This window comes from Protomyctophum parallelum, assembly GCF_964188405.1.
Source record: "Protomyctophum parallelum genome assembly, chromosome: 19".
In the NCBI taxonomy this organism is placed as follows: Eukaryota; Metazoa; Chordata; class Actinopteri; order Myctophiformes; family Myctophidae; genus Protomyctophum; species Protomyctophum parallelum.
This window is the reverse complement of record NC_139717.1, coordinates 18,210,046-18,282,134: the sequence shown is the minus strand read 5'-3', so window position 1 is coordinate 18,282,134 and position 72,089 is coordinate 18,210,046. Positions and strand designations below refer to the sequence as shown.

At 43.5% G+C, this 72,089-nt stretch overlaps 2 protein-coding genes and 1 long non-coding RNA gene across 3 annotated transcripts; all 3 read left to right on the top strand.

Moving 5' to 3' along the window:
* The first annotated feature begins 45,654 nt into the window (after nucleotides 1-45,654).
* LOC310876657 (R-spondin-3-like) lies at nucleotides 45,655-53,064 on the top strand. Its single transcript, XM_083790249.1, has 6 exons — nucleotides 45,655-45,820; nucleotides 47,843-48,034; nucleotides 49,166-49,306; nucleotides 50,230-50,376; nucleotides 52,232-52,426; nucleotides 52,744-53,064. The coding sequence occupies exons 1-6, from the start codon at nucleotides 45,730-45,732 to the stop codon at nucleotides 52,746-52,748; spliced, it is 771 nt and encodes a 256-aa protein (XP_083646375.1). The 5' UTR covers nucleotides 45,655-45,729; the 3' UTR covers nucleotides 52,749-53,064.
* Nucleotides 53,065-55,044: 1,980 nt separating this feature from the next.
* LOC310877037 (E3 ubiquitin-protein ligase TRIM35-like) lies at nucleotides 55,045-59,695 on the top strand. The gene is made up of 2 exons (XM_083790689.1): nucleotides 55,045-55,088; nucleotides 57,831-59,695. Exon 2 carries the CDS (start codon nucleotides 58,121-58,123, stop codon nucleotides 59,555-59,557), a length of 1,437 nt encoding a protein of 478 aa, XP_083646815.1. The 5' UTR covers nucleotides 55,045-55,088; nucleotides 57,831-58,120; the 3' UTR covers nucleotides 59,558-59,695.
* An 8,467-nt stretch (nucleotides 59,696-68,162) lies between these two features.
* LOC310877047 lies at nucleotides 68,163-71,403 on the top strand. Its single transcript, XR_014570778.1, has 2 exons — nucleotides 68,163-68,242; nucleotides 70,093-71,403. It is a non-coding gene; the product is annotated as an uncharacterized lncRNA (long non-coding RNA).
* Nucleotides 71,404-72,089: the final 686 nt, after the last annotated feature.

Below are 72,089 nucleotides of genomic sequence, written 5' to 3'. Positions count from 1 at the left end.
CTATTTTCCGGTATAATTTTGAGCTTTTGAAGTAGTTAGACTTGCATCCATCTGCATTTTCACCTGGTCTGGCAGTATGTAGAACATGTAGATGTACAGGTTCTTCATTGTAGAACCTGTGTGTGTGTGTGTGTGTGTGTGTGTGTGTGTGTGTGTGTGTGTGTCTGTGTCTGTGTGTTATGACCCTTCAGTCTGTTTCAAAATGATTCAAAACGTTTCAGTTGTGAGATTTTATTTTGCTTTAATCAATTATGTGACAAATTTGGTGTCCTATTCACAGTACACTCACTGTCGTTCAGTGTCACTGAAGGCTGTATGTATGCATCATTCTGTTTGCTCCCAGCACCTGCAATGGAGAGTGTGGGGGGGGGGGGGGGTTATTTCCCTCCCTGCCCTTGAACGATTGCTTTCATTTTTGGAGTATACGTGTCTATTCACACATGTATTTATTTACAATGTATTTGTTTTCAATCTGTCTCGAGTTATCTCAGTGCTGTAACCTAGGTTTTTTCAGACGGAATTCCATAATTAATCATACCCTGTGCGGCATGTGCACGTATAGGTCAATGGTTAAAATGATTTGCAGGCGGTATACGCTATTTTTCCCAATTTTTTTTCGCACGGCATGCTACATATTTTGTAGCGTATACCGGTAGACTAAAGGCCTATTCATAGTCTGGATTTTCGGTGATGAGGTGACCACGGTGGTGAGCTGACCACCGGAGCTGAAATAACATTGAGCGGTGGTGAGTAAAAACAGAGAGAAGGGCTGGAGCGGTGGCGGTGGTTTGCTCTTCACCGCGGCTCGTGACGTCATGTTGTAGTTCGGTGGTCACCCCACCACCGTAAATCCAGACTATGTATGAGCCTTAAAGGTTTTATGACATTCATTTTCATTTCTTTTTCTTTTTCTTTTTTCTTTTAGGTTTTATGACCTCAATTACACCCAAAAAACCTGAACTTTGAACATTCAGTGGATTTTCTGTGGTCTGAAGTTTTCTTTGGGGTTTGGAAGCCTATTGAGCTACAATGAAAACAGGCAACACAGTGAAAACAGTGACATCTGCTGGCAAATCCCATTGACATATATGGGATTTGCAGGATCTTACATCACAATCTGCCGGCAAATCAGAGCACCTTTTTCAGCCAGAAAACCCCAGATCACAGAAAATCTACTGAATGTTAAAAGTTCATGTTTTTTGGGTGCAATTGAGATTAGAAAACCTAAAAAAAATAAGAACAATTCCAAAACCTTTTTTTTTATGTCACAATCCCTTTAAGAAAAAAGTACTGCCGTAGCAGACAACCCGCAGCACAACAAAATCCTTCTGGTGCAAGGCTTGAAGATATATGTTGAGGTGAAGAACTCATTGTATGTCCTTTAGCATGATTTTATTTAACTCTGACGAGAGTGAACGTCAGCGTTGTCAGTGTTGTCACAGCGCTGACGTTCACTCTCGTCAGAGGTAAATACAATCATGCTAAAGCCTAAAGGACATACAATGAGTGCTGGCATTTTCTTCACCTCAACTTATAACGGTAGACTACACTACAATACTGAGTTATCTGGCTGAACTGAAATGTGTTCCTTGTCCTGTCATGTTCTGTGTTTCTATTTTTCTGTCTCTCTCTCTCTGCTCCTCTCCAGCTGAGGGACATGAAAACCAAAGTGGAAAGTGTCGACTCCTTCCTCAAAGCGCGCATTGGCCTGTTTGAGGAGTACGCCGAGAAAGGTTAGGATCTTTAAACTTTTTATTTTTTACGATTTATTTGGGGGATTTTATGTCTTTATTGGTAGGACACTAGGCTTCTTGCTGACAGGAAATGGGGAGAGAGAGATGTGGGGGGGGGGGGGGGGGGGTTACACGCAGCAGTGTTATGAGTAATATATATTTATTGGTTAATATTATATGTTATTATATATTATTATATATATCTGTGACATATCTTATTAACATCTAAGTAGACTTGTCATGAACAATATATTGGAATAGCGAGAGCCTTCTATTATATATGTGTTCTTCTCCACTCCAGGTTGGATTGTCTGTGTTTACCTTGTCAGTGACATCAACGAGGGGCCGGCTCTAGTCAGGCGTCTGATCAACGCCTGCCTCCCTTATTGGCTGCCGGTCACGTGTCACCCAGTGGCCTTGGATTACCTACTTAGATAGTCTGTGCCTAACAGCTCGTCTGGGAACATCACTATGGTCTTCCTCCGACCCGCTACTCTGTGTGACTACTAACTGTGAAAACTACCTTAGGCCTATATTGTTTAACCCATTCTGTTGTGTTCCGAACGCCCTTCGGAAAGGCGTTGTTTCTTTATTGTACTAAACTAAAGCCTCTGCTGGTACAGGCAGCGTACACGCTCCCTTCCTTCAGCATATGGCCAACACCTAGCAACCAGTAGCGCCCGCGCCCTGGGCTAGTTGGGACTGGTGTGAACTGGTGTGCACTATGCCGCTCTAAATTACAGCCTCTGCTGGTACAGGCAGCGTACCCGCTCCCTCCCCCCAGCATATGGCCAACACCTAGCAACCAGTAGCGTCCGCGCCCTGGGCTAGTTGGGACTGGTGTGAACTGGCCGGTCCAGAATCGGTGCCACCACAATGGAGAGCTCCCACTTTTGTACCTCGTGTGAAGCTCCCCTTCAGCCGTGAGCCGACCTTGGTCCTGCACCGTGTGCCAGGAGTAAAAGGTATGACCGCCGGCCACACTCTGTGGAGTTGGCCCTCACTTTGGATGTTACATATACTGTAGCGTATAACGGTAGACTACAATACACTACTAGTTATCTACCTGAACTGAAATGTGTTCCATGGCTCTCTTCTACACTCTACAGAACAGGAAAGCTAAAGATATACTGCCCCTAGTGGACGGCAGACCCTTCATCCCCCCCAGTCCGGTAAGCTATGAACTGAAATAGATTAAAGGACTCAGTAAAGCGTCCAACGGCCAGTCTCCGGCTCGTAGTGCCTAGGCGGCTCCCTAGTGCGGCACGGCCGCGCAGACAGGGGCGGAGACGGCGGCGACTGTGACACCTGAAGAGACGTGCCCGGGACGACGCCAGAGGGAACAGTGTCGCCCTGGGAATCAAGGGCAGAGGGAACGGGGTCACCCTGGGACCCTAGGCCAGAGGCTGCCCCATCAGACGGTGCCAGAAGGGAGGAGCCCAAACCCGCGTCAAGGGGTCCATCCCCTGACTGCTGAACGACCCCCTGGGGCGTTAACGGGCGGACAGGCAGACGCTGGCGATCCAGGGCCACGGTCGGCGGCAACTGCGCCGCAGGCCGCCGTAGGGCACAAGGGGTGGCTGGGGTGTAGCCACGGAGGAAGCGCCGGTTGCGCAAAGTCAACCGCCCTGATCCATCCACCTTAACCCGATACTGATCGTGCTCAAGCAACTCCACCACCACTCCCGACCTGTCCCACTTGTTAGGGCTCGGGCCTTGCTGATTCTGAAGGAACACCTTCTCACCAAGCGTCAGCGGGCGGAGTGATCTCGAGTGAGTCCTCAGAGACTCAGTGGTACGGGACATCCGGGTCCGAAGGGCATCCTCCTTCGCTGCCCACGCCTGGCGCCAGAGCGGCCGGACACGAGGGTCTGAGAACTTCTCAAGCCTGTTGACGAAGGCAAGCGAACCACGAAGGGGGTGACCATAAACAATCTGCGCCGGCGAGAGGTTGCAGTCCGGGTCAGGCGCGTTGCGTAATTGTATCATGGCGCGCAGAAAGCGGTCATGATCGAGACTGCCAGTCGGGCCAGTGTTGGACATCAGGAGGCGCTTCGCAGTCTTCACCGCGACTTCCGCTCTCCCGTTCGACTGCGGGAAAGCAACAGAGGACACACGATGGTGGACGTCCCACAAGCGGAGGAACTCCTGTGTCTGGCCAGCCACGAACTCCGGGCCACCATCGCTAGAAAGTTCCACTGGTACGCCAAAGGTGCCGAAGAATGCACGGAGGTGGCGAACTAGGCCGGCCGAGCCACCCAAATCAGTGCCTGCTGTAGAGCACAGGACCTCCACCCAGCCTGAAAGTCGATCCCCGACAACCAGATAATGGCGGCCTCCATAGTCAAAAAAGTCAGCAAACACCGCCTCGAATGGGGTGGACGGCGGCGAGGATGGCACAGGGGGCGTGGCCGCTTGCGACGGTGCATTGCGGTTACAGTCCGCACACCCGTACCTGGTAGCACGGATGTCCTCCGACATTCCAGGCCAGTAGACTATGGCACGGGCGTACTGTTCCATCGCTGAGATCCCCTGGTGGGCGGCATGGAGATTCCTTAGGACCCTGGCACGAAGGGATGGAGGGACCACGACGCGGTCACAATATAGTAGGACGCCATCCTGTGCGTAGACAGACTCACAGACCGGTGACAGACTCGCCAGGGCGGGGTCATCCACGTCGACTCCATCCCCACGCTCGATCAAGTACAGAAGGCGGCCGAGGCAAGCATCAGCCGCTGTTTCTCGCGCAAGGAGGGACCAGGAGACGGCCCCGAGCTCTTGTGCATCGTTGCGGATAGAAGCCATATGTGCGGACTCCACGTCGTCAGGCATGCCCGGCAACCCCAGTGACAGGCCGTCTGCTGAGCCTGAAGGGGAAGGATGTCTGGAGGTTGCATCAGCAGCATGGTTGCTCTTGCCCGGCAAGTGCACAATGTCAAAGCGCCACGGGAGGGTACGCTGCTTGAGCCTGAACAGGCGTGAGTTCGTTATCTCATCCAGTGTGCGGTCGCCGAAAATCTTCACCAGGGGCTTATGGTCGGTAACAACGACAAGGTTGTCACATCCCTGTGTAAAGTATCGCGTCTGCTCCAGACCCCAGGCCACGGCCAGGGCCTCTCCCTCAATGGCTGCATAGCGCTGCTCTGCTGGGGACAGGAAGCGTGAACCGGCGAGGGTGATCCTCCACCCTCCAGGGCAACAGTCTGGTACGCCCGAGGCGCAGCTGCAATGCTGCTGGAGCAGGAAGTAACCGACACCACGCCTGGACCAGTCGGGACGGAGGCAGGTGCGCTTCTGCATGTCGTAGATCTCCACACCCTCACGGATTGCTTCAACAATGGCACGTTTGGACGACAGGAATGCTCCCTCCAGTTCGGGCGACCACGAGAACTTACAACGTGGGCTGAGGAACGGCTTGAATGGAGCCATCGTGTCGCGCAACTGGGCATAGTTACCCACCTGGTTGACAAGGCCGAACCAGCTCCTTATATCCGTCATAGATTCTGGGGCAGGGAAGTCCCGGATAGCATCCAAGTACTTGGGGAGTGGTTCGATGGTCGCGTCCGTCACCCTGAAGCCAGCAAAATCAACGTCCCTCAACGAAAACTGGAACTTATCTGGGTTCAACACAATGCCTGAACGGCCGACACGTGTCAGAAAGTCAATGGTCCTCCACCAGTGCTGCTCCAGGTCGGTGTCGTAGTGGATAGTGTCATCCACACAACGTTCTTTGCACTCATAGTCTGAGAGGACAGCATCAAAGCGGCGGTTGTAGCCATCCCCTGATGACAGGAAACCCTGTGGTGCCCTCGTGTAGCGCCAGCGGCCAAAGGGTGTGATAAAGGTGGTCAGATGACGATCTGACTCACGCAGGGGCACACTGTGGTAGCCGTTCCAGGCGTCCGTGACAGTCTTCCAGGTGCCCTTCGGGATACGACGAGCAAGGTGAAATGGAGACTCTGAGGCGAAGGTCTCACGTAGGCAGAACTTGTTGAGGGGTGAGAGGTCCACGACCCTACGGGGGGAACCATCGTGCTTCCGAGTGACTACCATACGATGGCACCACGACACAGGTTCACCATATGGCACACGTTCAATGACAAGGGCCTCGTCGCGGAGAAGGTCATCGTGGACTCTCTGCTGCCAGTGTAGAGGCACCACGGCTGCGGTGTGGCATGCTCTCGGCGTGGCCGCAGGGTCCACGTGCATTTCAATGGGTGGCCCTTCCATGCACGGCAATGCTCGATGAGGGCAAGTGTTGAACGTGGATGAGGCGTATCTCTGGAGCAGCCAATCCTTCATGGGGCCGTTGTTCTCCGGTGTGCAAGGGAATGGTAGGGTCGCAGGACGTGTCGGCGGGACAGTACGCTGGGGACATGAGCACTGGGCGCCATGGGGGTCGCTCTGGTCGGTGCAACCACCGTTGGTGGACCTCACGGCAGAAACAGATAAAGGACGGCTCGGCGTGTAAAGGGTGTCGGGTCCATACCCGTCTTTGGGTCCCCCGCCGATGTCACCCGACGGGAAGTTTAAAGGTAGGAGGCCGAGGTTGAGCAACGAATCATATGAGAGGTACATGGCCCGGACTGAGCTGCTCACGTACACCATGGAGCGGCAGGACGACACTCCACTGCTGCCGGAGGCTGTGGAAAGCCTAGCGAAGAATGCGCCCTCGACAGCTATGGGGGAACGGTTGGCGGCCGACATACTGAGGTGGACAGGACGTAGGACATCACGCGAGAATCCGCAGGCAAGGAACTCCTCTAAGGACCAAAGGTCCGACTGCGCACCAGTGTCCGCTATGGCAGAGACCCTAGCCACGTTGGCCGAGCCTTGGCCATTAGCGCTGTCACTCAGTCCGACCGGCCTGTCAACAGAGATAGTGACCAGCGCACGGGGATGGTCCCTCGTCCTGGCTCGCCTCCACTCGCCCTTCGAAAAAATGTGGTGCTCGAGTCTGACGGGTGTGTTGACATGGCCCCTGTGACGTCGGCCAAGGCGGGCACTGGACTGAATAGATGAATTCTGGGAGATTGGCTCAAACTCCATAGCGGCCTGTTGACTGCCGGCGGACAGCTGTGGTCGCCTCCTGCGTCGGCGGGCCCTATAACAGTCAATACAAAGCTGGTGGGGCTTGGTATTCCATCCGCGGGGACCCTCCGTGAAGACATTAAAGGTGCCCTTACACTCCTGGCACGAGGCCAATCTCGCCTTGTCTGACGGGACTGGGGTTGGGGCGGGGCTCACCTGTGGGCCCTTCCTTAAGCGCTGGAACGATGACATGGCCGACAGGGCAGACGATGGGAGAGCATTACGAGCCATCTCTTCAACAAGTGCAACGACGTCGTTAACTGGCTCCTTTAGGATGTCAGGTGACCCCAGCGTCTCACGCCGTATGTCCGAGTCATAAATCCCATTGATTAGAACATCACGGATAATGTGGTCGGTATAGTCCACATGCAAGCCACACGCACATACTGTAACATAGGCACATGTCTCCGCTTTGCCCCGCACCCTGGCAGTGAAGGCGCGGAAGGTCTCGTCACGTCCCTGCCGTAACTGAAGCAGCTCGGTGCGCAGTACACATGTGGCGACTGGAATGACTGCTAGAGAACGCATGGCGGCGATGAGATCTGGCAAAGTCCCTGAAGTGACGTTGGGATCGACTTTCAGCAGGCTGTCACCAAGTTCAGGCCCAGCACACTGAAAGAGCTGGAATGGGGCCTGGGCAGCTCCTATGCCCGAGCCGGCGCAGAAGACGTCCCAACGACGGATGAATACATTCCATTCCTCAATAGACACGCCAACGTCAACCTTAGGCCGATCCAGTTTGGGGCCCTGAGGGGTTGGGGCCTGGGCCGGAGCGGCAGGTGGTGTGTTCTGATGGGCAAGTCCATGATTATTCAACAGCGCGATGGCGAGAGCTTCAGACACGTCGTCAGTTCGGAAAGCGCAGCCAGGGACAGAGCATCCAACAACAACCATGGCTTCTTCATGAAGAAATACACTCCTCTATGTCAAATTGTTTCTTTAATGACAAAGATGAAGAAGCCCTGCAGTACAAACAAACAATAATAGAAAAACATTAACTAAAATAAGCAGGCTAATTATCATAAGAAAATGTACAAGCAAACATTTACTCACATAAGAGTGTAAATAAAAGAAAGAGGCAAAACTATATCATAGTTCCATATATATGCATAACACAAACAAACTTACAAGTATTAGGTGAAGAACCTCCAAACAACACAACATGCATCTCTGAATGTGAACATGAAACTGACAACAAACAAGATGGCTCTCTTCTACACTCTACAGAACAGGAAAGCTAAAGATATACTGCCCCTAGTGGACGGCAGACCCTTCAATTATATCCACTTTGAAAGGTTAGCATCATTAAGTGAGATTGATATTTTAGTAGGATTGAATTTAATTTTGCCTTTAGAATTGTACCCATTTATGCAAACAAAATAATGTTGCATTACTTTTGGCAGCTCGACCAGCAAGTTTTAGTGTTGATTGTGCCCCGGTCGAGCGCCACTCCTACGACCAAACTGATGACCACGGTCAAGGTAAGGTCATTTCCAATTAAAAAAGAAAGAAAAGATATTCTGCATTTTTACCAGGGTAAACTCGGTTTTATAAACTTGAAGCCGTCGTATTAGGCCTACTGTAAATCGGGTGGAAAATCTCAAAACCTCAAACTGTTACTTTTCAGGATTCAAATTCAAAAATAGCAACAGTAGCAGATCTACAGTACAAGTACAAAACACCATAGACCCGTCCTACCCGTGTTTGATTAGCTTCGTGGCAGGAATATAATTTTCCTGAGGTTAAGGCTAGGGTTAAGGTTAGGTTCAGGCATAGTTGGTTACTCTAAACCTCTGGGAGTGCAGGAGGCCTAAGGTCTGGTCAGTGTGTTTGATCTGTGACTCCCACGGGCAAATTACCCTCCTCACCAAAACTAGAATTTTCTTAATTCAAATTTGGAGACAAATGATTAGGCAATTATTAATTTATTGCATTATATTGATGTTATATCGATCGGTGTAATGATAGTGTTGATAGCTAGGAGTAGTTGAAATTTATTTCTTATACATTTTGGGCCCAGCCCATAAACGTTTGGTCGGATTGAAACCTCAAAACCTCTAAAGCCGTCACTTTTCAGGATTCAAATTAGAAAATAGCAAAAGTAGATCTACACGCTCAACACGCGCCGCTTCGCGCCACTTTTTCGAGCTTGCCGATCTCCTACTTTTGATGCTTTTGTGTGACGTGTAGTGTGATCAAGAAGGGCCTAAATTTGCGAAAAAACTAAAAGTTTAAATACAGTGTTAAGAAATGTCTGCTGTCTGATGAAATGTACGGTAGGTTTGGTACTACCTCCAAATGTGTCTCCCTGAAACAGTGTTCCATTTTCAGGAAGCGTCGCAGCTCAGAGCATGGTGAGGGTCAAAGCGATTGTAAAAGGTAAAACCTTCGACTGTCACCGCACTCTGTTGCAACGCGTGAGGCAGCTGGGTGGACTTAACGTAGAGGAGACTGACAGCGGCCGGGAAGTCGTCGTCGTCTTCTGCCCGGTGTCATTGCGCCCCATGGCAGACATTAAGGCAGCAATGAAAGACGTCGTCCCAGGTAATAGCATTGTTTTCAGTTTTGTTTCTTTTTCTTTTTATCCGTCAAATTAGTTTTACGGAATTATTGAATTTCACTCGCCATCTGTCTGTTGCATTCTCCTCCTGCACAGCGAGATTCAGAGTTAATTCAACATATCTCGTTATCAGCATGTGTGTATGAATTCATGCAAGTCAAGAAACTCAACCTATTTGCTTCATGGATGCAAAATTATGGATTCCACCAAGGTTATAAGAAGACCCACCCTACCTGATTAGCTTCCTGGCAGGCAAAGTTTTACTCAGGTTAAGGTTAAGGTTAGGCATAGTTTTACTGAGGTCAAGGTTAGGTGGAGGCATACAGTAGTTACTGAGGTTAGGGTTGTAAAAGAATAAGTATTTGCATTGACTCTGTATCTGTAATTCTTTGTGCATATTCCACATAACTTGATGGCAAAAAAAATGTAAGATACAGAAAGGTTATTGTTTTGTTCCATCCATACAATAAATGCATTCCTAGAGAGCGAGTGGAATGGGATTACGGATCACAGAAAAACCCGTCATAACCTAAAGCCCAAACCACACCTGTGGGTCGTTTTTCTTTGTGTGCTCTATGCTGCTTCAATTCATTATCTGTTCACCTCTGCCCTAGTACACTACTGCAGCTAATCTAGTGTTGCCAGATTTTGCTGTGACTAGGCTATGTTTTACCATTACCATTTTGTCTTTGGCCCTAACCACACCAAAGGGTCGAGACGGTTTTAACGTTGTCCCTGTGGTGTGATATGACCTGTTGCACGTTGACGCACGTTGTCCCAAGTGATTCAACACATGTAATTCAATGGCCCAAACCGCACCAAAGTGTCACCATGCAACCCCTTGCAACCGTTTGGACCCAAGGAGTTGCATGGTGACCCTTTGGTGTGGTTAGGGCTTTAGTGTTCAAAAACACAATTAAATCGTTAATCGCAATTATTTGTTTGCCAATTTATCATCATGTAAAATGTCATAATTGTGACAGCCCTATGTACTCAAATTCTACTTTAGTTACTTAGATTATCTCTGTCATGGTTTCTCTCTCTCTCTTTCGTCTTCTCAGGAGGGGCGGCCGTCATCCTGGTAGTGATGCATGACACGGACAACGTCAATTACTCGAACATCGTGCTGTCGCTGGGCGCCGACTGGGACGGGGACTTTGTCAACGTGCTCTACCACGAGACCGTGCCCGGCCTGCTGACGTGCACGTTTAATGAGCAGGCGGTGGCACAGCTGCGCGGCGCGTTGCTGAAGCACAGCAGTATTGTGAGCCCCGTTGCTGCTACTGCTGCTGCTGCCCAGTATGTATTATTGTAGCTATGGTGGAGGTAGCTCTGGTAAAACCAAAGGTGGTGGCGGCGACGGTGGTGTTTTCAGATGGTTTGCTGGTGGTAAATGATAAATTCAGGAGCTCCTTTTTTCTTTTCTTTTTTTTCTTTTTTTAAACTTTTTCTGTTGTGTATGTGTCTATGGAGTTAACATTACTCTAATAGACGCCTGGGTGTGGCTAGAATATTCTAATATGTCTTCCCTGTGTATTTTTGGATTCTTCTTGAAAGCTGAAAGCCTGAGTCAAAAGACCCAATCAAAAATACACCGCTTTAGTGACACACTAAAATCCTCCCCTCCCCTAACCCCTCCCCCATTATCATACAACAGGTGTGGGCGAGTTCAGGTGGGGGGTGCTAAGGTAAAAACCAGGTATACGTAATGAACTGGTAGGTGTGGCCACATAAAAACATCGCTTTAACACTTTCTGTAATCTGTAGACTTTTTTTAATTTATTTTATTGAATATTCCTTTTTTATTTTGCTGTAACCCTACAGGGACTTCAATCCCCAACAAGCCGACGGGAGACAACCTAGAAACGACCGGCTACATCCCCTCCGCAGCATGCTGGGTACAATATCCCAGACCTTTAAAGGAAGGAACATGACTTTGGCACCAGCCAGGCGCAGAGGTATAGTAAAGACAACCGATGCAGCTGCCTCTGGGCCCGCAGGGGGGGAGGACCCGCACGGTGCGTGCTAGTAAACTGTATACTCTCTCTCTCTCCCACAAACACACGCTGTTAAGAGTTACCGCGACTAAGACTACATTTCCTGCCAATAATAAGCAGTGTAAAATGTAGTTCATTGGAAGGTAAAGGCAGACGCTTTATTGTGAAGGGCCCTTCACGGCGCAGGCAGGAAATGGAGTGTTTAAACTGGGCTTGGCTGCACGTTAGAGTAGACTGATTTGCTCCGGTCTGTCCGGTGGCTGTATATAGCCTACAGTTGTTAGCCCTGCTCTGCAAAAAGGTGAGTTTTGATTCTTTGAACAGTCAAAACAAGACCTAAAATTACCACAGGCACTTTCAAAAGAGGGCAAGATAGATAAAGTTGATAGAGTAAACATAAACGTTTGGTTGATTGGGGTCAGAATTTGATGTGACTATGTCATGTTATTTTGAAGACTTTTATTCATGAAGCAAAAGTCTTATTTTCTATTTGAAAGCTTAGCATCATTAATTGATATCGATATTTTAGTATGATTGAATGTAATTTTGCCTTTAGAATTTCACCCATTTATGCAAAGAAATGTTACATTACTTTTCTCAGCCCCACCTGCAAGTTTGAGTGTTGATTTTGAGACAAGGTGTGCCCCGGTCGACCGTCAGTTCCACGGTCAAGGTAAGGTCATTTGCAATTAACACGATGGACGCCAAAACGCTTCAGAACCCGTCAGATGACGGGTTCAGATTTAACCCCGGAGGTCGCTGAACCCGCCAGATGGCGGGTTGTAAGGTTTATATCAATACCAAGTAGCCAAAGCTCAGAATTAACCTTTCGTGCTGCCCAGGCTGCTAGACAGCGCCTACGTTTCAAATTCGAAAATAGCTAAAGTAGATCTACACGCTCAACACACGCCGCTTCGCGCCACGTTTTCTAGCTTGCCAATCTCCTACTTTTTATGCTTTTGTGTGACGTGTAGTGTGATCAAGAAGGGCCTAAATTTGCGAAAAAACTAAAAGTTTGAATACAGAGTTAAGAAATGTCTGCTGTCTGATGGAATGTACGGTAGGTTTGGTACTACCTCCAAATGTGGCTCCCTGAAACAGTGTTCCATTTTCAGGAAGCATCGCAGCTCAGAGCACGGTGAGGGTCAAAGTGATTGTACAAGGTGAAACCTTCGACTGTGACCGCACTCTGTTGCAACGCGTGAGGCAGCTGGGTGGACTTCACGTAGACGAGACCGACAGCGGCCCGGAGGTCTTCATCGTCTTCTGCCCGGTGAAGACGCACAGTCACATGAGAGACATTGAGGCAGCAATGAAAGACGTGGTCCCAGGTAATAGCATATACGCTTTTCAGTTTTGTTTTATTTATTTTTAATCCGTCCAATTCGTTTTACGGAATTATTGAATTTCTCTCGCCATCTGTCTGTTGCATTCTCCTCCTGCACAGCGAGATTCAGAGTTAATTCTACATATATCGTTATCACATAAGCATGTGGTGTATGAATTAATGTGAGTCAAGAAACTCAACCCATTGGCTTCATGGATGCAAAATTATGGATTCCACCAAGGTTATAAAAAGACCCACCCTACCTGATTGGCTTCCTGGCAGGCAACGTTTTACTCAGGTTAAGGTTAAGGTTAGGCATAGTTTTACTGAGGGTATAGGTTAGGTGGAGGCATACAGTAGTTACTGAGGTTAGGGTTTTAAAATAATAAGTACTTGCATTGACTCTGTATCTGTAATTCTGTGTGCATATTCCTTGATGGCAAAAAAAATTAAAAAAAAGATACAGAAAGGTTAGTGTTTTGTTCCATCCATACAATAAATGTATTCCTAGAGAGCGAGTGGAATGGAATTACGGACATCACAGAAAAACCCGGCATAACCTAAAGCCCAAACCATACCAGTGGGTCGTTTTTCTTTGTGTGCTCTGTGCTGCTTCAATTCATTATCTGTTCACCTCTGCCCTAGTACACTACTGCAGCTAATCTAGTGTTGCCAAATTTTGCTGTGACTAGGCTATGTTTTACCATTACCATTTTGTCTTAAGCCCTAACCACACCAAAGGGTCGAGACGGTTTTAGCGTTGTCCCTGTGGTATGATATGTCCTGTTGCACGTTGACGCACATCGTCCCACGTTGTCCCAAGTGATTCAACACATGGAATTCAATGGTCCAAACCGCACCAAAGTGTCACCATGCAACCCCTTGCAACCGTTTGGACCCAAGGAGTTGCATGGTGACCCTTTGGTGTGGTAAGGGCTTTAGTGTTCAAAAACACAATTAAATCGTTAATCGCAATTATTTGTTTGACAATTTATCATCATGTAAAATGTCATAATTGCGACAGCCCTATGTACTCAAATTCTACTATAGTTACTTAGTTTATCTCGGTCATGATTTCTCTCTCTCTTTCGTCTTCTCAGGAGGGGCGGCCGTCATCCTGGTGGTGATGCATCACACTCACAACGTTGATTACCCGCATGTGCGGTCGCTGGGCGCCGACCGCGGCTGGGACTTTGTCAACGTGCTCTACCACCAGACCGAGCTCGGCCTGCTGCTGACGTGCGCATCTAACGAGCAGGCAGTGGCACAGCTGCATGGCGCGTTGCTGAAGCACAGCAGTGTTGTGAGCCCCGTTGCTGCTACTGCTGCTGCTGCCCAGTATGTATTATGGTAGCTATGGTGGAGGTAGCTCTGGTAAAACCAAAGGTGGTGGCGGCGGTGGTGGTTTTTTGATGGTTTGCTGGTGGTAAATGATAAACTCAGGAGTTTCTTCTTTTCTTATTTTTTTTAACTTTTTCTGTTTTGTATGTGTCTATGGAGTTAACATTACTCTAATAGACGCCCGGGTGTGGCTAAAATATTCAAATATATCTTCCCTGTGTATTTTTGTATTCTTCTTGAAAGCTGAAAGCCTTTGAGTCAAAAGGCCCAATCAAAAATACACCGCTTTAGTGACACACTAAAATCCTCTCCTCCCCTAACCCCTCCTCCATTATCATACAACAACAGCTGTGGGCGAGTTCAGGTGGGAGGTGCTAAGGTAAAAACCAGATATACGTAATGAACTGGTAGGTGTGGTCACATAAAAACATCACTTAACACTTTCTGTAATCTGTACACTTTTTTTTATTGAATCTTCCTTTTTTATTTTGCTGTAACCCTACAGGGACTTCAATCCCCAACAAGACGACGGGCGACAACCTAGACACGACCAGCTACATCCCCCCACACCCCCCTCCCACACCCGCGGGGGAGGGGTGTACGCCAAAAAGCAAGAGAAAGGTTAGGAATCGGATCTTTTAATTTTTTACGATTTATTTGGGGGATTTTATGTCTTTATCGATAGGACAGTAGGCTTCTTGCTGACAGGAAATGGGGAGAGAGAGAGATGTGGCAAAGGTCATCAGGATTCGAACCTGCGACACACTGTCAGGCAGCAGCCTAGGTGCCCGGACTGCTACCCTAGCCATCTGGGCCAGGTTAGCATAATTAAGTATGGTTGATATTTTAGTAGGATTGAATGTAATTCTGCCTTTAGATTTGAGACAGGAGGACCATTTCACCCATTTATGCAAACAAATTATTATGTTATTTTGAAGACTTAGTCGTGAAGCAACATTATATGTACTTTGAAAGGTTAGCATTTCATTAAGCATCTCATTAAGTGAGATTGATATTTTAGTAGGATTGAATGCAATTTTGCCTTTAGAATTGTACCCATTTATGCAAGAAAATGTTACATTACTTTTGTCAGCTGCTACTGTAAATCGTCTCTTTCGGGTGGAAAATCTCAAAATCTCCAAAACTGTTACTTTTCAGGATTCAAATAAAAAAATGGCAACAGTAGCAGATCTACAGACTACAGTACAAGTACAAAACACCATAGACCCGCCCTACCCGTGTTTGATTAGCTTTGTGGCAGGCATATCATTTTACTGAGGTTAAGGCTAGGGTTAAGGTTAGGTTGAGGCATAGTTAGTTTTACTGAGGTTATCTGTTGGAGGACTGTTTTTAATTGTACTGTAACATATATATATATTCTTTTCAATGTAGGAAAAGGAAAATAAACCCCTGATATTTATTTCTATAACAATTGTTCTGCGACCCACAGATGGGTCTCTCTCTGCCCAGTGTTTGTACAGTACACTCATAGAGTTACTGTAAACTTCTGGGAGTGCAGGAGGCCTAAGGTCTGGTCAGTGTGTTTGATCTGTGACTCCCACGGGCAAACCCTCCTCACCAAAACTAGACTAAACTAAAATTAAAATGTGGAGGCAAATGATTAGGCTTTTATTTTTTTTTTGCATTACATTTTGTTCTTGATCGGTGTAATGATAGTGTTGATAGCTAGGAGCAGTTGAAATTAATTTCTTATACATATTGGGCCCGGCCCATAAATGTTTGGTCGATTGGGGTCAGAATTTGATGTGAAGACTTTTATTCATGAAACAAAAGTCTTATTTTCTATTTGAAAGGTTAGCATCATTAATTGATATCGATATTTTCGTCTGATTGAATGTAATTTTGACTTTAGAATTTCACCCATTTATGCAAAGAAATGTTACATTACTTTTGTCAGCCCGACCCGCAAGTTCGAGTGTTGATTTTGAGACAAGGTGTGCCCCGGTCGACCGTCAGTTCCACGGTCAAGGTAAGGTCATTTTCACTTAACACGATGGACGCCAAAACGCTTCGGAACCCGTCAGATGATGGGTTCAGATTTAACCCTGGAGGTCGCTGAACCCGCCAGATGGCGGGTTGTAAGGTTTATATCAATACCAAGCAGCCAAGGCTGTGCTGAAAGTGTTCAAAAAAAACATTCTGCATGTGGGGTTTTTACCCAGGGTAACTTTCTTCACATGGGGTTTTTACCCAGGGTAAATTCGGTGAAAAACTTGAAATGGATGTAAATCGTCTCTGTCGGATTGAAACCTCAAAACCTCCAAAGCCGTCACTTTTAAGGATTCAAATTCGAAAATAGCAAAAGTATTCTACACGCTCAACACACGACGCTTCGCGCCACGTTTTCGAGCTTGCCGATCTCCTACTTTTGATGCTTTTATGTGACGTGTAGTGTGATCAAGAAGGGCCTAAATTTGCGAAAAAACTAAGTTTGAATACAGAGTTAAGAAATGTCTGCTGTCTGATGGAATGTACGTTAGGTTTGGTGCTACCTCCAAATGTGTCTCCCTGAAACAGTTTTCCATTTTCAGGAAGCGACGCAGCTCAGAGCACGGTGAGGGTCAAAGTGATTGTAAAAGGTCAAACCTTCGACTGTCACCACACTCTGTTGCAACGCGTGAGGCAGCTGGGTGGACTTCACGTAGACGAGACCGACAGCGGCCCGGAGGTCGTCATCGTCTTCTGCCCGGTGAAGACGCACAGTCACATGAGAGACATTGAGGCAGCAATGAAAGACGTCGTCCCAGGTAATAGCATAATAGGCTTTTCAGTTTTGTTTTATTTCTTTTTAATCCGTCCAATTAGTTTTACGGAATTATTGAATTTCTCTCGCCATCTGTCTGTTGCATTCTCCTCCTGCACAGCAAGATTCAGAGTTAATTCAACATATAGGCTATCATTATCACATAAGCATGTGTGTATTAATTAATATGAGTCAAGAAACTCAACCCTTTGGCTTCATGGATGTAAAATTATGGATTCCACCAAGGTTATAAGTTGACCCACCCTATCTGATTGGCTTCCTGGCAGGCAACGTTTTACTCAGGTTAGTTAGTTGGAGGCATATAGTTACTGAGGTTAGGGTTGTAAAATAATAAGTACTTGCATTTACTCTGTATCTGTAATTATGTGTGCATATTCCTTGATGGCAAAATAAAAAAAAAGAGATACAGAAAGGTTAGTGTTTTGTTCCATCCATATAATAAATGCATTCCTAGAGAGTGAGTGAAATGGAATTACGGACATCACAGAAAAACCCGGCATAACCTAAAGCCCAAACCACACCAGTGGGTCGTTTTTCTTTGTGTGATCTGTGCTGCTTCAATTCATTATCTGTTCACCTCTGCCCTAGTACACTACTGCAGCTAATCTAGTGTTGCCAGATGTTGCTGTGACTAGGCTATGTTTTACCATTACCATTTTGTCTTAAGCCCTAAACACACCAAAGGGTCAAGACGGTTTTAGCGTTGTCCCTGTGGTGTGATATGTCCTGTTGCACGTTGACGCACGTCGTCCAGTGGCCCAAACCGCACCAAAGTGTCACCATGCAACGGTTGCAACCCCTTGCAACCGTTTGGACCCAAGGAGTTGCATGGTGACCCTTTGGTGTGGTTAGGGCTTTAGTCAGTGTTCAAAAACACAATTAAATCGTTAATCACAATTATTAGTTTGACAATTTATCATCATGTAAAATGTCATAATTGTGACAGCCCTATGTACTCAAATTCTACTATAGTTACTTAGTTTATCTCAGTCATGGTTTCTCTTTCTCTCTCTCTCTCTTTCGTCTTCTCAGGAGGGGCGGCCGTCATCCTGGTGGTGATGCATCACACTCACAACGTTGATTACCCGCATGTGCGGTCGCTGGGCGCCGACTGCGGCTGGGACTTTGTCAACGTGCTCTACCACCAGACCGAGCTCGGCCTGCTGCTGACGTGCACATCTAACGAGCAGGCGGTGGCACAGCTGCACGGCGCGTTGCTGAAGCACAGCAGTGTTGTGAGCCCCGTTGCTGCTACTGCTGCTGCTGCCCAGTATGTATTATGGTAGCTATGGTGGAGGTAGCTCTGGTAAAACCAAAGGTGGTGGCGGTGGTGTTTTTGGATGGTTTGCTGGTGGTAAATGATAAACTCAGGAGTTTCTTCTTTTTTTATTTTTTATTTAATTTTTTCCATTTATTTTCCATTTTTCTTTGTATGTGTCAATGGAGTTAACATTACTCTAATAGACGCCCGGGTGTGGCTAGAATATTAAAATATGTCTTCCCTGTGTATTTTTGGATTCTTCTTGAAAGCTGAAAGCCTTTGAGTCAAAAGGCCCAATCAAAAATACACCGCTTTAGTGACACACCCCGCCTCCCCTAACCCCTCCCCCATTATCATACAACAACAACTGTGGGCGTGTTCAGGTGGGGAGTGCTAAGGTAAAAACCAGGTATAAAAACATCACTTTAACACTTTCTGTAATCTGTACACTTTTTTTGATTGAATCTTCATTTTTTATTTTGCTGTAACCCTACAGGGACTTCAATCCCCAACAAGACGACGGGAGACGACCTAGACACGACCAGCTACATCCCCCCACACCCCCCTCCCGCACCCGCGGGGGAGGGGTGTACGCCGAAAAGCAAGAGAAAGGTTAGGATCTTTAAATTTTTTTCGTTTATTTGGGGGATTTTATGTCATTATTGATAGGACACTAGGCTTCTTTGCAGGAAATGGGGAGAGAGAGATGTGGCAAAGGTCGTCAGGATTCGAACCTGCGACACACTGTCAGGCAGCAGCCTAGGTGCCCGGACTGCTACCCTAGCCATGGTCAGTGTGTTTGATCTGTGACTCCCACGGGCAAACCCTCCTCACCAAAACTAGGATTTTGAAAATTAAAATTAAAATTAAAATGTGGAGGCAAATGATTAGGCTTTTTTTTTTTTTTTTTTGCATTACATTTTGTTCTTGATCGGTGTAATGATAGTGTTGATAGCTAGGAGCAGTTGAAATTAATTTCTTATACATATTGGGCCCGGCCCATAAATGTTTGGTCGATTGGGGTCAGAATTTGATGTGAAGACTTTTATTCATGAAACAAAAGTCTTATTTTCTATTTGAAAGGTTAGCATCATTAATTGATATCGATATTTTCGTCTGATTGAATGTAATTTTGACTTTAGAATTTCACCCATTTATGCAAAGAAATGTAACATTACTTTTGGCAGCCCGACCCGCAAGTTCGAGTGTTGATTTTGAGACAAGGTGTGCCCCGGTCGACCGTCAGTTCCACGGTCAAGGTAAGGTCATTTTCAATTAACACGATAGACGCCAAACCGCTTCGGAACCCGTCAGATGATGGGTTCAGATTTAACCCCGGAGGTCGCTGAACCCGCCAGATGGCGGGTTGTAAGGTTTATATCAATACCAAGCAGCCAAAGCTCAGAACTAACCTTTCGTGCTGCCCAGGCTGCTAGACAGCGCCTACGTTCTTCCCATCAGAGGTTCAATGCGCACGCCTCCCATAAGGATCCACTCATTGTTGTTTCTTGCTGCTTGTTTTCTCCGAAAAATACTCCAAAGTTGTTATTTTAGTCCAAACTGCCCGATGTTCAGATGTAAATAGTGATTTCTTACTGCTTGTGGTGAAAACTAAGAGATGTCGGGTTCTGCTCTAAAAAATAAATTGCCCCTCCTCTTGTTGTATTGGGCTGTGTGGGCGGAAATGCTTGGCGGCAAAATACACATTATGCCCTGGCTGCCTGCAGTCATTTCAAATGAACACCAGGCTGTGCTGAAAGTGTTCAAAAAAACATTCTGCATGTGGGGTTTTTACCCAGGGTAACTTTCTTCACATGGGGTTTTTACCCAGGGTAAATTCGGTGATAAACTTGAAATGGATGTAAATCGTCTCTGTCGGATTGAAACCTCAAAACCTCCAAAGCCGTCACTTTTAAGGATTCAAATTCGAAAATAGCAAAAGTAGATCTACACGCTCAACACACGACGCTTCGCGCCACGTTTTCGAGCTTGCCGATCTCCTACTTTTGATGCTTTTATGTGACGTGTAGTGTGATCAAGAAGGGCCTAAATTTGCGAAAAAACTAAGTTTGAATACAGAGTTAAGAAATGTCTGCTGTCTGATGGAATGTACGGTAGGTTTGGTGCTACCTCCAAATGTGTCTCCCTGAAACAGTTTTCCATTTTCAGGAAGCGACGCAGCTCAGAGCACGGTGAGCGTCAAAGTGATTGTAAAAGGTGAAACCTTCGACTGTCACCACACTCTGTTGCAACGCGTGAGGCAGCTGGGTGGATTTCACGTAGACGAGACCGACAGCGGCCCGGAGGTCGTCATCGTCTTCTGCCCGGTGAAGACGCACAGTCACATGAGAGACATTGAGGCAGCAATGAAAGACGTCGTCCCAGGTAATAGCATAATAGGCTTTTCAGTTTTGTTTTATTTCTTTTTAATCCGTCCAATTAGTTTTACGGAATTATTGAATTTCTCTCGCCATCTGTCTGTTGCATTCTCCTCCTGCACAGCAAGATTCAGAGTTAATTCAACATATATCATTATCACATAAGCATGTGTGTATTAATTAATGTGAGTCAAGAAACTCAACCCATTGGCTTCATGGATGTAAAATTATGGATTCCACCAAGGTTATAAGTTGACCCACCCTATCTGATTGGCTTCCTGGCAGGCAACGTTTTATTCAGGTTAGTTAGTTGGAGGCATATAGTTACTGAGGTTAGGGTTGTAAAATAATAAGTACTTGCATTTACTCTGTATCTGTAATTATGTGTGCATATTCCTTGATGGCAAAATAAAAAAAAAAAGATACAGAAAGGTTAGTGTTTTGTTCCATCCATATAATAAATGCATTCCTAGAGAGTGAGTGAAATGGAATTACGGACATCACAGAAAAACCCGGCATAACCTAAAGCCCAAACCACACCAGTGGGTCGTTTTTCTTTGTGTGATCTGTGCTGCTTCAATTCATTATCTGTTCACCTCTGCCCTAGTACACTACTGCAGCTAATCTAGTGTTGCCAGATGTTGCTGTGACTAAGCTATGTTTTACCATTACCATTTTGTCTTAAGCCCTAAACACACCAAAGGGTCAAGACGGTTTTAGCGTTGTCCCTGTGGTGTGATATGCATATGTCCTGTTGCACGTTGACGCACGTCGTCCCACGTTGTCCCAAGTGATTCAACACATGGAATTCAATGGTCCAAACCGCACCAAAGTGTCACCATGCAACCCCTTGCAACCGTTTGGACCCAAGGAGTTGCATGGTGACCCTTTGGTGTGGTTAGGGCTAGGGATGTCAGGGGTTAACCGGCTAACCGGTTAGCCGACCGTTAAGAAACATCCGGATATTTTTATCAGCTTTAACGGTTAATTTGCATAATAATAAATGCGTGTTCTGATCTTAAATCCCTTTATTTTAGATCGTTTTTAGTAATAGTACAACATAAACATTACAGAGACTGTAGTTGTCACTGTAGCCTACAATACTTTAAAACAGTTGTCATGTTGCACACATGCCTAAAATTGCTATTTGCGCCGCCCAGCTTTTCACACTCCAGGCTGTATGAACAGCGCTCAGGCGCTGTTTTCTGCCCCCTCAATGTCCCCGTTCTCTGTTGTACTTCAATGGCTAGTTGGCTACAAGTTACAACGGTAGCTTTGCGGTAGTCAAAATGTAAGCGAGTGACAGGCTGACAGCGAGACGAGATTAACACATGTCGACCGTATCAATGCAGAGACCTACATTATTAAATCCATTATTGGCGTAATGTTTACAGCCGCTGCCGCTTCCTCCTCCTCCTCCTCCTATCCGTCTCCACACTGGCACGGCTTACAGCTATCAAAAGTTAGCCATGTGCTATCGATGTTTGAGGGTTTTCTCGTCAGCGAAAAGTCAACAAACAGAACACGGTGACATGCATACTGATCTTCCTTAATAATAAAAAAAGGCTTAGCCCATGCGTCCAGTGGCTTTATAGGTATAGGTTGCTCAGATCTGGACTGGATTTATTTATGTTTTGGACTAGAACTGGCGGACCTCTGTACTGTAGACGCGCAGATGCATGCATCAGCATCATGCAGATGCGATGCGTTGTTTATTGACAACAATTTATTTATATTGTTAAATGTTGCTTTTTTGTTTGTCTTTTAAAAAGGAGCATAAATAGATGTATACCATTCGTCTACCAACTTTAATTATGTAGCCTATACATGCATATTACATTTGGGGTAGCCTATTAAAAAAAAAAAAAATCAACCACTATCCGTTAATGACTCTGTTAATCCTATCGGCTAACCGGCTGGGAAACTATCCGTTACTGACATCCCTAGTTAGGGCTTTAGTGTTCAAAAACACAATTAAATCGTTAATCGCAATTATTTGTTTAACAATTTATCATCATGTAAAATGTCATAATTGTGACAGCCCTATGTACTCAAATTCTACTATAGTTACTTAGTTTATCTCGGTCATGATTTATCTTTCTCTCTCTTTCGTCTTCTCAGGAGGGGCGGCCGTCATCCTGGTGGTGATGCATCACACTCACAATGTTGATTACCCGCATGTGCGGTCGCTGGGCGCTGACCGCGGCTGGGACTTTGTCAACGTGCTCTACCACCAGACCGAGCTCGGCCTGCTGCTGACGTGCGCATCTAACGAGCAGGCGGTGGCACAGCTGCATGGCGCGTTGCTGAAGCACAGCAGTGTTGTGAGCCCCGTTGCTGCTACTGCTGCTGCTGCCCAGTATGTATTATTGTAGCTATGGTGGAGGTAGCTCTGGTAAAACCAAAGGTGGTGGCGGCGGCGGTGGTGTTTTCAGATGGTTTGCTGGTGGTAAATGATAAACTCAGGAGTTTCTCTTTTTTTTTTTTTTTTTAACTTTTTTTTTAACTTTTTCTGTTTTGTATGTGTCTATGGAGTTAACATTACTCTAATAGACGCCCGGGTGTGGCTAAAATATTCAAATATGTCTTCCCTGTGTATTTTTGTATTCTTCTTGAAAGCTGAAAGCCTTTGAGTCAAAAGGCCCAATCAAAAATACACCGCTTTAGTGACACACTAAAATCCTCTCCTCCCCTAACCCCTCCCCCATTATCATACAACAACAGCTGTGGGTGGGCGTGTTCAGGTGGGGAGTGCTAAGGTAAAAACCAGGTATACGTAATGAACTGGTAGGTGTGGTCACATAAAAACATCACTTAACACTTTCTGTAATCTGTACACTTTTTTTTATTGAATCTTCCTTTTTTATTTTGCTGTAACCCTACAGGGACTTCAATCCCCAACAAGACGACGGGCGACGAACTAGACACGACCAGCTACATCCCCCCACACCCCCCTCCCACACCCGCGGGGGAGGGGTGTACGCCGAAAAGCAAGAGAAAGGTTAGGATCTTTTAATTTTTTACGATTTATTTGGGGGATTTTATGTCTTTATCGATAGGACAGTAGGCTTCTTGCTGACAGGAAATGGGGAGAGAGAGATGTGGCAAAGGTCGTCAGGATTCGAACCTGCGACACACTGTCAGGCAGCAGCCTAGGTGCCCGGACTGCTACCCTAGCCATCCGGGCCAGGTTAGCATAATTAAGTATGGTTGATATTTTTGTAGGATTGAATGTAATTCTGCCTTTAGATTTGAGACAGGAGGACCATTTCACCCATTTATTCAAACAAATGATTATGTTATTTTGAAGACTTAGTCGTGAAGCAACATTATATGTACTTTGAAAGGTTAGCATTTCATTAAGCATCTCATTAAGTGAGATTGATATTTTAGTAGGATTGAATGCAATTTTGCCTTTAGAATTGTACCCATTTATGCAAGAAAATGTTACATTACTTTTGTCAGCTGCTACTGTAAATCGTCTCTTTCAGGTGGAAAATCTCAAAATCTCAAACTGTTACTTTTCAGGATTCAAATTAAAAAATAGCAACAGTAGCAGATCTACAGACTACAGTACAAGTACAAAACACCATAGACCCGCCTTACCCCTGTTTGATTAGCTTCGTGGCAGGCATATCATTTTACTGAGGTTAAGGCTAGGGTTAAGGTTAGGTTGAGGCATAGTTAGTTTTACTGAGGTTATCTAACTGTTTTTTTTTATTGTACTGTAACATAATATATTTTTCAATGTAGGAAAAGGGGAAAAGAAAACCTGATATTTTCTTCCATAACAATTGGTCTGCGACCCAAAGATGGGTCTCTCTTTTCCCAGTGTTTGTACAGTACACTCATAGAGTTACTGTAAACTTCTGGGAGTGCAGGAGGCCTAAGGTCTGGTCAGTGTGTTTGATCTGTGACTCCCACGGGCAAATTACCCTCCTCACCAAAACTAGATTTTTTTTAATTCAAATTTGGAGACAAATGATTAGGCAATTATTAATTTATTGCATTATATTGATGTTATATCGATCGGTGTAATGATAGTGTTGATAGCTAGGAGTAGTTGAAATTTATTTCTTATACATTTTGGGCCCAGCCCATAAACGTTTGGTCGATTGGGGTCAGAACTCAGAATTTGATGTGACTATGTCATGTTATTTTGAAGACTTTTATTCATGAAGCAGAAGTCTTATTTTCTATTCGAAAGGTTAGCATCATTAATTGATTTCGATATTTTAGTATGATTGAATGTAATTTTTCCCAGGCTGCCCAGGCTGCTAGACAGCGCCTACGTTCTTCCCATCAGAGGATCAATGTGCGCGCCTCCCATAAGGATCCACTCTTTGTTGTTTCTTTGCTGCTTGTTTTCTCCAAAAAATACTCCAAAGTTGTTGTTTTAGTCCAAACTGCCCGACGTTCAGATGTAAATAGTGATTTCTTAATGCTTGTGGTGAAAACTAATACACCCGGGCTGTGTGGGCGGAAATGCTTGGCGCCAAAATACACATTATGCCCTGGCTGCCTGCAGTAATTTCAAATGAACACCAGGCAGTGCTGAAAGTGTTAATAAAAAAAACATTCTGCGTGTGGGGTTTTTACCCAGGGTAACTTTCTTCACATGGGGTTTTTACCCAGGGTAAATTCGGTGATAAACTTGAAATGGATGTAAATTGTCTGTCGGATTGAAACCTCAAAACCTCTAAAGCCGTCACTTTTCATGATTCAAATTAGAAAATAGCAAAAGTAGATCTACACGCTCAACACGCGCCGCTTCGCGCCACTTTTTCGAGCTTGCCGATCTCCTACTTTTGATGCTTTTGTGTGACGTGTAGTGTGATCAAGAAGGGCCTAAATTTGCGAAAAAACTAAAAGTTTAAATACAGTGTTAAGAAATGTCTGCTGTCTGATGAAATGTACGGTAGATTTGGTACTACCTCCAAATGTGTCTCCCTGAAACAGTGTTCCATTTTCAGGAAGCGTCGCAGCTCAGAGCATGGTGAGGGTCAAAGCGATTGTAAAAGGTAAAACCTTCGACTGTCACCGCACTCTGTTGCAACGCGTGAGGCAGCTGGGTGGACTTCACGTAGAGGAGACTGACAGCGGCCCGGAAGTCGTCGTCGTCTTCTGCCCGGTGTCATTGCGCCCCATGGCAGACATTAAGGCAGCAATGAAAGACGTCGTTCCAGGTAATAGCATTGTTTTCAGTTTTGTTAAAAAAAAAAAAAATCCGTCAAATTAGTTTTACGGAATTATTGAATTTCACTCGCCATCTGTCTGTTGCATTCTCCTCCTGCACAGCAAGATTCAGAGTTAATTCAACATGTCTCGTTATCACAAAAGCATGTGTGTATGAATTCATGCGAGTCAAGAAACTCAACCCATTGGCTTCATGGATGCAAAATTATGGATTCCACCAAGGTTATAAGAATACCCACCCTACCTGATTGACTTCCTGGCAGGCAAAGTTTTACTTAGGTTAAGGTTAGTAGTTACTGAGGTTACTGAGGTTAGGGTTGTAAAATAATAAGTGCTTGCATTGACTCTGTATATGTAATTCTTTGTGCATATTCCACATAACTTGATAAAAAATAAAGATACAGAAAGGTTAGTGTTTTGTTCCATCCATACAATAAATGCATTCCTAGAGAGCGAGTGGAATGGAATTACGGACATCACAGAAAAACCCGGCATAACCTAAAGCCCAAAACACACCAGTGGGTCGTTTTTCTTTGTATGTTCTGTGCTGCTTCAATTGATTATCTGTTCACCTCTGCCCTAGTACACTACTGCAGATTTTGCTGTGACTAGGCTATGTTTTACCATTACCATTTTGTCTTAAGCCCTAACCACACCAAAGGGTCGAGACGGTTTTAGCGTTGTCCCTGTTGTATGATATGTCCTGTTGTACGTTGACGCACGTCGTCCCACGTTGTCCCAAGTGATTCAACACATGGAATTCAATGGTCCAAACCGCACCAAAGTGTCACCATGCAACCTCTTGCAACCGTTTAGACCCAAGGAGTTGCATGGTGACCCTTTGGTGTGGTTAGGGCTTTAGTGTTCAAAAACACAATTAAATCGTTAATCGCAATTATTTGTTTGACAATTTATCATCATGTAAAATGTCATAATTGTGACAGCCCTATGTACTAAAATTCTACTATAGTTACTCAGTTTATCTCGGTCATGGTCTCTCTCTCTCTCTCTCTCTCTCTCTCTCTCTCTCTCTCTCTCTCTCTCTCTCTCTTCTCTTTCGTCTTCTCAGGAGGGGCGGCCGTCATCCTGGTAGTGATGCATCACACGCATAACGTCTATCACTCGAACATTGTGAAGTCACTGGAGAACACACTGGGCAGCAAGGCCTGTGACTTTGTCAATGTGCTCTACCACAAGACCGTGCCCGGCCTGCTGACGTGCGCGTTTAACGAGCAGACGGTGGCACAGCTGCGCGGCGCGTTGCTGAAGCACAGCAGTGTTGTGAGTCCTGCTGTTGCTACAGCTGCTGCTACCAGTGTGGATGGTAGAGGTAGCTCTGGTAAAACTAAAGGTGGTGGTGGCAGCGGTGGTGTAGGATCATCGTGGCCGCACTGGCTGGGTAGTAAATGATAAACTCAGGAATTGGCTTATTTTAAGATGAAGTGCTGTGATTTATTTACTTTTTCTGTTTCGTAAGTGTCTATGGAGTTAGCATTACTCATTTCTAAGGTTTTTACCCGGGGTAACTTTCTTCACATGGGGTTTTTACCCAGGGTAAATACGGTGAAAAACTTGAAATGGATGTAAATCGTCTCTGTCGGATTGAAACCTCAAAACCTCCAAAGCCGTCACTTTTCAGGATTCAAATTAGAAAATAACAAAAGTAGATCTACACGCTCAACACGCGTCGCTTCGCGCCACGTTTTCGAGCTTGCCGATCACCTACTTTTGATGCTTTTGTGTGACGTGTGTATATATAGTGTGATCAAGAAGGGCCTAAATTTGCGAAAAAACTAAAAGTTTGAATACAGAATTAAGACATGTCTGCTTGACAGCGTGTGTCTCCCTGAAACAGTGTTCCATTTTCAGGAAGCGTCGCAGCTCAGAGCACGGTGAGGGTCAAAGTGATTGTTAAAGGTCAAATCTGAATCTTTGTTACAAACACACTCGTCCTTCTCTCTTATGTGTTTCTTTAATAATTGTCATTATTTTGAATGAGAACCACCGCTCTTCTTGTAGCTGATGTGTGTGAAGAGAAAAAGAACACTTTGGCCGAGGCCAGTTTATCTAATGTTCCAAGTTTATCTAATGTTCCGCGTTGCACATGTTCTCATGGGTTTATTTATAAGTAACCTATATACGCTTCATTTGTATTGGATTACTTAAACATTACCTTTGGCAACCAAAGGCATGTGTTTACTACATAAGTTTACCACATCATGTACATATTCAAAGCCGAGAGAGAGAGAGAGAGAGAGAGAGATAGAGTTTCCAGTTCCCGGTGTACAAACATTTTTCAGCAAAGACTTAGAATTAAAAGCTATACAGAACGGGATAAAGTTACTGAAATTAACAATCAATCACAAAAAGCATAATATCAAAAATATGGAACATGTTGTGGGAAACAGGCGTGCTCAGAGTTGCCAGGCCACAGAACCCAAAAAAAAGGGGGTTTGCAAAACAACGTTGAATTTATTGGCTAAATGCTTCAGAGTTTGTGCACTTTGAAAAAAGCCAAAACGATAAACAAAACAAAACACCAGAGGCTTTTTTTACTTTTTCTTGTTCTTCTTCTTTGTCCAGGGGCATTTGATCCATGGACAAACCACACCATGTTTTGATCAAATATGAGGTCCTCTTCCTGTAAACTGTTGTAACAGTTCTCCCAGGCCAGGCACACCAAAGCCCTGCTGTCTCCGTACCAGTAAACACCACATTATCATAGCAAAAACATAGACATCACTCAATTCATTGATTGATTGATTGATTGATACTTTGTTACGTTTGCAAATACAAGCACATGGAGTGTATACAGTTCAATAGAAGGTCTGTTAAGAGGATTTTAAAACCCAATAAAGCACTATATGGTTTCCATACTCAATTCATCAAAGTGAACAGTGTGAGTGAACACTTACTGTATCTAAAAGTATTGGCTCATTGCCATTCCACAGGGGTCATGGTCATCATCAATATGTCCCTACAATGTGTCCTTGGCAAAGACTTGGACTTGTCCATGGCAAAATTGAGATTTTACACACTAGGCCTACTATAGTGTATTTTGAATAAGACCCCATGACTGAATGTCAAGTCTCCAGGTTCTCTTCAGAATATGTATGACACTGGTTTACTACAACACCATGTGCCATGGTGTTGTAGTAAACCAGTGTCATACATATTCTGAAGAGAACACTGGGACAGTGGTTCTCTAATGTATTATTTGCAAGGACCCAGAGACGAAATGTTTTTATAATTGTCATGGGGGCTTGGATGGTTAGAGCTGCGCGATTACATACAAATTCAATGCGAAGACGAGAATTGCGCGAACGGGCGCGGTGCGACCAGCTGGCGCGATACAAACGGGACGAACCGACTAGGCGAATATACTGTACATATTCAGGTCTAATTCATCATGGGGGCTCGAACCCCGCCGCCCCCCACGGAGTCTTCGTCACTGCAAGGACCCCCTTAACTAAAATGGAACCAAATGGACCCATATTAAGGGTCCACACTTTTCAACCCGTTCAGGACGGGAACCTATTTTGGTGTTTTAAGCATTATGTCATACTTTAGCTATTTAAAAATAGCCCATCTACAAGCTCAAAATAGCTCAAAATGCTCAAAATATTATTTTGAGCATTATTATTTTTAAATCGTGAAAATGTGGCTCAAATCTTTGAATATATATTCTTTCAGAGCGAACGCTTTTAGCTCAAATCTTTGCTTCTGGGGGTCCTTGACATGAAAAAGGTTGAGCACCACTGACATAGAAACATAATGTTTTTCAGAAAACTGTCAGGATTTAGAAGACATTCTTTAGAATCATCCGCGGGCCTGAATGGGTTGGTGAACCACACCAATGTAACTATTGAGTTGCGATGAGTTGCATTGGTGTGGTTGTTAAAACGGTTTTGTAAGGAGTCCCTACCGGTGTTTGTTTGGGCTTAGGGTCGCTGCATGTAAACAATTCCACGACAAAACAGATATACTGTACCTTGTGAGCCAGATAAGATGCTTAGGCTATTGTCGCTGCATGTATTCAGAATCAGAATACAACATTTTGTTTAGTGCACCCCCGCTTCAAATAGCAGCATACAGAATATAATGCCATAAACTGTTGGGTCTAACGTAAGTCAACTCGTCAAAGTGTAGATGTACAAATTAGTTTGTACACCACTGATCCGTCTATATTACTCAATCTATTTAATCTAGTTTAATCTAGAAAATAGCCGATCTACAAGCTCACAACGTGACGCGCCGTGAGCTTGTAGATCGGCTAGAGATTCGGACAAAGAGATTTTGTGTGGAGAGAAATGCTAATGGTACTACAAGTACATTTAGGGTTAAAGTGGTTAAAATAAATACCAGACTCTACAATCTCACAATGCTCTTCTTTACAACTGGGGGCCCCCTGGGGCCCAGGGGACATGGGGAAACCCTGTGGCGTACAGTATAACATCAACCATTTCAGACCGCCACCCCCCAAAATAATCATATTTGAACTAGTGACCCCCACACACGCACGCATGCACGCACGCATGCACGCACACACAGCTGACAATCACTTGGAATGTATTGAGGCATTACATTTAGTTTGACTGTTGCACAGATAAATAACATTGTGAGGAATTTTGAGCTTTTAAATCAGCTATTTTCTTTAAAAAGAAAATGCTAACCTTATATTTGACAATTTGGGCAATGTTTGACCAGTTTATGGTAGTTTTTTTGATGACTTTTGATGCATGAATGGCCTTTTTGTATTTACTTTTTCTTTCTTTTTATAAATAAGGCCTTAAAGCCCCCCCCCCCCCCCCCCCCAATAATTTGGGCACCCCCAAATGAGGGTCCCGAGACTCCCGACCCTCAGGTTGAGAACCAGTGGCAACCAGAGGTGCACATACAGTACAGTCAGGGATGGAATAATAATAATGATGATAATGATAACAATAAAAGCTGCAGATTTATCCCCAAAGTACCCAAAGTCGCTTTAAAAGAAAAGGAAGGAATCAACTTTATTAGGAAAACAACCAGGAGAAAAGAAAAGATGAGTACAAGACTGCAACCGATAAAAGGTTGAGCATGGCTTGACTCAACTTCATCTTAACTGGAGCTCAGCTGGGAAAAGCAATTTAAATGTGTGGGTTTTGGGTGCGGCTTTGAAGGAAGGGATGAAGGGGGCGATTAAGATTTATTATATACCCCCATGCCCGACATAAACTCACTCTACTGTGACTTGTAAGGCACGCACGGATCAAGAAAGCACCTGTAGACGTTCATCATACAGTATTTACAGCTAGAATATATTTCTTTGCAAGTAATAAAAAGAAAACCTTAAACATAGATTACTTGCCAGTGTGCTACAGACAGACCGTCACAGACGTTAGTCAGACGGTTGTAAAGGAGGGTCCTTGTACGGTATAGATTGAGGGGCCCCACAAATTCCGCGGTTCCCTATTATTAGAGTAAACAAGACCTGTACGTGCCCGTCGCAGTCGGCAGTCGGCTACTTGGGAGCCTAATGTTATGACATACGTTGCCATAGCACCCATTTTAACTGTCAGCCAGTGTCCCACATGGAGATCTGTGTATGTGCCTGTGTGTGAAGACTGCAAACTGAAAAGTGTACTTGGCAATCAATTGGGCCCACTGGCAGAGCCTGATTGGTTGAGCCTCAATTGGCTGAGGCAGAGGCTGGAAATTGCACAGGTGAAATGAGTTGGCCTCATTAGGCCCACTGGCAGAGCCTGACCAGAACCTTTTTTGGTGGTTCTGGAGAACCGTGGGTCCGACCGACTCGATACCTGGCACTGCACTCCCTGTGGGGGTGTGGAACGTGTGTGTCGAATGTGAAGTTGGTGGGTCAAACAGTTCTCGAGTTACATGCAATACAACCGTACACGCACACACACACGCACGCAGAGACCTCACGTGGCACATTTATAGTAGGATTGTTGATCGGCCTGCATGGCAGCTGCGGATCCCGGGCACTGCAAATGAAAATTGTAATGATACCGGATTGGCCATGGACGGTATAATTACTAGAGCGTTGCCCGTTGGGCACTGGCCTACTTGGTACATGCAAGTTGGAAATGCATATTACTTGCGCAAGCAGAGCACGCAAGTACTGTGGTCGGCTGCGCATGTATGGTATGCATGGTAGGTACAGTATTATGTATGGTGGTCCCTAATTGGCTGTTGATGGTGACGTAATTAAGATATGTTCCAATGTTATTGGCTGTTGATGGTGACATAACTAGGGTACGTTTCAAGGTTGGTATAAGGTCAATAACGGGTCTAAAGGATTTAGAACAGCAGTTGCAATAGACATTAGTTAGTAGCAGTACTTAATTGGGCGCTCTGCATGTGCACTAGTAGGCCATGTATGCTGGCCTACTTATGTGCAAGGCGCAAGTTTGCACCTCGACATTTCTAGTTATGTCTAAATGCATGTGTCCCTTTTATGACCATATATGGAGTTCTTTGTCAGGCATGCCCAAATATGGAGTCTGTGCAGATGTCAGCAAGACATTGTGGCGTCAGAACAGGCCAGCTCCATATTATGGAGATCTAGGGGTGATCATTTGGCAGATTTGAGCCCTGCCCAGAGCCTATATAGGCAGGCAAGGCGACTCAATGCCGGGCACTGCACTCGCTCCCTGCGGTGGTTGTGGAACGCGCGTGTCCAATTTGAAGCCGGTGGGGCGAGCGGTTCTCGAGTTACGTGGATTACAGACGTCCGCACGCAGACGCACAGAGACATGGTGCATTCATATAGATATAGATAGATTGCCATTGTTATTGCAGCACAATACTGTGTGGACCTCACACAAACTGCATTTGTACACACACACACGTGCACGCACACACACAGCATGGCACCAGCAAAGATTTATTAGCAAAGAAAGATGTCGGGCCGACGTACGTCTTGCCATTTTACTGTGAGAGATTTAGGAGTGGGACAAGTCATTAATCATCAACACCTGTTGATGATTTAGGCCCGGCCGAGACGAGACGCTTGTCCAGCTATAAGCTCCACTTTCTTTCTCGCAGATAAATCACGTGCTCTGTAATGTGCCGCGCAAAGCTCCCGCTGAGTCCTCCTTTGACACGTATCCAAGGCAGGGCAGGGCAGGCGCAAAGGAAAGGAAAGGTACTATGTTTACCCAGGGTAACTGGACTAAGCTCAAGAACTTGTTTACAGCCAGGCCCTGCTCATAGAAAATTTCATGGTAGGGGTTCAATGCCTTGTCCAAGGGCACTTCAGCGGTGGTAATTTTAACGTGCCGGTCCGGGGATACGAACTAGCGACCTTCCGATATCAAGACCGCTCCGCAAACCGTTCGGCCACCGCTGCCCGCAGAGAACCAAGAGAGACACAGTTTATGATGATGATGTTCTGGTGAAGAGGAGATGATTTCTAATATTTATCAAATGTATTTAAATCTCTTAAATTAATATAAAAATGCCATTGCAAATATTTAACCAATGACTTAAAATTTATTTATTATCGCACATGACTGAACAGTAAACAGTGATTTTTTTTAATCTATTCTGGTTATGTTTGGTATTTATGCATTGTTATACTTGCCTCAAAATGGCTTCCCAATCACTTGATTGTTTTTTCCTGATGACGACCACACCCCCTATGGAGTCCACCTGTTGTTGCTCCCCTATAAGTGTGTGTTTGTCCTATGGCTTGTGTATTCCCTGAAGAAGGCCGAAACGTTGGACACTACGAGTGTGTTTCTATTTTTTACTGGTGAAGAGGAGACACATGGCTCAGAGAGTGGTCCCTCCCGCTACGACTCTGGAAGAAGTTCCCCACTAGATAGTTGGGTCATTTCTGATACTTCCGTGACCGCGGCGAGAGAGATCTATGAAGGTTAAATAACAAATTGAGCTCCCGTGCCCCTCGCAGAAATGCGAGCAAAATCTGTGAGACCCCACCAAAAATATGGCCACCATTAACAACCTATGTAAGGCGACGTTTTCTACATTTCATTATGCTTTAAGTAGCATGTGACGTGTCAAACTAGGGGGCTAATTTCGTGATTCTGAATGCATTCCAAGCATTAGTTTTGCACGGAAAACACTCCTTGGGCTAAAAACGGCCGTCATTTGTTATGACGGCTATGGCCATATAGAAATTTGCTCGCATTTTTGCGAGGGGCATGGGAGCTCAATTTGTTATTTAACCTTCATAGATGATATATCCACTGAGAAACGGACCTTCGCTCTCCACGGTCACAGAAGTATCAGAAATGACTCAACTAAGAGGTGTATCTAAACATTTTAACAGCGATACGATACTATCACGATACATGGTTGACGAGACGATACATGGTTGACGATACGATACATATATGGATGATATTGGTTAATTCATGGTGATACTGTTTGATTCAAGCAAAAGTATCTCGACCACTCTATAGAAATGCTTAGTTATGCTCTGTCTGGTATTCAAAATGAAAGTTCCAAACGTTAAAGTGCTTATTTTTGCAGAATGTCCCAGTTTTCAAAATGTATAAAAAGCTTTCTGCAAGCGCACAATGCATCACATCGCAACACATTGTGGGCTTGTAGATGAGATTTTTCAAATGGTTGAAATATATACCGGTATAGGGCTGAAGTGGTATGCTTTCTAACAACAATCAAAATCTACAATGCAACTATTAGCTAAAGTTTTCAAGTAATTGTAGTGGAGTAAAACAAGGTACAATATTATTTGCCTCTGAAGTCAAAGTATTTAATTGGAAATATTCCAGTAAAGTACTTACTTGAGTAGCCTATACGCGCAGTGGTTCCCAAACCTTTTCATGTCAAAGACCCCCATTTGAGAATTTATGCCAGGGACATAAGAGAAGATGTTTAAAGCTCTAGCAGTGATTTTCAACCATTTTTGTTTCAAGGACCCCCCGGTTTGACCTGAATTAGGCTACGGACCCCCATTTGTGCATTTACATCTCGGGGACTCCAATTTATATTGTAAAATTATGGTTAATTTAACTCTGAGTGTAACTGTTAATGTAACTCAGGGAGTGTACAAATGGAACCAAATGGACCCTAACTAACCTAACTAAACTATCATTTAGCTATAAGGACCCCCTGGAACTCCCTCAAGGACCCCCAGACCCCAGTTTTGGGACCACTTGGCCTACGGTACATACTTAATTACTTTCCACCTCTGCCAAAGAGCTCATCTGATATTCTGTTGAAGAGACACATGGTTCAGAGCGCCCGTACACCCCCCCCCCGTACACCCCCCCCCCCCATCCCACCTCTCTGCCTATCCATGCATTGAGTGAGCATGACCTCGTTTGTAATGCCATGCTTTCATTTGTCGTTTTTCAATATCAACGTGCAGAGATTGACTTACTGCCCGAGCCCTCAAACACCATACAGATGGCTGCAAATCACCCAAGAGAGCAACGGGATGAAGCAGGATTATGCTGCTGCTGCTGCTGCTGCCGGGCAGGCAGAAAAGCTTGTATCTCCATTTTTTGTTTTTGTTTTCATGAATTAAATAAAGCCCCCATTTTATGCTTTGCCGTATGACGTCGCCTGCACACATGCACACAAAAACAAAAATGCTGAAAAACAAGTTGAAATTTGAAAAGTCTGTGTGTGTGGGTTGCATACAACATATTTAACTAATGAAAAGGATTAACAAGAGCTTGCGACAAAATTATAATACATTGGATCCAGTGCTGTGGAACGTTAACGGGTTATTTCTTCTCCCCCCCCCCCCCCCCCCCCCCCATTTCCTGAAAAGTAAACAGTTTTGTCCCTGACCATTCTTTGTGTACTGTGACCAGCAGGCCTAACATTATGTGAATAATTGAACAATCACAAACTGTGTAATGCCTCAGTTATGCTCCATCGCGCATCGAGTATGAACAAGGCGTAAGAAGGCAACGATGTGAGCGGAGAGGACTTTGAGGTATACAGAGGTCTTCAACCTTTTCTGGATCAGGGCACTTGAAAATGTTAAAGATTTTTCCACCCTAAAACATGATCATCAGGTATTATTGTTATATAAGGAGGTATAATTTTTTCAAAAAAGTGTACAGTATTTGTTAAAATGTTGTTTTTATGTGGGCACGCCCACCAGTTCATTAAGTATACGCCTGGTTTGCCTGGTGGGTGGTGATGGGTGGTGATCAATGTTCCCCCTAACGTGCGCCCGTGCGCGCGCGCACATGGCCAAATGCTCTCGCGCACAACTGAAATCTGTCGCGCACAGACACCGACGCTGGTGTAAAAAAAAGTTTTCTTTAAAAGAAAAAGGTGTTCCCCCCGAGTATCATCTACATTACAGTAATAATACCTATCCCGAGTCGACATTTGCCCACACTTTATTTCTATTTACTTCACAGTTTATTTAGATTACACACACAGGCGAGGCGACAGACAGGTCTCCTCCCCTCCTTTTTTGACTCTTTGCTCTCCTCTCCTCTTCCTGTGTATACTGCGCCCAGTGCGCCGCCCGCGCCGCCTTAGGTGGAGACGTAAAGAGCAGGCAGCACTGCAGTGCAGTCAGTGTGTGAAACCCCAAGAACCAGATAAGATCGCGTTGCGCCTTGGACCCGTGCGTTGATGGGACATTTAGATTTAAAAGGCGAACGGATGGAAGTGCGGCTGTGCGCAACAAGGAGAGGGGGAATAACGTTAGCTTCGCATTAGCTGGTTAGCTAACGTTATCACTACAGCACAACAAGCCTCCGCAGTCCAGTGTACTTGTGAATGAAACAACATGTGGAAGTTAACATTAATCTCTAGCGGTCTAGTCCCATATGGAACCTCTCTCTGTAATTATTATTATTATCCAATCTGTTAATACAGCTTTCTTCAATCAATCCCTCTGCTAGCTGGCGTAGTAGGGGCTGTTGACGTTCGACAATCTGAGAAACTATAGGAGTTGACAGTTGACACACCAACAAACTCGGTCTTAGTGTGTGTGTGTGTGTGTGTGTGTGTGTGTGTGTGTGTGTGTGTGTGTCCCAATAAAGTGTTTACGGTTTCTCATGCCCCCCAAGTAATGCACAATTAGTAGGCTATCCATATACCAGTCGTTCTCAACCTGTGGGTCTCCACATGATTTGGGGGTGGGGGGAGGACCCCAGATGACAGTGAAGTGACAATTTAAGGACTTTTAAGACTTTTATAATACCTCAAAGGCTCTAAAAGAAAAAATACCATTACTGCATCAAAAGTAATCAGCAGCAAACCATGCTATAAAAACTGGTCAAACTGGTGAAAATAGCCGATCTACAAGTTCACAACGAGCTTGTAGATTGGCTATTTTCACAATATTTATCTGTGGAACCATTCTGTTGCTTGTCTGGGTGGGGGGGTCCCCAGTTCAAATATGATTACTTTGGGGGGTCACAGCCTAAAAAGGTTGAGAACCACTGATAACTGAATATTTCTAAAAATACCACCTACCACCTTGATATAAAATAAAAATGTTGTAACTTGCGTAACCTTATGTAACTATTCATTGATTCACTGTATACCAAAATCCATTTGGAAAAAAGAAAAAAAATCACACCTGTGTGAAGTGAGGGGCGCTCACTTCGCATTATGTAACGTTTGGATAGTTGGTGTCAAGGTGACGTATGTTTGCTCAGTAGTTGCTGATGTCTGCTCAGGAGGTTTGAGTGTTTGCTCAGACCGAAAAAGAATTAGAGGGAACATTGGTGGTGATCCACCTGAACTGAAGCCGTACCCACAGCTGTAGTTGTATGATAAAGGGGGAGGGGTTAGGGGAGAGGCTGATAATGTGATGTCACTATATTACTGTTTATTTCATTGGCCCGTTTGACTGTCAAGGGTTCAGCCTCCAGGAAGAAACCCTAAATACAAAGTTAATACACCATTGCACATAAAAACGACCCCAGGGTGTCTAAGTACTGTCACCTCATAGACACATGAAAAACTGGAAAAATACAAAAATTGTGGCACTCCATCTTTAAAGGTTCTGGCCACTTTTCAATTTAGGCATTTAGCAGATGCTCTTAATCCAGAGCGATTTACAGTAAGCGAGAACAACACATGGTAACACATCAAATAGCCTACATAGAAATAGTCATCAAGGATCATAAGTATATAAGCTATAACCTAACATCCGTTTAACAGTAGAATATCTGTACAATGAAACTATAACTATTGAATGCTACATAATAAATATGCTATCTAATTTTAGCCTTTGCATACGCTTGCAAGGACGTCGACGTTGTGGCAAGTTCTGCCATAGAGCACCGAAGTCTGACGTCAATATCGGTAGAGGGCGCAAATCCACCGGTTCATGTAGCCTACTATTTATTTGCATTGTAATACCCATAGGGGGATTTTAGATATAATAACTGTGTTAAAATAATCCAGGACGTTTTACTTTGACTAAGAGAAAACACTATTGTTACTGCTACTGAATTAGTTAAATTTTCGCTAGAAACAGACTGTATCATATATGAGTGACTGACTGTCGCAAACGATACAGAGACACCTCCCTGACAATAACACAGAGACAGCTTGTTTATTTTTGGACCACAATGCTTATATGAAACGATTTTAAGATGACCCCATGTTATTCTCCATAGAGAATAAATTACTTCCGTGAACCCCTTGGAACCAGGGGATGAGCGAGTGACGCCAGGACTTTGGCGCTCTATACTATAGCACTTGTGGCTAAGGTGGATCTGAAGAGGTGGGTCTTCAGACTATACGGCGGAAGATTGGGAGTGAGTCTGCAGTTCTGATTTCAATGGGAAGTTCATTCCGTAGTTTTAGAGCCAGTCAGACTGCATTCACATTGAATGAATGAATCGATTGTGTTCCGGCTTGGATCAATGGAACTAACATAGTATACATATTATGTTGTTCCTAGTTATCGGTATCACAATGAAAACTAATAAAAAAAAATTGGGCTCGCAGGAATCCCTATCCTATATTCACTGTGGATCAAAGGCGATTTTAGCCTTTGGCCATGAGAAGAAAATAAAACCACACCTTTTATTTACAGTATTGCCAATAACGGATCTGTCTGAAGTTGAACTACTTGCCCTTGTCTTTTTTGTTCACACCCTATACTAACCACAATTACATTTATTGTTATTAATTATTTCTTTCCCATGTCCGTATATATACGGACCCCGACGCTAGGGGATGTCATATCCCAGGTATGGACCCCAATGTATACTCAGTCTATATAATGGTTGAGTCCCACTGCAGCTTTTAACATTGGTCCAGTTCCTATGACAACGCCCCACCGCTCCAGCTATGGGATTGAAAATATAATCACGGTGTAAAGCAGTTGAAAGGAGGATTTTCAAACGTCCTTAAGTCGGACTCCAGGAGAGCTGTCCTTGGTGAATCTTCTGCCATCCAAATTTTGGATTTAATTTGTGCCTTTGTACCGCTACGCTCCCCCCATGTAAAAGCTTCTGACGAAAGGTAAACGGTGTGTGCTTGTTGCAATGATACTCGAGTGTGTGTAGCGAGTGTGTGTGTGGGGGGCGGGCAAACTCCGACTTGGCACCTGGAACTGGGATTGAAACAGCTAGCCGCAATACATTTGTTAATTAGAAGGTGCCTTGCTCTCACGTAGTGGTCTTCTCAGCCACAGCAGAACCATGCAAGACCTAACTCCTAGGTCCTAACGCCTATCTATGGTCTTCTGAGACTGCGATGCTGATGAGTATGATAAAGATACTAGTAATATGAAGTTGGCTGTGGCTCAGGAGGTAGAGCAGGTCGTCCAATGATCCCTGGGTCGGCGGTTCGAATCCCGGCTCCTCCTGTCCACATGTCGAAGTGTCCTTGGGCAAGACACTGAACCCGACATTGCCTCCAATGAGTCGGTTGGTGTGAGCTTGCCACCATTTGTGTGTGAATGTGGGAAGTGAGGACGCTGGCGTCGACTGTTCGCCGCTTCACCTCCCAATGTATGAATGAATGAATGAACCATTATAAAGCGCTTTGAGCAATGCAATTCATTATTAAGTTAAAAATGACCCAAAAATCAAGGGCGAGACCAGAGCTATGGGTTGGCTCTGGTCTCAGGTGCCAATGCCATGTCATTGTTCCGACCTCCCATTGTTCCGAAGTTACTAACCCGGTAACAATTCCCCTTATAAAATCGTCACTGTTGTGGATTGAAAAAAAAATTATAATAATAATCATCATGGGGAAAACAACATGTCTGTTCCATGAAGGGGGAAATTCACTGACAAGTAGCCTACCCCATCTGTTTTGGAGAAAGTGGCTTGAGCATTGTGGAACCACACGATTTTCCCAAAACATGCGATAGCGCATGCAGACTGCGATCCCAAACAAATGTTCCCTCTGGAAATCCAAAAACCATCACCACATGTCAGCGACCCTCTGGCGAAGAGCCCCGGGATCTCCTCACACCTCTGGCCTGGAGTGTAGTTTGCGCTCCATCGGGATGTGGTGAAATCACTGCTTTTTATTTGAACCGAAGACGTTAGAGTCCACATGATGACAGAAGTTTGGGTCCGACTCCGATGCTGATTTTTGGAGAGTCAGTGTTTCTCAAGCTATTTCCATTTCAAGGACACCCAGATTTAACCCATTTAGGCCTGACATCGAAATAAAAAAAAAGCCTTTTTTAGAATTTATTTTCTGAAAAACCTCTTGTTTCTTCTACTGTAGGCTATATCAGTGGTTCTCAATATTTCATGTCAAGGACCCCAAAAATTATATGTAATATGCCGCCGACCCCCATCTGAAAATATGTTGTTCCAGAGACTGAAAACGGAATCTCTGAAATATTCAAAGATTTGAGGCACATTTTCACGATTTAAAACAAATAGCAGATCTACAAGCTCATAGTGCGGCACAGAGTCCCACGCTATGAGCTAGTAGATCTGCTATTTTTCAATATCTAAAGCCTAACATAATGCTTAAACCACCAAAAGGTGGTTTATGGTCCAGAATGCGTTTTAAATGCGTTGGGCTATACCAAACTCCTATTCTATACTCTCTCTTTTTGAGCGGCGCCTAATGGCTCCAATGAACAGCAATGTGTGTCCCTATGTATGTCCGTATGTATGGATGGATGGATGTGTCCATGTATGTACTGTATGTCCGCTTGAGTATGGCGATACCGCTAGGTGGCCTTAAGTGTCACTGTTGAGCAGCCTAACACACACAGACCCATTGACCACTGCTGCAGCACGCGCACACACACACAGCCTGCACCGATCAGTTCAGACGGGTCTGATTATTTCGTAGTCTCTGGGTCTCCTATCTATTCTACACCGTAAAATCATTTGTTAAAGGTCTAGAAGAAAACTTTGGTAGAGGTGTGGGTTGTGTAAGTTACCTTGCCATGATGTGACTCCAAAGCTGTGCATGAAATCTACAATCATTGCTCCATTGACTAGAAAATCCTTCAGAATATGGTCGCCGTTGAATTACATTGTGCTGTAAAAAGGCTCATGTCAGGAGGAGCTCTTTTAGCCTGTACGCGAACGCAAACAAAGATGATTCGGACAATATAGAACATCACCAAAGCCCACTATACTCCTCTACTAAAATACCCTTTAAAGTGAAGTTTCACTCTGAAACGGAAAGCTCTGTCCCTCCAGGGTATGGGACGTAGATCCGTTACATGTGCGACGTGTGCACGCGCGTGCCGTTTCTTTGTTTACAAAGTCACAGAGAGACGGGCAAGCCTTATTTTTTATTTTTTTAACTTATAATTTTTATCCCATGATTTTGTAACCCATTTTTTCACCCCTGTGTCAATTATCTAATGTGATCCTGGGCTCTACACACCCTCCGCCAACCTGGGGAGAGCAATGGACTTCATGCCTGAGTGTCCAAGTTGCTCCTTATGTTGCTCCAAGCCTTATTTCTAACCTAAAATGTTTTCAGATACATATTCTAGCGTGCTGCTTAAGTTTAAAATGAGTAATACACTGGCTGGATGTCATTTCAATGAGATTAATAATAACAGAGTAGTTCTGTAATCATCATCAGCTGTGTTTGGACCGACGCGCCAAAATTGGAATCAAACAGGTGAATGAAATCAAGCTTCATTTGTATTCATGCAGGACGTCATCACGCATCACGTTTTCAATCAAAGGAAGTAATTAGAATTAGATATTTATTGACTTTTGATATAAAAATACAAACTTTCCCATTGTTTTGGCATCCATTGTTAGGTATGCCCATATGATAACCACGGATATGGTCTTATAAGTGTGAAAAACATATTTTTCATTTCACTAACTCTGACAGCGTGTATAAATGGAACCAAATGGACCCTTATGTGTCCGTGTGGTTCCATTTATATATTGTCAGAGTTGCATACCTGGCTGCAACCTTCTGTAGCCTAATCTTCATAGAATTGGTCCTCACTTAATGTTCATTATTAAGATGCCACCATTTCTGTCTGTTCAGAAACCTGCCTACCAGTGACATCATCGATAGGGATTCCCAGCCAATAGAAACTACAGCCTAACCCTAACCTTTAAAGGATGAATTCATGGCTTCATGCAGGGTGTGTATTGAAAATAAGTCATTTCCGGGCCGGACTACTCCTTTAACGTTAGCATTCTGAAATAGAAGCCATTGTTCTTGCATGAATAAATCTAATACAAGTTTGACAGTGAGTGAGTAGACAGAAATACACTGAGCATTATGAGAAACAATGACTGTATGAAGACAATTGATAATGGGTCATGCGCGGTCCTTTAAGCCCTATTAAAACAAATCACAAATATCCAGTCTAGTCCAAAGCTTTCGGCACCATTCAATGTTTCCCTCACAGAGCCCCGGATATCTTCTCACACCTCCGGCTGTGAGTTCTGTTTTCTCACTGGGATATGATCACGTAACTGGTTTTCATTTGACATGAATACATTTTTAATGAAAAACACACACAACCCTTAAGCATGCAGCCTGGGCAGTGGTGGTAAGTAACTAAAGTGCATGCACATTTAAGTACAAGCATATTGTACTTAAGTACATTTTGAGGTACTTTTACTTTACTTCAGTATGTCAATTTTTCAACATTTTGTACTACTCAACTTTCAGAGGCAGATATTGTATATTTTTAATTACTCCACTATTTACTTGACAGCTTTAGTAACTATAGACATATACATCTCAGTTGAATACAACCAATCAAGCAGCACCATTTCATACTTCTACAAGCTTTAAATATATGAGCTTGTAGATCAGCTTTTCCAAAGAAAATGACACATTTTGAAAAGCAAAGTTGTGCTTTCACGTTTGTCCAGTAAGTACTATACTTTTACAAAAGTAAAGTGTTGAATACAGCTCCTTTTACTAGATGGAACGGAGGATCTACATTGTGGTATTGATAGTTTTACTTCAATCTGAGCAGTCAACTTCTCCCACCACAGTAAAACCCATGCAGTAGACATGGGGTGGACCAATGAAAGCAGAAAGTCAGGGGCAAGTCGGGAGATGTTGGCTATAGCTTTAGATGTGGGTCACAATAATAGAGCGTGGGGGCTCATGGGAATTGCAGTTTTTATGCTGTGGTATTTGGGGTTTCTGCCCTCAATCATTTTACAACTCAATCCAGCTTGCATGGACAGATCGAGACACTGGAAGGCTATTGTTGATGCTGTGATCACAAATTCTGTACCTCCAAAACATCTCTTTCAGTTTAAACCATTAAATCTGGTAAACCATATATGTGCCATTTTGGACTTTAGCTATAAGTGTGTGTGTGTGTGTGTGTGTGTGTGTGTGTGTGTGTGTGTGTGTGTGTGTGTGTGTGTGTGTGTGTGTGTGTGTGTGTGTGTGTGTGTGTGTGTGTGTGTGTCGTGTGTGCGTGCGTGCGTGCGTGCGTGCGTGCGTGCGTGAAAATGTGTGTGAAAATGTGTGTGCAAATGTTATACTTTAGCTATTGAAAAATAGCAGATCTAGTGGCGCGCTACGAGCTTGTAGGTCTGCTATTTTTTTTTAATCGTGAACATGTGGCACAAAATCTTTGAATATAATATTCTTTCAGAAGACTTTTTTTTTTCAGGCCTAAATGGGTTTAAGTTAATGGCAGGGTGGTAACTAGCCGCAATTTCCCATTGACAGCCCATACATCCAAACAGAAAAGTCCTCTCTGATTGTATTAAACAACGTCACACTCACCAACATTGCAGCTGCATGAAAAGCTTGAATGATCGTCTTTCTATCTGCAAAATGTTTGCTTCATAAAAATCCACGTAGACACGTAGCAGCAGTGACATCACCTCTGTTAGCAACATGTCTCTCCCTTTCTCTCCAGCTCTCAGTTTGTATTGTTATCTCTGAGCCTATTAATAACCACTTAAACTCTTAAACTATATATAGATCGTTTACCGGAGTTGCTCTATACCTGGTCCGCTCCCTTTTTCGCCATATATATTCGCTGAAAATGGCCGATCCGATCGACAAGCACATGCATGCAGGTCCCATGCAATTATTTAATGGTCAATCGGTTTTCACCACAGGTGAGGAAAAAAACTGCCGGAATCAAATTCAATATGCTACCTAAATGACAATGTTAACATTGACACAGATGAACAATGGACCTATGGCATCTGTCTAAATAACATGGTATCTAAATTACATTTGGTCGAGAGAAACAAACCTATAAGAAAGAAAACATGAGAATAACGAGTGACCAAAGATGTGTCAATCTGCATGGTAGCCATCTTGGGTCAGTCTTTAACACCAATCAAAATAGAAGGCAACACCCCTGTCTGTTGCCTTCTATCTACAGGGAAAAGTGTGGGTGAGCTGGGTGAGGTGGATTCAGAAGAAGTGAGTCTTCAGATTAACACTCACTCACTCACTCACTCTCTCTGAGGTTTCTTCCCGACCGTTAAAGGGGAGTGTTTTCCTTGCCAGCAAATGCCAGGTGCTTGCTCAGAGTCATCATCAGGGTCACGTAGAGCAGTATCTCAAACTGCTCTACGCGTCTAAGTGTCTTGGCGTGACTTGTTAGGGTTTGGCTGGCACTGTGCAAAATAAACCAGCTCAGTGGCCTTGTGGTGGAGTGTCCGCCCTGAGACTGGGAGGTCCGGGTTCGATCCCCGGCCGGGGATCATGCCAAAGACTGGAACCCGGTGCCTCCCTGCTTGACACTCAGCATCAAGGGTTAGATTGGGGGTAAGTCCCTGCGACATACTAGCGTCATGTCCAGGGGGTGTACTTGTACATCAAGCTGCCTCATGGCTCATGGCTCGGCAAGGATGCAAAATAAACATTCAGTTGGTTGAAATTGAACCCGGAGAGTGTAAGAATGGACCCATTATGGGTCTTTAAGTGTTCCGAATTGACCACACGGGCCCCTATATGTCCCTATTCTCGTCGCGAACATTATAGCATATTATAGCGGATCCACAAGACCATGCGGCCTCACAACAAGCCGCGTTTGTGAGCTTGTGGATCTACTTTTCATCAAAGAGATTTGGTGTTGAGGGGAAAAGCAGGGGAGCTACTGTATAGACATCTGTAGTATATGGTTTAATAACTGGTCAAATCAACACTGTCACTGAGGATTTTACAGTCACAATGGAGGATGGTTGAGAAAAGACCCAGAGGGGTTGCAGGGATTGGGAGAGAGAGAGAGAGAGAGAGAAGAGAGAGAGGGGTGTGTGTGTGTGTGTGTGTGTGTGTGTGTGTGTGTGTGTGTGTGTGAGTGAGTGTGGGAAACAGCACAATCTCACAGCAGCTATAACCCAAACCCAAACTGATCCGGGTTCGCGACTATCATGATAGTTTCTCCTATGTTTGCATTCCTTATTATGGCATCCTACCGGCTTGGCTGAGCTCATGGAATGTACATGCATGGGACTTTCTTTTCTCCTTCTCTTCCCAAGCAACAAAACATTTGCTCCAACTCTATCCTCTATTAATTGCTCCTTTGCACTAGAGTTCCTGCAGGGATGGTTTCTTTTTTGGTGGTGGGGACTGGGGGGGGTATAATTTCGGTTTATTCTGTTGGAATTAACAAATTATATATAGGATGCGATGTAGTGTGCCATCACCATTGAGCGGCGTATAGGGTTTACTGCAGGAAAATGCTGCAGGTACTGCTTTTCATTTGGATTCTGCACTTGATGGAATTCTGTAACGGCCAAGATCATCACGCAAACATTCTGCGATACAAACGTAAGTATTAAACCATTCTTGGCGGGAACCCCTTTTGGTGTTTTAAGCAGTATGTTATACTTTAGCTATTGAAAAATAGCAGATCTACATGTAGATCTGCTATTTTTGAAAATTTGTTGCGCACATCTTTGAATATATATATATTCTTTCAGAGTGAACATTTTTAACTCAAAACTTTGCTTCTGTGGGGAGGTCCCTGGAACAACATATTTTCAGAGGGGGGTCGGAGGCCAATTGTATAATCTTTTGGGGTCCTTGACATGAAATAGTTTCAGAATCACTGATATATAAACATAGGTTTTTCAGAAAACTGTCAGGATTTAGAAGGCATTTGTAGAATCGTCCTCAGGTCTAAAGGGATTAAAACAATCCCCATACTTAACGTTTTGTATGATTCATCCCGGCCACTATATAGTGGAATTCATTTTTCATGTTTTTCCTCTGCATGGTATACTGCAGAAAATAAGACTTACATGTGGAGACAATAAGTGTGCTGTTTCAATTCTTGGGGGGGGGGGGGATGTAAAGCTCAAAAGGAATTCCATGGGTCATAACCACATCCAAAACAATAAATTGTTGAAAACATCATAGGTGTAAGGAGGAGAGCACTGACATGGCGATAAGCTTGGGACTGCCATGCTTTAAAGCCATGCGCATTATTCTGTGATATTTTACGATGGGCTGTAAATTTAAGACAGGCAGAGCAAATCAAGGGTTAACCATGCAGTTAAACCCTATAGGGCAGGCTATACACTAGTTCATTGGTTCCTAAATGTTTAAGTACATGTGTAGTCGTGGCCCAAAAGAGAGATTAGACGTTTGCCCAGGACCAAAATGAGTGAAAATAGCTGATCTACAAGCTCAAAATGTGTGCTTCGCACAGCGTTGTGAGCTTGTAGATCGGCTATTTTCACTACTTCTTAAACATTCATTTTCTAACATAGCCTACATGGAATTCCTTCTATTTTTCTTTGATTTCTTCATGAAATTACAAAAAAATAATTAATGAAAATGTTTGCTTTTTTGGGAATGTTTTTTGAAAATGTTTTGAAATAATAATAATTAAAAACGAAATGTTGTAAACTAAAATAAATAAAGGGACCCATAAAAATGTCTCCGTGACCCACAAATGTATAGTCCCGAGTCCGACCCACTGTTTGGGTGCATTAGTTGACCCAGAGTGTAGACTAGGAGAGTGGCGACACGCTTTGATCTCGCGGCAAAGCGGGTGCCTATGGGCTATAGTTCCAAACATTGGAACTATCCCATTGAGATAGAATGAGCACCTCCGCATTCCATTGTTACAATGGGAGTCAACACTAGTGTCGCCACTCTCTTACTATATTACTCTGAGTTGACCAGAGTCACCTGCACGGCTCTATACTAGGCCCGAAGCTCCTCTAAAAGTCTTGTATGACATGACGAAGACCCGTCAATTGGTCGAAACGTTGTGTCTTATGCTTTAATAAAGGAAGTAACGTGGGAGCTTCAGGACAGTGTGTGGACTGCTTTCCTTTTTCAATGTACGTATCTTTTGTTCAGCACCTGTGGAATTGTTTTGAGATGTGTGTGCATGCTTCCCTTTGGACTCTTATTTTAAACAGTAGGACTTTAACTTTACATTCTCCTGCTCTTTAATAAACAGGATATACATTTTCAGGTGGGCCAAGCAGGAGAGAGTAGCCATTTATTGGCTTGAATTTTATAGGTTTCTGTTCCAATTTTGAATGCTCATTAATTCTGTTACTGAACAAACACTCTATTCTATAAGAATGATTATCCAGGACGTGCTCTGCGCCATTTTGAAATATGGCTAAACAGTCAGTTGAAACCAGTGGGAACCGGTGCGGAAAACGTAAAAAGTTGGGGTTTTTTGGTGAAAGTTCCTAGTTTTCGTCGTTAGTTTCATTAAACTGTTAATTGTTTTAGTGACTTTTCCGTTATTAAATGTCGAATGTCATGTATTATTTGAACACAACAACAAAACAAGCACCTGTAACCTCTCCATTATTCCCCTCCCAGGAGGCTCCGCGCTGGGCAGGCTGTGTCAGCCTGGGTGCGTCGCATGCTCCGCCCTGAACGGCTGTCTGTCCTGTAAGCCCCGCCTCTTCTTCCACCTGGTGGCAGACGGCGTGAGGCAGAGAGGGGTGTGTCTGTCGTCCTGCCCTCGCGGCCACTACGGCGTCCGCTCCCCCCACGTCAGCACCTGCACCAGTAAGTATGGCCCAAGGGGCCAGTGAGGCACTCCAACGTTGAAGCGCTGGGCCCTAGTGGTAAGAGGAAGGACTGCAGGCGGACCCGTGGATTCTTGACGAGGAAACCCTGTGCAACCGAGCGCTCAATGTGAAAGCCCAGCTGCACTTCCGCATTTGGGCACCAAAATTTGGTGCTCAAATGCTGAATCGGCGAAAAAAGGCGGAAATAGACGGTCCTTCCGGGTGCTTCAAAACGCCACTGAGCAACTTCCACTGACATAAATAGCGGAGGGGGTGGAGCTTCGCGCCAGATCAGTCTCTATCCTTTTAATACTCTATGGTATGGCCTACGGCGGCTAGCTGGCCTATACGCCCTGTACGTTGTTCAAAGTTGTCAAATGTGCTGATGAGCCAATCAAAAGTAGCTATGGGAATATTGAACGGAACTGGAAACAAGCACGGCACCTTCTGGGAACACACTTAGGCCTCACTCACTTAGGCCACACTTGTGTCCTGTGTCGATCTTCTGTGTGTTATGGCCTCAATGCATTTCCAATGGGAGTCACATGGTTTCATGACACAACCTTGTTGCATGGTGGGGGGGGGGGGGCAGAAGACAGCCATGCACAGGCGGCCATGACACACAGACCAGCTACAGTATGCAGTCTTGCACAGAGGCTATATTATCTTCTTCACCCTGGATTGGGAGCACCCCAACATCACCCAGGCCAGTTATAGTTAGTATATAAGTATAGGGTGGAACTGTTACCTGTAGGGATGTCCCGATCACATTTTTCTTACTATATGTATTTGGCCATGGACCCCCATTTGAAAATATACATAAGTTTAAGATTAATACAAGATTTGGGTTGTTAAAATGTTTCAAGGTTGGCAGAGGAAGTGTAGCGCCCAGGATTACATTCGATAATTGGCACTGGGTGTTAAGAAAACTGGGTTTCAAAATCGTGGGATAAAAGTTAAAAAAAATATGTATGTTTCAAGAATACTTTCCCCACATTTTTGGGGGTCACCTGTAACCCCCTCAATGACCCCCAGGGGTCCACACAGACCCCACTTTGTGAACCACTGGAATTAAAACATTTTTGAAATATTGTGCAGTGTCTTGACCCTTTCTCGTGTCTTGCTATAGGGTGCCGGGAGGATTGCACTTCCTGTTTTAACAAGAACTTCTGCACGCGTTGCCACCCCGGCCACTTCCTATTCCGGGGCAGGTGTCGGGGCAGCTGTCCGGAGGGCACGGCTCCAAACACTGCACTACGAGAATGCACTGGTATAACACTATGTTACTATGCTCCAAACACTGCACTACGAGAGTGCACTGGTATAACACTATGTTACTATGCTCCAAACACTGCACTACGAGAGTGCACTGGTATAACACTATGTTACTATGCTCCAAACACTGCACTACGAGAGTGCACTGGTATAACACTATGTTACTATGCTCCAAACACTGCACTACGAGAGTGCACTGGTATAACACTATAATTATGTTCCAAACACTGCACTACGAGAGTGCAGTGACTGCACTACGAGAGTGCAGTGACTGCACTACGAGAGTGCACTGGTATAGACGAATCCACGGAGGGGTGCCCTGGGCGCAGCCATTGCCGAGTTGTAATCAGCACTGATTAGCTACACCTGACCAACAGGGCACTGAATCCATGCTGTTGGCCAGGTGTATCTAATCAGTGCTGAGTACACCTCAGACTCAGTAATGCCTGCGCCCAGGGCACCCCTCCGTGGATTAGAAAGTAGCAAGTGGCAGAAAGTAACTAAGTAGGCTACATTAAGTGTTGTAGCCTACTTATAAGAAGATCTTTGAGGTATTTAAAACTTGAAATGGCACATTCTGCCAAATGGGTACTTTACATACGTGTATACATTTTGATAACAACACTTTTGTACTTTTGTAAAGTTTCACTCAAGTCCATTTTGAATTCCAGACTTTTACTAGTAAGTATTTTTGCAACTGCAGTATTGATACTTTTACTTAAGTACAAAATGTGAGTACTTTTTCTACGACTGGTGGTGGTACTTAAAGTAAATGTATACTTTAGTTACTTTACACCGTGCTACTTGTGTTCCTTCTCTCTCTCTCTCTCTCTCTCTCTCTCTCTCTCTCTCTCTCTCTCTCTCTCTCTCTCTCTCTCTCTCTCTCTCTCTCTCTCTCTCTCTCTCTCTCACACACAGAGTGTCCGTCAGGCTGCGAGCTGTGTGAGCAGAGGGATACTTGTGCCAGGTGTAAACCACACCTGTACCTCCTCCAGGGCCAGTGCCATAACACCTGTCCACAGGGCTCGGAGGCTGATGTACAGCTCATGCAGTGCAGCCCTACAGGTAGGTGAGATATCAGTGTTTGCACCCAAGCACCACTGTGACTGACTGATGGTAGCTCAGTCGGTAGAGCTCTCGCATTTAGACTACAAGGTCATGGGATTGATCATATTAGTAGTATAAAGTCTATAGACCATATTCATATGGCGGCCATCTTTCCATTAAGTTAATGTCAGGGTGGCAACTAGCCACAATTTGCAATTGACAGCCCATACATCCAAACAGGAAGGTCCATCTGATTGTATTAAACGTTAAACTCACCAACATTGCAGCTGTACAAACAGTATAAATTATCTTCTATCTGCAAAGCGTTTGTTTCATAAAAACCCACCGTAGACATGATATTATGAGCTACTTTCTGTCAGTACATTCCGTGCAGGTGATCATTTTTCAAAAGGTTCAAGTTTCGAAGCGCTTGTTGGATAGCACTCAACACCCTGCGTACCACCTGTTTGAAATCACACATAATGCAGGAGGCAGCAGGACGGTTGCTTTGCTGAAAGCGAGAACTTCCAAACTCCAACACTTATAATAGTGTCAAATATACAATATAAAATATAAACAAATTAATCACCTTCTGACAGAAAGTAGCTCATATTTCTACGGTGGATTTTTAAGAAACAAACACTTTTGTAGATCATAGAAAGAGGATAATTCAAGCTTTTCATCTACAGCTGCAATGTTGGTGAGTTTGACGTTGACGTCTCAGGCTTTTTTCCAAGGACCATATGAGGTTGTAAATCTGCTATTTCTATGATAATAGTAGTATGAGGTAGGCTATTGTTTTATGGGGGTTGCAAGGTTTTTGCCCGGCAGCGGTGATATACAAGTTACAGTGTCTCTTCCACAACTCCCCCCTATATTTATCTACAATTTGCAATTTTGTCATTTAGCAGACACTCTTAATTAATCCAGAGCGATTTACAGTAAGCAGGAACAATACAATATATAGGCGTACATCAAATACATAGAAATAGTCGTCATGAATCTTAAGCAAGCTAAGAACCTAATATATGTCTAACAGTAGATTATCTGTGCACTACAGTGAAGCTATGAGTAAACAGTAAATTATAGAGTGCTATGTGCTACATTTACATAAATGCTAACTTATAAATGTAATGAAATGCTAAATTATAAATGTAAATTACATAAGTCTTCATCAAGGCTAGTCAGTGCAAATGCTACGACAAGCACTACCGGCCAAGATGAGAGTCTGAAGAGGTGGGTTTTCAGACTACGGCAGAAGATTGGTAGTGAGTCTGCAGTTCTGATTGCAACTGGAAGAAGTTCATTCCATAGTTTGGGAGCCAGAAGGGAGAAAAGTCTGGGACGTGTGGAGCCTGGAGCGTTGTCCTGGCGTTTTTAGCAAATGTTCTGCCAGCTTCCCAGCTGTGTTGGCTGATCTGAGCTCGCGGGGGATTTTTTAGGGTCCTTCTATCTATTCTTCTTTTCATTGATTGATTGAAATATTTATTTATTTATTAAGGAAGTATTTAGACAGGTACATGGGTATCTTGGTGGTGTATTGAATCTTGGCCCAGATCCATTGCAAGGTCCTGTACTATTGTCGACCCTAAGCCATTCCAGCTTGTCAAAGTGGGCAGGGGTGAGGTGGGTTCGGGGGGTGAGGCCAAGTAGGAGCGTGACCAGTTTGTTTTGGGAAGTTTGGAGCCTTGTTCTAAAGGCCTTTGAGCCGGTGCTGTGGTACCAAGAGGTGCATGCATAGTCAAAGAAACCTTGTACGAGGGCTCCTGTTAAGGTCTTCAAGGTGTTTTTGTTGACCAGTGATTTATTTCTTTCTGCCACTGAGTCCATTGCTTATGAACCTTCATAGATTGTCTCCTGTCCGTCTCTGCAGTGCACTGTGTGGTAGGGGAGTGGGGACACTGGGGACCGTGTCTTCGCAAAGGAGGCAGCACACACCATCCCGCCTACAGGAGGGGAGAGGAGACGCGCACACGAGGTGTCCTTCAGCCGCCCGGCGCTCACCTTCACGGTGGCTCGTGCCCGCGTATCTCGGAGTGGAGGAAATGTGTCGTCAAAAAGCGTCCAAGTGAGTGCAATGTTTATGACGCCCAATCTGCGGTTGCATGATAATTATTAGGCCCATGTGTGATGCCTTTCTTCATATACTGTAGCTACAACATGGTCACATATAAGTCAGTGTTTCTCAACCTTTTTCACGCCTTACGGCTCCCCAAAATAATCAAAATTTATTTAAAAGTCCTTAAATTGACACTTAACTGTCATGTTGGGGACCCCCCAAAATCCATGGGGATCCCACAGACATAACAAACTAATTAAATTATAGTTTTTAATAGAAATGTGATTTGAGGTTCAATATTAACGTCTTCTTTTCCTTCCCTATAGGCTGACATTTTACAGAATGAGAGAAGATGGTGGGAACCACGACTGCAATAACATCAATCTAAAGCGATACATTCTAAAAACGTGTTGCAATTCACATACAGCCTACTGTGAATCTTGGTCGACAAATCAACAGCTGACTAAAGTGACCTATTGTATACAGTAGCTTAATGCCTTTCTGGGTGGTTGCTGACCTAGCCTAATGTATCCAAACTAATGAATATTCTACTGTATTGGAGAATGTGAAATGCATAATGGATGGACTTCTGATGAAAGATGCTGTGTTTTTCTGTGTCTATAGTGAAAGTTATTCATCTGACAACTTTCACCCCGCAAAACAGTTATTTTTACTTTCTTATGTAAGTTATAGAAATAACGGTTTACATCTGATGTTCTGATTTTCATTGAAAACGTACACGCTCCTCAAATCATCTTCATCTTCTTCAGTAGATGTTTAGATCTACTGGTCAACCAGACTGGTCAATTCAATTCAATTCAATTCAATTCAATTCAATTCAATTCAATTCAATTCAATTCAGCTGTATTGGCATGGCAAACTCACGTTTACGTTGCCAAAGCAAGTATCAACTAAAAGTAGGCTAATAAAAACAAAGAAATGGTGGTGCAAGTAATAAAGATTAAAATAGAATAAAGCTGCAATATACAAATATAAGCACAACCGAGCACAAAAGACAATAGAGAAGGGCTGGAGCTGTGGCGGTGGTTTGCTCTTCACCGCGGCTCGTGACGTCATGTTGTAGTTCGGTGGTCACCCCACCACCGAAAATCCAGACTATGTATGAGCCTTTAAAGGTAGCCCACTGTGACATTTCTTGGTTAAAATAAAATGATAAAGCTCTATATTTTGTTCATTGATTTGTATGTGCCTCTCCGGCTCTCTTTAGTAGGCCTAAACATAAAATGCATTTTCAGGTTACAAATGACCTTCAATCAGGAGAGAGAACCCCACAAGGATTTGTTGTTTAACTGACATCTCAGTGAATGTGTGTGTGGATTGCGGAGTAAACCAATTAACAGAGCAGCCATTTTATCACGAAATTGACATATATTAGTGTATAGGCAACCTTTTCCTTGATTAAATTAATACAAATTATTTATTTTTAAATTGTGGAAATAGCAGATCTACAAGCATGCAACAGGAAACAAAAGGTGGGATCATATGCGCCCTGGGGGACCCCGGTCAACTAAATATTGGGTTTAAGTGGATACGGTTGTGTTCCATATTTTATTCTGGTCAAACAGTGTCAGGGTGCTGCTATTGTGCATGTTTGCTCACTGGAAAGACTCTGCAACAAATACATGGAACAGAGCCTTAATTAATTGTCTAATTAATAATAATAATAAGGTTTTAGCTGCTTGTGCAAACAACGTTCTGCATACTGTTGAAACAGGAATGTAGCTGTTCCCTTGACCTGTTTGCATTGTGTTCCCTGGTTTGTTACATCCAGTACCTTAAAATTCCACACGGGGGCGGCATTGTATAAACGTAGGTAATCAGCAAAACTCCCGTTACAGTCCATCTGTGTTTTATTTATTTTACTGTTCATTCATTTAATAGAAAAGTGCGCATGGAGTTTTAATTCTAATGGATTTAACCTTTTGTTAACTCCCCACTAGCACCTTAATTAGTGTGTTTAGGGTAAACAGTTTCAAAACATCTGCTGTCTCATTTTAGTAACATTCCTTATCATGCAAACTTTGCATGATTGCAAAGGCACTCATTATAATTGCTTATAATTATTCATAATAACTTTATATAACAAGGTTTATGAATGATTATAGGCCAGTGCTCATCACAACTGTATTAAAGCTTAAAGCTCGTAGTATCTGTATATTCCAGACACATAATTGTGTTTGAACTGTGGACCCCCACAATAATCATGTTTGAACTGGGGACCCCCCAAAATAATCATGTTTGAACTGGTGACCCGCCAAAATAATCATGTTTGAACTGGGGACCCCCCAAAATAATCATATTTGAACTGGGAACCCCCGAAAATAATCATGTTTGAACTGGGGACCCCCCAAAATAATCATATTTGAACTGGGGACCCACCAAAATAATCATATTTGAACTGGGGACCCCCAAAATTTCATGTTTGACTTTGAACTGGGGACTGCCCAAAAAACTGGGGACCGAAGCCTTCTCCCTGCAAAGATACACTGACAGCGTGCGTGCGCTTGTGCGCGCGTGTTGTTCCATGCGAGGTGACGTAGGCGTCTGTCTACTGCGCGAGCGACGTCTTCACGTTTTAATGGCGGCGTCCTGTGGCAACGTTGAAAGAAGCATCCAAAGTTTATTTAGGTTTTGGAGAAACTCGAAGTAAGTCACTCTTAACGCTTCATTAAACCCTCCGACAAAGTGGGAAGAATATATACAGTTTCAGTGTACAATACTTACTCATGGTTAGGTAGCTCATTACGGCAGAGTAGAACTTAACTCGCCACATGCGCGACGGGCTAGAGTGAGCTTGTAGGTTTACTATTTTAATCGCGCGGCGAAAATAGCATTGTAATTATGCTGCATTAATGAGGTCAGACCAGTGGGATTTCCGAAGAAATGTGGTTGGCACTGGCCACATAGTGCAGAAAAAAACATAGAATTCTAATTTCAGTAGAAGTTGTATACATAAACCCGCTTCATACTCTGTTATTTACTTATTAACTCGCCGCATGCGCGACGGACTGTTTGATTGATTGATTGAAATATTTATTAACAGTTTGTAGAATTTACAGTACATTTTAAGCACAAACTCAATACAAAGACTGTCAACTGTGAGTGGACGACCCAATTAAGCATTACACTTGTTTACAACAGGGTCCACATTGTTCAATTCATCAAAACATTTAAAGACATACAAACATTTAGAGACATACAAATAGACATTTCTATGTAGCTAAATTCATCATATGGGAAGCAAAAAAGGGAAAGGATACAATATACAGTGAGGGAAAATGGGGTGGGGGGGATTCAGATTTTACAGAGGCCAGTTTCGAATTGCAGCCATCCGTAGGTGCCCTTTGAGAGCGGTTTTGAAGGAGTCAAGGGATTCACATGTCTTAATGACTGTTGGTAGGGCGTTCCACATTTTGGTGGCATAGGAGCGAAAAGAATTTAGTCCCTTGTTTGTGCCGAATCTGGGTTGTACATGGTTTGTTGCACTCCCTCTGGTGTTGTGGGTGTGGACTTCGTTTACATTAAGGAAGTATTTAGACAGGTACATGGGTATCTTGGTGGTGTATCGAATCTTGTGGACCAGACCCATTGCAAGATGCTGTACTCTGTCGACGACCCTAAGCCATCCCAGCCTGTCAAAGTGGGCAGGGGTGAGGTGGGTTCGGGGGGTGAGGCCAAGTAGGAGCCTGACCAGTTTGTTTTGGGAGGTCTGGAGCCTTGTTTTAAGGGCCTTTGAGGTGCTGTGGTACCAAGAGGTGGATGCATAGTCAAAGAAACCTTGTACGAGGGCTCCTGTTAAGGTCTTCAAGGTGTTTTTGCTGACCAGTGAGGAGATCCTGTAAAGGAATCTTGTTCTTTGATTGACTTTTTTGATTACGTTGGTGGCCATCTTATCACCGGAAAGATTGGCCTCCAGGATGGAACCTAGGTAGGTAATTTGATCTTTTCGTGTGATAATATTGTCACCCACTCTAACCAAGAAGCCATCTGCCTTGCTGAGATTACTATTTGATCCGAAGAGGATGGATTCAGTTTTTCCCAGGTGTAAGGATAGTTTGTTATCAGCGAGCCAGGTGCAGATTCTACCGAGTTCAGAGCTGAGGGTCTTTTCAACCTGCAGTTTGTTCCTGTCCGAGACCAGCAGTGCTGAGTCATCTGCGAACAGGAACAAGTTGCAGTCACAAGCTGAAGTCATGTCATTAACATATATTAGGAACAGTAAAGGCCCTAGTATGCTTCCTTGTGGGACGCCACAGCTTACTGGGAGGGGAGGGGACAGTGTTCCGTTCACCTCCACCATCTGTTCTCTCCCCTCCAGGTAGGATTGCATCCAGCTCACTGATGTGCTATCAAAACCAATAGCTTTAAGCTTGTTAACCAGTATGGAGTGGTTCACTGTGAGTTTACTATTTCCATCACGCGGCGAAAATGGTATTAATAATTATGCTGCATTAATGATGGCAGTCCAGTGTTATTTCTAAAATAATGTGTTTGGAACTTAAAGTGATCAAATTGCTACGAAGCCATTTTACATACTTCAAAGTGGCTGAATCTGGGGAAAAAACATGTTTACCCAAGGAGAGCAATTTTTTTTGTTTTAACCTATTTTGATATAACAAAATGGCGTATGGAGTATTTTTTGTATCTGGAGCTGTATTTTGTTAACAATACTATTGTTGAAAAAGAAAACGGAACAATGTGTACGAGAGTATAAAAAGTGTAGGAGAGCCTAAGTTGATTGTGAATATTGAGGATATGAGATTCATGATTGAAGTGAAAGTGAAAAAGAGAAAATAAATGAAAATGTGATTCTGTGAATAAACTGACAGATTGCAGCCTGCTTTTTTAAAGAATGCCATCTATTCCCTGTACAAAACAGGACACATATTCTGCTAAAGGTAACTCGTGCATGATGCCTGTAACAGTAACACTGGCACTCCCTTTTTTCACTAGTGCAATGACAATGACATGTGCTGGCAGAGCTCGTCTGTGTCATTGATGCCAATTGTTTTAATTAGCGTTGTTAATTCTATTTAGCAATATGTTTATCATATTGCCCCAGGCATACACATTCACATTTCCCAGTGTCCCCTTCAAACTCTAAATGTAGACTAGACATGTGGTCTTTGAACCATACCAATGCTTTAGGGGCCAGTGTTGCCTTCCACTCCAATAATATTCTTCTTCCCTGTGTGTGTGTGTGTGTGTGTGTGTGTGTGTGTGTGTGTGTGTGTGTGTGTGTGTGTGTGTGTGTGTGTGTGTGTGTGTGTGTGTGTGTGTGTGTGTGTGTGTGTGTGTGTGTGTGTGTGTGTGTGTGTGTGTGTGTGTGTGTGTGTGTGTGTGTGTGTGTGTGTGTGTGTGTGTGTGTGTGTACTTTGCAATAGGTCTGTAGTGTATCAGAGCTTCACCCCCTGCCAGACTCACTGGAGGCGATAAGATTGACGTTCAGATCGAAGCCACAACTTCCAGTGAGGAGGACAGACTGTCTTTCCATTCACAGCTACAGGAGGGAATAGTGACCCAGACCACTGGAACCTGCTGCTGACTGTCAGCTGAATGGACTTGAACAACAACCACCATTCACAGTCAAAGTAAACTTCAGGGAACATTCTTAGAGGTGTTATCGCCACTCACTGACTTCCCGTATTGAGCAGAGTGTTTGTAGCTTCACTCAGAGACAGAATGGCTTCCAAGTCGTCTCGTCCAGAAGAAGATTATTCCTGTGCTGTGTGTCATGACATCTTTAAAGATCCTGTTATCCTGTCATGTAGCCACAGCTTCTGTAAAGAATGCCTGCAGAATTGGTGGAGACAAAAGGGAATAAATGAATGTCCAGTTTGTAAGGAAATACATTTGCGGGGTGATCCACCCCGCAACCTGGCTCTGAAGAACCTGTGTGAGGCCTTCATATACGAAAGTCATCTGAGAGCTTCAAAGCGCCAGCGAACTTCATCAGGGTCTGAGGAGCTCTGCAGTCTGCATGCTGAGAAACTCAAACTGTTCTGTCAAGAATGCCAACAGCCAGTGTGTGTCGTGTGCCTTCATTCAGAAAAACACACCAACCACAGTTTCAGACCCATCGATGAAGCTGCTCTGGAGCACAAGGAGGTAGTCCAGAAATTACTGAAGCCTTTACAGGAGAAACTGGAGGTCTTTAATAAAGTCAAAAGGAAAAGTGACCGAACAGCAAGACACTTTAAGACTCAGGCCCGGCACACAGAGACACAGATTAAAGAACAGTTTAAGAGACTTCATCAGTTTCTACAAGAGGAAGAGGAGGCCAGCATCGCTGCACTGAGGGAGGAAGAGCAGCAGAAGAGTCGGATGATGAAGGAGAAGATTGGGGTTCTGAACAGAGACATATTAACCATTTCAAACAACATCAGATCCATAGAGGAGGAGCTGAGTGCTGAACACGTCTCATTCCTGCAGAACTACAAGACCACAATGGAAAGAGTCCAGTTCACACTGCAGGACCCACAGCTGGTCTCAGGACCACTGATGGACGTGGCCAAACACCTGGGCAACCTGACCTTCAGAGTCTGGAACAAGATGAAGGACATTGTCTCCTACACTCCTGTCATTCTGGACCCCAACACTGCCCATCCACGTCTCAAGCTGTCTGATGATCTGACCAGTGTGAGTCATGTAGGAAGTCAGAAGCTTCCCAAAAACCCGGAGAGGTTTGCCCACTGGAGCTTCGTCCTGGGTTCGGAGGGCTTTAAGTCGGGGACTCACAGCTGGGATGTTGAGGTTGGAGCCAATAATACAAACTGGTCTCTAGGTGTGGTAACGGATACTTTTCAGAGAAAAGCATATGGTGTGGGTCAATTATGGAGACTAATGTTATCTGAGGGTAAATACACCACATCCTGGAGAGTCAACAAAAGCAGGCCAGTGACCACTGTTCTCTCCGTGGAGCAGAAGCCTCAGAGGATCAGAGTCCAGCTGGACTGGAACGAAGGAAAGCTGTCCTTCTCTGATCCTGACACTAACACACACATGCACACCTTCATGCACACCTTCACTCACACACTCCTTCCATGTGTTGGCACTTCAGATACGCCTCTGAAGTTTTTACCAGGGAAGGTCGGTGCAAGTGTGGAACAACACAGTTAGGTCGAGGCTTTAATCGATTTTAGGATCTTAATGATTGTGATGATTGTGATTGCCTAGGACAAACAAGTAACACATAATACAGTCCTATAATTGTATCTAAGGTCTATATTATACATTTCTGATCATTACAGTATATAATGTTAAAGGAGAATTCCATACTAAAAGGCTTTCTTACCTTTCTTTGTAGTCGTTACGTCCCCACCAAAGAGGTCCAGGTGTTATTTTGTGCAAAAGCTCCTTATTGGCTATTTCCCCTACCATAAGCCCTAAATGAATTGCATTGAATTGAATGGGAACTGAATGGGGCTATGGGGTGTTGTGCTAATTCGCTTATTTCCATCGCTCAAAAGTATATATTTTTTGTATATATCCTCTCTTCATAATGTAAATAATAACCCAAGCCGCACACTTTACTACTTATTTCGATGGAAATAAGCGAATTGGCACAACACCCCATAGCCCCATTCAATTCAATGCAATTCATTTAGGGCTTATGGTAGGGGAAATGGCCAATAAGGAGTTTTTGCACAAAATAACACCTGGACCTCTTTGGTGGGGACGTAACAACTACAAAGAAAGGTAAGAAAGCCTTTTAGTATGGAATTCTCCTTTAATGATGCTTAGTGATGGTGGTGATAAGGTGAAGTGTTGCTCTGCGTTAATTTAGGGCTTCAACAGTTAATCACACTACTAACATTTGTAAATGGCAGATCTACAAGCCCACAATGCTTTGCCATATGATGTGACATGATCGTGTCGATCGCCTATTTTCACAATTTGTGAGTGACGCTATTGTTTGACAAAGTATAAAATAGGGCTCCGGCTTATATTAAGTGCTTAATCAGAATAATTGATATGGGCCATTAAAAAAACATGATGTATGTTACCAGCGAAGGTCTGTGTAAGTGTGGAACAACATTTACTCAATTTTAGGATTTTAAGGATGATTAATGGTCTTAATGACAACCTTGAACCTTTTTCACACTCCAGGCATACCTCTTGAAGCTCTTTCCAAGCTCCTCACACTGGGACAAAGCAGTGGTGGATGAGTTTTTCTTCTTTTTTTTGTAATGTTTTTTTTATGGCTTTCACCTTTTTATTTTATATTTTTTATAGAGGAGGGACTGACTGTAGGCTGACAGGAAATGGGGAGAGAGAGACATGCAGTAAAGGCTGCCAGACTGGACTACCAGCCAAGGTGCCTGGACCGCTGAGCCACGGCCCAGGTGGATGAGTTTTGTAACGACTTCTTCCAGTGACACATTTCAGGCGTAGAAGTCAATGTAGTTCCATAACGGGCTTACGGCTGCCTTAGATTTGGATTGGGAACAAAGATGGAGAACGAGGTTTAGTTGGGCATTTGTATATAATGTTAAGGATGGTTAGTTATGTTATTGGTGATAAAGTCAAGTGTTGATCTGGGTTAGGCCTTCAACATTTAATCACACTACTACATCAAACAAATTGACATTTGTAAATAGCAGATCTACAAGCCCACAATGCTTTACCATATCATGCAACGTGATCTTGTTGATCGCCTATTTTCACATTTCATGAGTGACGCTATTGTGTGACAAAGTATAAATCAGACCAGATTTGCTCCTCATTGTTTATGCAATTGGCCTAATCAAAAACATTATCCATAGAAAGTAACATTGCTAAGAAGATAAGCCATAGTTTGTGTTAGTTAAACTTAAGTGTACACTGAAAGTTGTCCACAGACCTGATGTTGAGAAACGGTGGTTTCTGCTGAACACTAAAGGTCCCTGCACACTGCTGTTTTGGGGATTTTTTTGTGTTGCTTTTTCTTTAAAAATAAGAAAAACACTGTTTACAAGACCTTGTTCTATACATTCCTCTGTTCCAGTTCAAGTATGAGGTTACGTTTAACATTGTTTATTAATTTGATTCCACATGCCATGTGACCCTTCTCACATGACCACTTTGAATTATTGAAGATTGTACACCTGTACAAACGAGCAAATAAAATCTCTAAAACGTATGTGTTAAGTTGGTTGTTACTATATGTTCTTCTCTGTTAACTGTTCTTTACTGTACATAGCCATTTAAATGAGTTGACTTAGTGTTAATGATGAACTGCATTCCATGTCAAAGTCTGACTAATTTATTGGTTTTATAGTGAGGTTGTGGATTTGAGTGTTTTTAGAATATGTTTAGGGATGATCACTGATCAATATTTTAGAATAGGAAGTCAACAGGGCTCCAATCTGAAAACATTGCATAAATGTCAATGTCATAATAGTCCTTACTTATGTGGCCATATTTACTTGGGTCTTTATATTCCTTGTGGAACATAGGCCATTGATGAAACGTTTCTTCAACCCTTGTCTGTCTTGCGCCATCTTCTCCAGCTGTTTCCACAGCCTAATGCATATAAATGTGGGGGTTCTTAGCGCCACAGTTTGAGAACTACTGAACTAGAAGACATTTGTATCAATCGACCTCAGGTCTTAAAGAGTTACAAAAAGACAATATGGACTGTGTCTCGTGTCCTATATTATGTCGCTTCGCTTGCTTAGTGTAACAACAAAATATTTGACTTTTAAGTCATTGCCTACATTTCAGCAACACAAGGCCTTAAAGGTGCTGTAAGTGGCATTTCTTGATTAACATATAACGTTAAAGCTCTATTTGTTAATTGTTTTGTTTAGAAGGACTGAACAGATGTATTCTTTTTGAATTTTCAGCCATTTAGCCTCTCACTCATTAATTTCTGCCACTACAAACCAAAAACTAAAAGTATACCTTTCTGCATAGGCTACTGTGGAAACAGAAATGCAGCTGTTGTTACGTCCATTACCTTAAAAGTCCACACGGGGGCGGCATCGTATAACCTTAGGTAGCCCATAAAACTCCCGACAGTCCTGTGTTTTATTTATTTGAGTGTTCATTAAATGAATGGCTATTGGCTTTATCCTTTTGTTAACCTCCTCACTAGCACCTTACTTTAGGTAGGGTAGAAGGCGGCTGTGTGTAAAGACATGTGTGTCCATGAGAACAGTTCGGTGGAAAGTTAATTTCCCATGTGTTTGTGTAAGTGTGTTCCTGGCATATCTCCCCAAGGTCATGTCACGTTGCCTCATTGTCCTGCGTTATCATTGCGGGTTCAGTGGAGACGAACACGGCCCAGACGAAGACACAACAGGTGTCAGGGAGGGTGGGGGTTGAGGGGGGGGGGGGGGGCAGAGGATCTTGTCTTACGCTGTCTCTTCTTGTGGACTATATGTTTATATTTACTCATAATTAACTTAATGTTTATTTTTTATGTTTAATATGTATTAATGAATTATAACTATAAACTACCATTATGTATAATAAATGTATAATACGGTATATAAGTTATAAATAAAGTGTCCATATAGGCTATAGGCTACAGATTCAGAAATATAATCATGTTTGAACTTCCACCACCCAGTCAGTCAGTCAGTCAATCAAAAAGCTGGTAGATCTGCTATTTTCAAAAGATTTGTAGGCCTATAGGCCTTTTTTTTTAACTAGAACTAAGATGAGAGAACATATTACTCCAGTTTTGGCATCACTGCACTGGCTTCCGGTTGTTTTTAGGATTGATTTTAAAATTATTTTACTTGTCTATAAAGCTCTCAATGGTCTCGCACCTCCGTACCTCCGTGACTGCCTACCTAGATATGTCCCTAACCGCCCCCTCAGGTCCTCCAATGCTGGCCTACTTGAAGTGCCTAAAAGAATGTGCACAAAAAAATATGGTGAGGCAGCTTTTTGCTTCTACGGCCCAACAGCCTGGAATAAACTCCCATTCGAGCTCAGACACGCACCCTCTGTAGACATTTTTAATTCTCAACTCAAGACTCACCTCTTCACTCTTGCTTTTAGTTGAGTTTTACTATGCACGTTCCTACCCTGCCCTGACTGATTTGCTGCATGTGGTGTTTTTATTTGTTTTTAATTATTTTATGTTCTTATATTCAATTTTGTTCTTTGCTATTGTTCTATCATTTTAACTACTTGTGTTTTATTGTATTATATTTTTGTGTCCTGCCCTGTGAAGCACTTTGAGCTGCATTTATGTATGAAAGGTGCTATACAAATAAAGTTTTATTATTACATTTGAAAACTTAAAATATTAGACATTCTGCATAAAGAGTAGGCTACTTTCTACTTTTGGTACTAAATACATTTTTTATTCCGGACTTTCACTACAATGCAATGCAGTAGGCCTATTGATACTTTTACTTAAGTAAAACAGAATTAAGTAGCCTACTTTTTCCCACCACTGATTTTGAACCCTCTCACATCAAGTTCCATTATTTATTCGGCATACACTCTCAAGAGTTAAACATCTATAAGGGTCCATTTGGTTTAGCATTATACCAACTCTCCATCATTTGGCTGGGGACCACCTGGAACCCGGCCCCTGAAGGACCACTGGTGGTCCGCGGACCACTGGTTGAGAACCACTGCCGTATATATGAGAGTCTGTCTGCTGCGTGCTGCCTACGTCATCACGTTTTAATGGCGGCGTCCTGTGGCCACAAGAAGCATCCACAATTCCACAGTTTATTTCTGATAAACTCAAAGTGAAACGTAAGTAAGGTCTTAACGCTTCATTAGAACCCTCTGACACGTGTGAAAACAACCACATATATTGCAGACATAATATAGAATACTCGTCTTTCAGTAGAATGGCTGATAATAGCCCTGAAACATGACTGTCGTGAACCATGGCTAGGCTGATAATAGCCCCTCTCGGAACCCTCCATAAAGCTTTTCTGAAATTTGGATGCTATCTGAGTCACAGAAATGTCAGAAACTTCAGTAGCATTGGGTTCTGCTTGTAGGGCAGGCTGATAAGTGATATCACATTGCATGTAGGATAACTTTTGCCTTTTCTGTGTACATAATCAGTTCATATCATAGATTTAGTTTCTCGTAATGTATTTTATTTTACAGTAGATTGATACTGTCAGAACCGATAAAATATACATCTACAAGGGTCTAAATCTTAGGCTAGCTTCATCACACGACGGTGCTGCTCCTCGAAAATGGCAGATGTAGGCATGATACAATACAAGCCCACGTACGTCATTTTATTTATTTATGAAAACTATGATGATACAAGCATCTCTCTAGGCTACATATATTTTCATCGTGCGAAGGAGCATAAATGAAGGCAGACCGGGTGGGATTTCTGAGAAAAACACGTTACCCAAGCAAATGTTCAATTTCTTTAATAACTCTTTAACAAAGCAAGCAAAACCGACAAATTGAGTGTATATAAAATTCTATGGTCTCGAGGGCCAGTCAGACAATGTACGTGATGCAAAGCTTAATACTCTTAGTCCTACATATGGCAAACGGTTTAGGGGTCCATAATATGCATCCCCCTTATTTAATTTTATTTTCTACTTAGGCATTCTTATGTCATCTGAAATACATATTTAGAATATTATATATAGATTTAGATTCATATTTACTACTGTACAACTCATGGTCTCAGTGAAAACGGTCTGAAAACAGGACGAGGCGTATGAGCTGTGATTGTCTGACATTTTATTAAAATGATTAATCGTGGAGCTCAAGCACTTGGCTTTGAAGGGTAGCAGATCTACAAGCTCGCATGCTGCAATGCGTTGTGGGTTTGTAGCCTTGTAGGACAGGTAGGGTGGTAAAACATGAAAAAAAAAGAAAACGTTCAAATTTCTTGCCATCGAACGTAGCTTGAAATTATTCTACTTTTTAGCCCTAAAATGTACTGTCCCGATGTGACATCAAAATATTAGCTAATCAGGTAGCCTGATTACCCCATTTTTGCTGTTTCAAATGGGTATTTACCATTTTACTTACTTCATTTTCAAGATTACTTTGACTGTTGAGTGCACCTCAGACCGTAATATAAGTTCCTTGATTCAATTTAGATTTGATATTAAAGGATCACTTTTCAACCTATCTTCTTATAATTGGTGCTCACTTAATGATCATGATAAAATGGCACAATTTCTTCTCTACTCTCCCCATGGGCACACTTTAGCGGACAGCCGTGGACAGAAGAAGCTGTGTTTTACGTCATTTCCGAGTTTTTAGACAGCTGGTGGATGGACACAAGGTCCATTTTTATTGACCTTGTGTAAATATTTCCTAAATATTTTTGTATGTGAAATAAACAAACTAACAAACAAAAAAAGGGGGAGGCAACCTTAGGCACGGGGGCCATGCATCGGCACAAAGGAGGGTGATCACTGGCATAAGTTTGAGACAGACGTTTTTTATCCCAATATCCCCAAAACAAGTTTAGTCAGTTACATTAAGCCCATTAACATTTACAAATTACATCCTGCACATAATCGTACATTCATTTAAACTCCTAACTCATGACTGGGGAGGGATTCTGGGAGATAGGTGGGTTATTGCTCCGAGTTTAATGATCATTACATCCTGATGTGAAAGAAAATATTTCTATGGTTGTTAATGTGTTGCTTGTTATGTGTATCCTTATGGACAATCAAAATCAGCTGGGAATATTTCATTTAGATGTGGTCTCATAATTATACATGGCACACTGACTATCACGAAAATGAAATCATGCCACTTGCCCACTTCAGCCCTTTACACATTTCGGCCCATTTGAAAATATCTACAAGCTCACATTGCAAAACATTTTTATACATTTGAAAACTTGAAATTACTTAATGGTGCTTTTAGTACATTTTGATCCCAATATTTTGTACATTATGAATATGAATATGAATTATTTTTCTTGCAATGGAGTATTTCTATATTGCAGTATTGATACTTTAACCTAAGTAAACAATTTGAGTACTATTTGCATTTAAAGGAGAATTCCATACTAAAAGGCTTTCTTACCTTTCTTTGTAGTTTTTGCGTCCCCCCACCAAAGAGGTCCAGGTGTTATTTTGTGCAAAAACTCCTTATTGGCTATTTCCCCTACCATAAGCCCTAAATTAATTGTATTGAATTGAATGGGAATTGAATGGGGCTATGGGGTGTTGTGCTAATTTGCTTATTTCCATCGGTCAAATTTATAATTTTGTTGCATATATCCTCTCTTCATAATGTAAACAATATCCCAAGCGGCACACTTTACTACTTATTTAGATGGAAATAAGCTAATTAGCACAACACCCCATAGTCCCATTCAATCCCCATTCAATTCAATGCAATTCATTGAGGGCTTATGGTAGGGGAAATAGCCAATAAGGAGTTTTTGCACAAAAGAACACCTGGACCTCTTTGGTGAGGACGTAACAACTACAAAGAAAGGTAAGAAAAGTAAAAAAGCCTTCTAGCATGGAATTCTCCTTTAAAGCATCCATATCAATATCATTCTGTCCCCTGGCCGCCTCTCTCTCTCTCTCTCTCTCTCTCTCTCTCTCTCTCTCTCTCTCTCTCTCTCTCGCAACACTAGTACACAGGTCCATGCTGTGTTGTGTTGTGCGTCTCCTCGCGATGACGCAATCCAATACATTTGCACGCATGATATTTTAGATGAAAAATAACTTTATTTTGACTTCACGTGACAGGTGGTCTCACCAAAGAGAATTTTAGTGATCAAAGACCTTTTTGGTCGGTCGAATTCGGACTTCTTTTTTTCACCAAATGCCAATAAAATCATCTGGGTCGCGCATATTTAATAGTCGGTCGGCAACCGGCAAACTATTATTTTGCTCGGCCTAACCCATCGCGCACACACACACACACACACACGTGGCCCAGTCAGTTTAGAGCAGCGGTCCCCAAACTTCTTTGGCCGTGCACCCCCTGTTACCTACTGACGCACCCCCAATGCTAAGTCTCGTTGCATTTGCCTGAAAATTATATATTTCTTTTAATGATTATGGCAAATAATGACAATGTTACTACACTGAGAGACTTGCAGCTTCTCTATACATCTCCTTACAACAGTGGATCACCGGATTTCGCCGTTTGTGCTAAATAACACCGTAAAACCGCAATTACCCTTTTCATGTCACGCATCCCCTAGAGAGCGTCCGCGCACCCCAAGGGGTTTGCGCACCACAGTTTAGGAACCACTGGTTTAGAGCTTGCTCAACGAGAGGGGGCGAGAAAACAAGAAAAACAACTAAAGAGAGCCTACTTCGGCAGCCGTTGTGCATGGAAATTTCTGTTAAGTAGCAAACCACAGCATGCGTTTTAAAAGGTCCCCCAATAGCACGTCGGCAAAACCGCTCACATCTATTGGCTGGAGATGCGCGGCTGCGCTACCCATCCCCCTACCCCCCGCGATGCTAATTTGCCCAGTCAGTCATTTTTTCCACGCTATGTGCCTGGTCAGTAGTGCCAAATATCACAGGGTGTTTCAGTGAACATGCATTATTTGGCTACTGTATTACTTGTGGCAGCACCTTTTTAAGAAAGCCAACCAAGAAAACATACATAAAATAAACATTACAAATGCTGAATGTGTTTTTGATACATCAAATAATATAATCGTGAAACCGTGTTTTTATTTCTCACACTATAATTAAATCACCACACCTGTTGGCAGCAGTTGAACTGACTTCATATCTGAATTTTCTCACTGCCACACAGAGAGAGAGAGGTCTTCCAAAAGATATTCAACGTTGTCGGAGGAACAGCGAGAGATGGACGAGGGCCGTGGACCGTTCGATGCAAGGATGCAACCCGTAGTGAAGTTGTACAGGATCGGTATGTACCGTTTTTAATCACTGGTGCTATAAACCTTGTTGACTAGTTGACTAGGTCAATGTCTGCGGGTGGACCAACTGCTCCACCACATCAGAATCGGAATCGCCTTTACTGTTACATCACAGTTTTACAAGTAAAAAGGTGGGTGAAATTTGTTTTTGGGTATAGGAGATCAAGGCAAGACTGAAGCTCGTTACACACACACACACACACACACACACACACACACACACACACACACACACACACACACACACACACACACACATACACACATACACACACACACAGCACACTCGTATGGTATAACTATGGTCTCTTATGGTTCAGCTTGTCCATGTAGCAGCTGATCATCATGTACATTAAACTTGATTAAAGCATAACCATCACCACCTACAATAGGGATGGGCAACTTTGATGGAGAAGGCCACTATATTTCCACACTCACTCCAGAGGGCCACTATATTTCCACACTCATTTCCAGAGGGCCACTATATTTCGACTCACTCCAGAGGGCCACTATATTTCGACAAGCTCCTTTTTTTCATAATGAATGCCATACTATAAACTTGATGATCAGACACACCGGACGGACCGGATGTTGTTGTGAATGTGTGTGTAGTATCTAATAATAGCCACACCACTCTAGAGTCTTACCTCTAACAACGGGAGGTAAGAATAAATCTATCGCGACTAGCTACTGGACCGCGGATGGCCGTCAAACACAGGATTTTAAAAATGTATAATTAGACGGGATGATTTAGATCGAGAGTTATTAATGTTTTAAGATTTTCGTTTTCATCGGCTAAACGGGGGAGGGAGTTTCTCGATGACGTCTCACTCTTACGCAACACCAAGAATTGCCCAACAGGCAGTCCCTGGCTGTGGATCCGTTCTCATAGCAATAGACTTTGTCTTTTGGACAAAACTTTGTCCTGTGCGTCGGGCGTTACTAATAGAAAAGACAAAGAACTTCGTCCTGGGTAGGTTATTATTAATTATGAAAGCTCTCCAAAGTTATTATCATCTGGTTAGCTTGTGGTTGTTATAGCGCGACTATGGCTCAAGAGGTAGAGCAGGTCGTCCAATGATCCATGGGTCGGCGGTTCGAATCCCGGCTCCTCCTGTCTACATCCTTGGGCAAGACACTGAACCCCAAATTGCTCCCGATGTGCTGGTTGGTACCTTGCATGGCTTCCGCCGCAATCGGTGTATGAATGTGTGTGTGAATGGGTGAATGTAATGCACAATCTATGTAAAGCGCTTTGGATAAAGGTGCTATATAAATTCACCATTTACCATTTATTTACCATTTAGCTCATTAAACCGGCATAGTGTCCTGACCAAGATGGCCATAGACTTCTGTGATATCCTTAATCCTATATCGTCGCTACCTCACGGTTACAATATTAACGCTTCGGAAGACAGCAGCCAAATCGGCTTTAGGAGGTTTAGCTTCATTTTGGGGTCTTCAAAATAAAAGTCTCGGCTGTGAAGGGACTGCAGACTGAAACAATTCTGTCAGTTAATGTGTTAACCCAGTTAGACCTGAGGATGACTCAGAAATTATATGGAATTGACCGCCGACCCCCATCTGAATATATGTTGTTCCAGGGACCCCCCCAGAAGAAAGGATTTGAGTTAAAAACGTTCTGAAAGAATATTATATTCAAAGATTTGTGCCACATTTTCAAGATTTTTCAAAAATGGCAGATCTACAAGCTCGTAGCGCTGCACTCTGTGCCACGCTATGAGCTTGTAGATATGCTGAATGGGTTAATGTAAATGCCTAAAATACGGTGTCCTTCTACCTCTCATCTATCTTCCATTTCGCTTTGTTTTCAATCCAGAGTTGCATCATCAGTCTGGCATCCCTGTCTTACCAGCAGTAAATAAAAAAAGAAGGTTGGCTACACCAAAACACCACTACTGTGACCAGTGTGGGAAATGCCTCACTAAGCCGTCTGCACTTCAAGCACACCAGAAAATGCACACTGGAGAGAAACCCTATAGATGTGACACATGTGGAAAACACTTCCGTACAATTTACTCTCTTAACTCGCACAAAAAGCGAGTTCACATGGGAGAAAGACCATACCACTGTGACCAGTGCGGTAAAAACTTTCAAACAAAAGCTCACCTCCGTGGACACCAGAGAGTTCACACGGGAGAGAAACCCTGTGGTTGTGACCAGTGTGGAAAATACTTCAGTCATATTTCCAGTCTTTACAAACACCAGAGGTCAGTTCACGTTGGAGAAAGACCATACCACTGTGACCAGTGTGGGATCAACTTCAAAGAGAAATCTCACTTCCAATCACACCAGTTAGTTCACACGGGTGAGAAACCCTACAAATGTGGTCCGTGTGTGAAAAGCTATAAATCCAGATCTGCTTTAAATAGTCATATTAAGTACAAGCACACTGGAGAGAAGCGCTTCCGTTGCGAACAATGTGGGAAATGTTTTGTTTCAAGAAGAACTCTGAAGGGACATGTGCTCGTCCATACAGGAGAGAAGCCTTACCACTGTGTTGAATGTGGACACAGTTTCAACAACATTGGTAATATGCGTGTTCACCAGAGGCTTCACAGAGGTCACAAGCCTTTCCATTGCGATCAATGCGGGAAAAGCTTCAATTCAACAACTGGCTTAAAAAGACACCAGAAAACTCACACAGAGGAGAAGCCCTTTTTCTGTGACCAGTGCGGAAAGGCTTTTAAGCACTTAGAGGCTTTAGAACTTCACAGAATGAAGCCCTTTCACTGTGTCCAGTGCGGAAAGACTTTTACTCAATTGGGTCGTTTTAAAGCTCACAGGTTTAAGCATGCAGTAAGGAAACCCTTTCAGTGTGACGAGTGTGGAAAGACTTTTACTTTCTTATGCAGGCTAGAATTTCACTGTCTTATGAATACAGGAGATGTGAAACCCTTTAAATGTGGTACATGTGGAAGTATATTTACTCGGATACAGTGCCTTCATCATCATGAGCTCACACATATGAAAGAGAAACTATCATTATCGTGGACAGTGTGACAAGAGCTACAGTATGGATTCACTCAAAAGACAGCACACCCACATGTGTAGCATGATGCTCCATACATTGCCTACTAGTGTATTTTGTAATGATCATTCATTGTTTATAAATAAGGAGACTTCTGAATTTGACACAACAGTTAGTCAGTTACATTAATACGCCAAGTATCCTACAATTTAACCATACTCTAGTCTATAGTCTATGCCATCCAGAGGCCAACTTTAGATTACTACTTGCATGCTGTCTGTGCGTGTGCGTGTGCGCGCACGCATTTCTGTTGCCAGACACAATCGCTCAACAAGTACATCCAATGTTGCTTGATGACAAGCACTGTAACGTGTTGTGAGCTTCTATTGTGTAAGCTTTCCTACACAACGGTTCAAATAAAATGACTCCATGAGAGGGACTCTTAAGTGTAACATTTTCAAATCCGGATTACAAGACGGATATTGTGGTTTATTTTCATCTTTTGTGACATGGCCAGTCAACGAATGTCAACTTTGCTACATGAGTGCATCATGCCTTCCCCTTAAAATGAAGGTGAAGTGCTTTTACGTTTTTTTCCCTTGAACAATGATGAAATAGAGACCATAATGAAAATTATACAACAGGTTGTTTCGAGAAAGCAATCTGATTGGTTGAAGCATCTAGCCATGCTTAAACTAGCATGATGGAACACCTGTTAGCTGTGTTGATCTCCCAGAGCTGGGTTGCTATGCTAGCGATTTTCGTGGAACATTTTTGGTCTAGTGGTTTCATCTGTCATTAGAAGAATATGATTTATTTTAGCGAATTTCTTAGTTATAATGAAA

Coding starts and splice junctions, on each gene's coding strand:
- LOC310876657 (XM_083790249.1), top strand. CDS start 45,730: ATGCTGCAGGTACTGCTTTTCATTTGGATTCTGCACTTGATGGAATTC. Junction 48,035..49,165: donor CCACGTCAGCACCTGCACCA/GTAAGTATGGCC, acceptor GTCTTGCTATAG/GGTGCCGGGAGGATTGCACT. Junction 50,377..52,231: donor CATGCAGTGCAGCCCTACAG/GTAGGTGAGATA, acceptor CCGTCTCTGCAG/TGCACTGTGTGGTAGGGGAG.
- LOC310877037 (XM_083790689.1), top strand. CDS start 58,121: ATGGCTTCCAAGTCGTCTCGTCCAGAAGAAGATTATTCCTGTGCTGTG.